The 60,828-nt window shown below is 42.4% G+C and overlaps 2 protein-coding genes and 1 pseudogene across 2 annotated transcripts; 1 reads left to right on the plus strand and 2 right to left on the minus strand.

Moving 5' to 3' along the window:
- Positions 1-20,063: 20,063 nt before the first annotated feature.
- Positions 20,064-22,537, plus strand: LOC127784648 (uncharacterized). The gene is made up of 4 exons (XM_052311993.1): positions 20,064-20,372; positions 20,467-20,873; positions 22,078-22,229; positions 22,305-22,537. The coding sequence occupies exons 1-4, from the start codon at positions 20,064-20,066 to the stop codon at positions 22,535-22,537; spliced, it is 1,101 nt and encodes a 366-aa protein (XP_052167953.1).
- Positions 22,538-24,810: 2,273 nt separating this feature from the next.
- LOC127784649 (uncharacterized) lies at positions 24,811-29,460 on the minus strand. The gene is made up of 2 exons (XM_052311994.1): positions 26,119-29,460; positions 24,811-25,009 (listed from the first exon to the last, which is right to left on the minus strand). Exons 1-2 carry the CDS (start codon positions 26,523-26,525, stop codon positions 24,811-24,813), a joined length of 606 nt encoding a protein of 201 aa, XP_052167954.1. The 5' UTR covers positions 26,526-29,460.
- A 2,656-nt stretch (positions 29,461-32,116) lies between these two features.
- On the minus strand, positions 32,117-38,955 carry LOC127784989 (uncharacterized; annotated as a pseudogene).
- Positions 38,956-60,828: the final 21,873 nt, after the last annotated feature.

A 60,828-nucleotide genomic window follows, 5' to 3' on the forward strand; every position in this document is an offset into this window, starting at 1 on the left:
CCGCAAGCGTGCGCGCCCACAAATGCCGCAAATGGCGCGCGCGCCCACCTTCCCCACCTTCCCCAACTCTCTCTCTCTCTCCACCTCCCCATGTCGCCGGCAAATTGGGCCCCTCCCCGGCTACGTCCGCCTCCCCCTTCGCCTCTAAAACATTCCCCCAAGCCCCCTCTCTCTTTTTCCGCTCTCGCCGCGTCCTCCCGTGCTCTCTACCGCCATTGCGCCGCTCTCCCCGAGCTCCGTCGCCGCCGCCCATCTCCGGCCGCACGCCGTCACCACTAGCGCCCTCGCTGCGCCGCACCACCGCCGCTGATAGCTTCGCCGCCGCGGAAGCTACCTCGGCCGCCACCTCCTGTCGCTGAAATCCCACCGGAAATCGTCTTCCCCGCCGCCGGTGAGCCCCTCCATTTTACTCGCCTTCGGCCGGTGTTGCCAGTTGCCGCGAACCACCTCTCTCCCTCTAAATCCTCTTTTTTGCTTTCCTAGGTCACTTCGGACGTCGTCCACCCGCTTGCCTCGCCATCCACCGTTTGCCGGCGTCGTTCGCCGTCATCTCTTCTCGCACCGGCCAACCTCGGTGAGAAACCCCCCCTCTCCTCCTCTCCTTCACCCGTGCGCGTCGCCGCCTCCTGTGCGCACCGCCGCCCTCGCGCCGGTCGCCACCGTCTCCCGCACCGCCAGTCGCCGCCGCCACCTTGCCATGGCCGGCCGGTCGGCTTTGTGCCAGGCCGCGCCATCTGATCGGCTCCCGGTCGATCCGGACCGTTGGTCCCGTGGACCGGCGATGGACCACCCGCGTGGTCCCGGTCCACGGTGAACCGGCGCTCTATGAGCCGCTGACATGCGGGGCCCGCTTGTCGGTGCCGGCTCCCCTTGGATGACGTCAGCCCTGGGCATTATTGCGCAATAAATCAATTAAGGCCTTTTCTTTATTAGTTAAAACACAGATTATCTTCTAAAAATCATAACTAATTCATCCGAGCTCCGATTAAGTCCATTCAAGTCTCAATAAATTCATAAAAATGCATAGAATCCATTAAAAATGGTTGTTTCCTGTTTCAGTAGACTTATAGCATGTTTTGCTTGTGTGCGTTGTTTGTCGCGTAGATTTCGGCCGTTTCGTCAATCTGCGGTTTCTTGAAGATGTTGCTGTGGTCTCATCAGTGCGAGAGCAAGGCAAGTCATGCATTACAATTGATCATATTGTACCCAATTTACAAATATCCGTATTTTCTGTTAAACGTTGCATTCTTATACGATATCATGTGGGATGGGTCCTATTACTCAGCTATATGTTGTTTCCCTTACGCCATTGATAACGTGGGTATTAAAATGACTAGATGTTGGTTTAGGAGATGCTTAGCCGTGCTTAGTTCAACTAGCACACAAATGGGGAATCACATTAATGCATAGACTTTGATTATTGGCATAGTTTTGGATTAGTGCCACCGCAATGGTGTTAGTTAATTAAAATACACCACATGGTGGGCTGTGAGTGCATGGTTTTGCTAGTCGTGCCCATGGCGATTAAGGACCGGTTCGCAGGAAACCCTGGAAGAATTTATCGTGCTTACCACAAGCCAGCGTGGGCAACGACTGGGCTTGTAGTGTAGGTTTCCTCTAGCTGACGTACCTAGGCTAGGGTGGGCGTGATGGAGTTGGGTCGGCCTGGGTGTCCGGTTGATCGGCTTCCGGATTCACCGTGGCACGAGAGGGGACTGCCCACTACCTTACGAGGAGTGGGGGTGAAACCTGAGGTGTGGTGCGATTGGTTAGAGGGGGTTATGCGAAGGGTCCTGTCACGACCTCTTTCCAGTATGACGTGCTGGCATGTCGGCACACGGAAACGTGTCGTGGGGCTATGTCTTGTGGATACGGTTGTACACCTCTGATCAGAGCAAAATTATTCGAATAGTCGTGCCCGTAGTTATGGGCGGTCAACCGGATTTACCGTGATTAGTCTCACCCCTAATTAGCTAATGAACTGGTGTAGTTCAGGTGGTTGGTTGGGCCTGTTGCAATGTGGTGTAGCGTTGGACAGTGGTTGGTTAATATTGATTAATTACTACAACTGTTTTACTGCTTTCAACTACTGCTTTTAAATGCCTGCTTTATTGCAAATGAATCTCTAGCCTCCTTTGGTTATATCTTGCATCATACCTTCTCTTCCGGTATGACTTGCTGAGTATAGTGGGTAGTACTCAGTCTTGCTCTCTCTCTCCCCCACACCAGAGTTGAAATTCTTCTCAGTTGGAGATGTCTCGAAGAAGTTGGTTTCGTCGCTTCCGATAAGGATGCCTGTGGAATGGAGTCGCCCGCTACAGGAGTCAAGTTTTCAGGCTTAACTCGCTTTTATCTTTTCCGCTACATTTGTAATCTTTTATATTTTTGTAAGACGTGGATCTGTATATCAACAATTGTCGTTTGTGTACCCTGGCTGGTCTTGGACAGAGGTTTAATGCACATTCACCTTAGAAATTCTGGTTCGTGAATTTCTGGGCGTGACAGACCGCCACTGCCTACCCCTCATTCTGCACCTCCGTGGCTTGTCCCAAGCTTGATGCCACGACGGAGCATGAGGGGAGGTGAGGAGTTGTTGGAGATCAAAAGAGATTTGGTGTATTATTTACATGGGGTCCTATTGTTATTCTTTTTTCTAATGATTGTATTGAAACATCAGATAAAACCACTTTGCAATGCTAAGGGAGTTACTTTACACTGGTTTTGATAGTTGAGAGAGTTTCTATTTTGGCTTTTTGGTTGAGGGACGTAAATCGGACTCAGGCTATAGTTGAGGGATGAAAAAAATGGACTTCCTCCTCATTTTAATGCTTTAGGCCCACCTGTCCAGACAACAAGATGGCTGAAATGGGCCTTGGAAGGTGAAACCCACATCAATTTCAAGCTAGTACTAGTCATATGCCCGCACTGCTAGTCCCAATGGGATTGTTCATAGAATGTGTTTGCTTTTGTTGTTTTGTGCTTTGGTGAAGTTCATCAAGGTTGTTTAAACTAATATAAAAGAAGTTATTTTTTTAAAAAAAAGAGAGACAATACAAAAGAAATAGACGTGTGGAACTTTTTTATTCATGAAAAGAATGCGGTACTTTACTCTTCTTTTATACTTGATAAATATCAAATCTACCGTGGGGACCATGTTAGCTTCAATTGTTCATTTTGGGGGATTAGCTCAAGCAGCGATGTAAGTTTTTAGTTTTGCTGCATCTAACTATACTTGATTGATTTTCTCAGATAGTGTCATCTCGACCATGACATGTTGTTTGTCCATGCAACTGATCTATTTGTAGTGTTTACTTCTACTTGATTGTGATTGATATAATGTATTGCATTGTTGGGCAAAGCTTTCATAATGTTATTGGTGGGTATCTATCTTTTACTTGAAGTTTGATATATTAAGAAAATATGATATATTTTAGTCATTGTATTACCTTGACAATACACATATGTTCTTGTTTGTCCCAAATGTGAAGTGAAACGATTTGCTGATCTAAGTTCTGATGAGACGGTGAATTATGGGTTATTGTGAAGGATGTTGACGTACAGCTCTTGCAATACCATAAAACATCTTCACTCACATTTGCTATTGAAGTTTGGTGTATGCTACTAAATTAAGAGTTTGTTTGTTTTTTCATGATTAATGTTTTACTCGTATCACTAAGAGGAGTACCATATTGGTTTTGATTCTAGGGGGTCTAAAATATGATTATCTTATTGTGTGTGAAACAAAGATATATTTGTTTCTTTTGATCAATTGCTCTATCTATACCTTTTATATACCTGTTGTAGAATTTTTGTTTCTTATTGTATTCTTTGGATAAAAATATTTAGCTATTTGCTCACCAGTACAATGCTTATCAGGATGGCCCACAAGCTAGTCAAACGGTTCCACATGTCCACATCCATATCATCCCAGAAAGAAAGGAGATTTTGAGAAAAATGGTGAAATATATGATGCGGTTTGTGGCATAGCTCTCCAATCAATCTTCTCTTATCCAATATTTCATCACACAATGCTTAACCGTTGTCTTTCCAATAGATCGATGTCAAAGAAAGAGAATTAAATGAGAAGCTTGATCTAGACATAGAGCGAAAAGATTGGACCATGGAAGAAGATGGCTCATGAGGCCAATTACCTATGTTACCTAGATACGGGGATATAGATACAGATACGTGATACGGGGATACGAGGATATTGCACTTTTTAGAAAACAAGGATACGGAGATACATCTATATATATAGAAATTTAATAAAATATAGAAATTTGATGAATTTGGAAATTTAATAAAAATACAAAAAAATGTTGAACTTCTCTAAGAAAATTAGTCCATGCATATTTGTAGCTAAATCATGCTTGCAAATGTATACCAGATCGATGAGTACTAAGCTAGCACATGACCTCCAATATCCCTTCTAGTTTGTAGTCTTGTATACTATCACCGACGTCCACACAGCAGAGAAAAAAGATAGTATAAATTAGTGTAAGACAACAAGAAGTCCTCAAAATCACAAAATATAATGTTCTTTCCCTTGCTTGTTTTACCTTGAACCTCCAGCCGCAGTAGCATTAGGAATAGATGCAGCTAGTTACCAACTCTAAAATCCATCAAATCTATGAAATTTGGCATTGTTTGTCCCAAGAAAATAAGTGAGGAGAACATAGACGAAACAAGATGAATTGCAGATCGACGGAAGAAACTCAACAGCCAATATCTTACTACCTCATTAGGCATGAAAGAAGCAATCGGCCACTGGCGATAGCTTTGCACCGAGGGACCACGGCGGCGCGGCGCGCAACAGTGGAGGCGTGGAGCTGGTACACCTCCAGCCGTCCGGCGCCGAGGCCGTTCACACGCTTTATGGCAGTGGTGGTTCTTTTTTTTTTTTGCTGTACTCGGCTACGATGGCGCGCGGCATGCTAGGATCGATCGCTGCTCTCGCAGGATGGAGCGAAGGATACGTACGGGATACGTATCGGAGCGTATTCGATACATATTCGTATCCCCTCGCGTATCTGAGACGAATACGTCGTTTTAGGGACATATCAGGGTATCCTAGCCAATGAGTACTGTGCACTTTTCCCTTACATGCATTTCTTGTAACCTGTCTCTAAATTGCATTGGCTCTTTCCTAGAAATTCTTTGTAATTGTTGTCATCTAGCATGGGAATCCAGTGGTCCTTCAACTGACATTCTGAATTGATGTAGTAATTTTGTTATCAAACATTGATGACACATGTTTGTTGTAGAAATATGTTCTTAACTTTTTACTAATAAATATTTATCTTTGAAACTAGTTATGTCACGGACTCACATTATAGCAGTAGTTGTTTGTTGGAAGAAATATGTTTTTATTGACATATTTCTCTCTTTATATGATACTGGTTGGTGACAATTTTTCCATATGAAATTAAACCACCATAAATAAAAGATGGTAACAAAATGTCTCATGTGTCCTTTCTATAAGTAATACTCTCTCCGTTTCACAATGTAAGTCATTCTAGCATTTCCCATATTCATATTGATGTTGATGGATCTAGACATATATATATATATATATATATATATATATATGAATGTGGGAAATGGTAGAATGACTTACATTGTGAAACGGAGGAAGTAATAATTTGCTGACTTTATAAGTTTCTGAGCCTACAAAACAAAGAAGGCTTATTCTTCTAGATCAAGTATATGACTTACGATCCATGCTATCCATACATTGTATTTAGTTTTAGCTTAAACATGGACTTAAGATTTAACTATTCAAAGACAATATTTTGTTTAGTTAATCATGTCAGTCAGAAAGTATGTTATGCTCTTTTGCTTATGTGTATTGCTAGAGTAAAAATTCTGTTTAAAACATGTTCTATATTGTGAAAAGTCAGAAATGCAACATAGGCATACGAGCCATGCATGATACTCTTATGACTATTTATTTCTTTGTCCACGAAACCAACTTCAACGAGAATTACGGGTGAACAAGATATACAAGCCATACATGATACACATCTAACCAACTCTAACTACATGCATGTCAAGAGTTCTAGTTGAGTCTCAAAAGTACCAAGATTCAACTCAGATTCCCCACTACAACTAGAACAAAAACTTTACATTGCATGCGTAGGGAAAATGATCATACATTTGAGATTGAGTGATTTGCACATGGTTCAAATCAAGCCAATAGTATGACGTCTATCTAGCAACCCGGATGCACCAAACTCCAATATCGGGAAAAGACAAAAAAAAAACATTCTTAGCTACATTATACCTTTGCCTTGCTCTATCCAACTCGGGGTCAAAAGTTGAGCTTGGATCAACAGTTGTGACCATCTGGTCGGACCATATTTACGCCAAGGTCCTAACCAACCTTTGTCAAGTCTTTACAAGCTTGAACTCATCCTTGTCAACATGATGTTCATGTCTTGATGACCATCAACACATGGTGTCATCCATTAGTCTCATCACGACAATACATAACTCAAAGGAAAACATTAGTCCTGACAAATCAGTTGTATCCTTCCATAGATGACTAATCGGTTGCATATGAAATATATGAATACAATAGTTGAGTACTCATCAAGACCACAAGTGCCAAATACTTGCATGTAAGCTTAAGTGCAAAGATCCAATATAAACTAGATAATACCCCGCACGTTGCAGCGGGACATAGTGCATACCAACGAAAGAGGGAAAATTCAATGAGAACATTTGATCCATCACAATACATGTAACAAAATTCTATGAGAATATTTGATCTATCACATTTAACAAATAAGTGAAATTGCGTTCTTGCCCCTCTTTTTAGGGTTTTTGATTTTATCTCATTTGATCAACTATAGAAAAAGGAATTACGCAACAACAAATGTTCCCTCTTTTTTAGGATTTTTTATTTTATCTTATTTGATCAACTATAGGAAAAAGAATTTCATGACAACAAATTTTGGAAATAATAACTCAATAAGTAGAAATTCACTGAGAGATCATGAAAGTTTTGAGTATTACTGTCGGATATAAAAGGTCTAAAAATGTGTAATGATCATAAACCTGTTTGTTGCACCTTGCTATAAATGACCACCTGTAATATTCTTTTCATCTTGATATATATGGTTGATTGATAGAGATGGGTTACATTATTTGACTGAAATAAATTATACTGCAATAAGAAAGAAACTAAGTTACGGGATACAACCTTGAAATTTCTAAAATAATCACTTTAATTGAAGAGGAAAACTGAATTCTCTTCTGAATCATAACATAAGTGAAATATGAAGGTACATATTAGTGATCAGATTTACATTCCCAATTGGTGAAGCATATAATGTATTGGCACGCTTAATATGATCTACTCCAATATGAAAGGAGGGGGAATGTAACATAAAATTTCATAAAGGATAAAATAAGTGATACATGGTGTCACCAATGGACAGGCAGACGGAAAGCACACCCAGTGAACTCAACAAAAAAAAAAACTTTTGTTTTAATTTGGTAAGCCAATTAACTCAACATGAAAGAATGAGGGAAGAGAAGAATGTACCTTATCCAACTTGAAGATTGATGAGGATAGAAAACGAAAAGTTGAGACTGTGCAGAAACACAAAAACAAATCTCAGCTGGTGTTTGCAATGGAACGATGTCGCTGAAGGACATCATGGTTGATTCATAGTAGTTCAATTACTACGAATCTCAGCTGGTGTTTGATGGGTTACACTATGATTTAAAGGTGGGTGTCATGACAGCCATGAAACGTAGATGACGGTTTCCTAGTTTTGCCATACATGAAAAAGGCATGAAGGCATCACGCCGTGGAATCTCAATGATTTGGGGGAGCGATAACGATCGCGACGTTTTCTTTTCCTGCCGTTCCAATTGATGACTACGGGAAAAGAACGATCTGTTTTGCATGATGGTTGGACTGGTGTGGTGGACTTCAATGGGCTTCATTGTAGGCCCGTCCACTAGAAGCCTAGGGACATGACGTTTAACACTGATCAAACCACACAATTCCAATCTAATGGTCCAAAACAATTAAGATGATGTGGCAAAGCGAGAGAGCAGGAAAATAGAATTAGTGGGGATGACATGTATAGGTATATAGCACTACATGAATTCTAGGCTTCTGTGACGATTACATTATGACGATATCAGCCTGTTTCGTGTCACTGCCTGCCAGCAGTGATGAAATGGCTGTCATCACAGAAGGTGGGTCACTAACCAGCTTCTGTGACCACCAAAGGACATCGTCATTGATACAATGACGATAGTTCTCCTGTCATTGATGAATGACGAGACAAATTCGTCATAACAAATTGAACCGAATAACACCACGTGTATGATGACATGTGATGTTACAGATGACAAGGCAGGTGATGTAGCAAATGACATGGCAATTCACATTCGGCCCATATACATGGGCTTTTTTATTCTCAATTACAATTGGCCCAAATATTTTTTTTGACCCAGCTACAAATTTGCTTTTATGGGCCAATCCAATTAAAAAACAATCACAGAATATAAACCACAACCATTTGAATAATTATATTATAATCACATTCCAGCCATAATTAATTTCCCAGCCCATACAAAAGCAAGTTCCAGCATTCAGTTTGCAACATGTTCCGTACAAAAGCACAAAACATGATTACAAAATGATCCATCCACCATCCAACTACACAAGTCCCAGCCGACTACAAAGTTCCTATAGGTAGTGCCAAGTTCTTGCACCAAAAAATTCCACCTAGCAGCCACTACATTAACACGAGCCATCAAATTCCAAGCTCAGACACCTCATTCCTGCCATCAAAAGGTGCATGTTTTCAGTTGCTGATGAATAAAAAGTCCATTTTGTTTGGATTTGGAGGCAAACAAATGAGCAAACAGTGTTTAGAGAGTAATAATCCAGCAGGTAAATTGAGTAATAACAATATATTGATATGGCTCTTTTCCAGCAAGTCCAAACAAATGGCTCTTTTCTAGTCACAACTAAATCCAAACAAATGACTCTTTTGCAGCTAATAATCCAGGAAAAAAATAGAGTATCTAGATTAATCAATGAAATGGCTCTTTTCCAGTCACAACTAAACAATATCTAATTTCACAGTAACAACAACTATAAATAATCCATCAAGTAAATTGAAATAGGCAGAGTAATAGGCAGTTTTGATACACACCATGAACAAAAAATTCAGCCACTAATGAAACAGTACAATAGGCTTGATATGGATGCAAATGCACAAGAGACAAGTTAAAGCTATGTACCTGAGCATACAACTAGCTTAGGGAGGATTGATCTGACCTTGTCCAAATGCTATTATTTGTCGAAGGAGGTCCTGATGGTGAAGTGAGAGATTCCCGGGCATGCATATCCTCCTAACAATTAAAGCAAGGTTTCAGTTTTGCATTATTATATAAATAAAGGTTCATTACGATTTATCACATCTTATTAATTAAAAAAAATAGCACATCTTACCTCACTACACAACTGTGTCCTTGGAGATTCCAAATGTATAAAAGAAAAGACAAGTTTTACAGCGGATCTAGGAGTAGCAGAATCAATCTAGACCTTTCATATTTTCTCATCCGATGGACTATATCTATTTTTACTACCATCTTAACCACTAGCAGTAGAACTTATAAATCAATGTCTTAGATTTATACTACTAAAGGAGATCACTGTAAAAGCCCTTAAAAAAAAGGCATCTGCTTGATCAATCTTACATGTTTCAGATAGCATAAAAAGACTCCGACATCTCGTGCAAAAATTGAACTTACTGTTTACACCCAAATTTGGCACCTATGGACGAAATAGAGGAAAATTGTCAAAGTTTAGAAAGTACCGGGTTTCCTTCACAGGGCCGGTCAGACCGCTGGTATATGGGCGGTCTGACCGGCTAGTAGGGCCGGTCTGACCGCAGGTATGTGGGCGGTCAGACCGGCAGGGTCTGAGTCCGAGTCTGTTTTCGTCGGGTCTCAGGTTTCCTTGCTCGGGAAGACATGTTTCGTGTTTCCATTGGTTTCTATCCCGAGTTGGACATGGAGGAGGGCCTGTAGAGGGCAAGACCAACCCCTATTTAAGGAACAAGGCCGGTTCATTGTAAAACCCCTGAATAGAATTTACTTGAATCGTTCTTTTACTATGTTTTTCTATTTTACCCTAGTTTAGTCCATCTTTGTCGGTTTGCGACGTAAACCGTCCGCCGCCGCTGCGAGAGTGCGACATCTCTTTGTAGGTTTGTCCTGAAAACCTTCCGTTTTGCCCACGAGACGGGTAGTTATCCTCATATCGATCTAAATCGGCCTAGAGGCTGATTTTGATCTCTAAATCGGCTCCGCTAGCCGGTTTAGCTGTTTTACCTCAAAACCCATCTTGATTTGGCCGTTTGGCTAGATTGAGGTGGTTGGCGACTCCATACCACTGCAAGGCGTTTAGGTGTTGCGATCGTGCTTGTCGACTTGTCAAAAAAGTTGTCAACACGATTTTTGACGACTCCGCTGGGGAACGATGTAACCGGCCATATCACGGCCGAATTTTGTTTAATCTGGTCGTCTCGTCGAATAGTTTGTTTCGGCCAAACGGCCGAAATTAATCTATACCTTAATTAGTCGCTGCACTGTTCTTATCGCTGGATTAATCTATTCGGCGGCGAAGCTATTTGGTCGTCATCAAATTCATATAAGCACTTGCCGTGTGTATCGAAAATCATTATCAGGAAGCAGCAGACGGCTTAGCAACATTTCCTTATTGTTTCACACGGCAACAGAGAAAAGATCAGGCTACTAGAGCCGATCTACCGGGTCACAAGCAGCAGAAGCAACATCAATCTGTTAGTACATACATTAGCACATCTACTGAAGAGAATTAAAAAAAAAATCAAAGCCGATTCATATTGTTTCGGCTGTTATTGTGAGATCGAATTTCTGAATTTTTGCTTACACACGAGGAGACAAGCAATTCTATTTTAGTTGCACACACGCTTGTTATATTCAAAGGAAAAATCAACACCGTATATTAATTTATTTAGTCAAATATTTCGGCTATGAGCTATATGGCCGAAATTAATCAAGGAATTTCTTCATCAACCATGATGAGCGAGAACGAGATCATGCCGATCACATTGGATGATTTCGAAGGAGAAGACCGCAAGTCCATGGAGGAGTACATCAAGGAAATCACACAGGAGGCGTTGATGAGGGCGTGCACTAGGACTCGTCAAGGCGTAATCATCAAGCCCGGGCCACGTCCTAAGTTCGCTTTCGATTTTGTAAGCAATGAAGAGGTAACACAATCTATCCAACAAGTAGCATCTACAATAGATTCATCCATGACTGTTTTTAAAGATAGGTTAGATGCAACTTTTGAGGGTAAATTTGATGAGTTTTTAAGATTTAAAGTCGGCCCTCTCTTGGCCGATTTTATGGTAAAAGATAAAGCCTCTACCACTGCTAGCCAAGCTCCTATAGATCAAACAAGTAGTGGAACCAATGGAGTGGCGCATATAGCCGGTCCAACCGGGCCTGATGGCCGGTCAAACCGCGACTTCACCATCGGTCCGACCGGCCAAACGGCCGGTTCGACCGGGTATTATCCCGGCAGTCAGACCAGGACTCAGGCCGGTCTGACCGCGTCTCTGGATGTCGCTCAGATCGGGCCCTAGACCGGTCAGACCGACGCAATCATACCGATTCAGGGGATAGATCCAATGACCAATTCTTGTTATTTGTATCATCTTAGAACATTTAATCCTTCTGTATCTACTGTTGCGACTAATCCCCAAGTTCCCCCACATGTTCCTAATGCTTATAATGATGTTACTAGGGTGTATCATCCCGATACTAGGCAAGGCCAATATAATCATATTGCGCAGCAAACACAACCTATTAGGCCACCAAATCCACCACCAAATCAACATAGGCCTGATAATATGGAGGAAATAACTAGTGGGATTATTAAGGATAAATTCGGGATTGAAACTAGGAATCGTGCTAAGGTTTACCAAAAGCCGTATCCTGACTATTATGATAATGTGCCATTTCCTCGTAATTATAGAGTTCCCGAATTTACCAAGTTTAGTGGTGAAGATAATAGGACCACATGGGAGCATGTAGGCCAATTTTTAGCGCAATGTGGTGAGGCTAATAGTGATACTTTTAAATTGCGCTTGTTTTCTTTATCTTTGTCTGGTACCGCTTTTACATGGTTTACTTCTTTACCGGCAAATTATATTTATACTTGGGCTCAATTAGAACAAAAAATTCATGGTCATTTTTGCACTGGTAAAACTGAGCTTAGGTTGTTTGATTTAACATCGGTTAGGCAAAAATAAAATGAATCTGTCGTTGATTATATTGAAAGGTTTAGAGATATTAAAAGCCGATGTTTTAGTTTGAAAATAACTGACAAGATTTGGCCAACATTGCATATGATGGATTGCTTGATTCTATTAAAGAGAGGTTGAATGGCCAAATATTTCTTAATGTTGATCATGTGTTATGTGTTGCATGAAGCTCTGGCTCAGGAAAGCCGGGTGGATGATAATAGCTTAAATGCTAGTTTAGATGATAGTGCAATATCATGTGTAGCCGAACCAAGTGACGGTTCGAATTGTGTTAATAATTTGTGCAATGATGCCATAGCGATTATAGCCGAACCAAATGTTGGTTCGGATTGTCTTACTAGCTTGGATGATAATGCAACAACCATTATAGCCGAACCAAGTGTTGGTTCAGATTGTGTTACTAAATTAGACAATAATGGAATAGCCGAACCAAGTGATGGTTCGGATTGTGCTGCTAGTTTAGACAATGACATCATTGAAAATATAGCCAAACCAAGTGACGGTTCGGATTATATCACAAGTGAAAGTGAAATAGCATTGTCACCTAAGACCGAATCACAAATCAGTCATGTGGATGTTGGAAAAGATAATGATAATGTCTTGCGGGATAGTAGTGAGATAGAATCTAAAATAGTTATGCATACATATCAAAGGCTGTATCTTGAACATGTAGATTCGGTCCCATATCCGTAAGGATTTGAGGTGCCCAACTTCACGAAATTCACAGGTGAGAATGCTATGACTACAATGGAGCATATCGGCCAATTTATTGATCAATGTGGTAAGGTCGGTAGTAATGATTTGCTTAAGTTATAATTGTTTCCTCTTTCTTTGTCAAACTTTGCATCTACATGGTATAGTTTACTTGCTCCTAATTCAATTTCTACATGGTCACAAATGGAGCATGAGTTTCATGATTATTTTAAAGATGCAAGCTTGATGGAGCAAAGACCGATTGATACTTCATCGGTCACTTGTGAAACTATTTCGGTTACATCTATGCCTAAGACCGGAATTGTTAGTGATCCTCTCCCTGTTAGTTTTATTGATGTTGGCAAAAAGAAAGGGAAAAGTGTTATTATTGGGGATCCTCGGCCCAAGAATAGGATAAAAAATGCGAAGGCCGAAGATCATAAAGTTGCAAAGGGTGAGTCATCTAGTTCCCAAAAGACCAAAAAGCCGAAGGTCACTTTTGAGATGCTTATGGCTAAGTACAATAAAGGATTAGCCGGTCAACGATTTGATAATCAAACTAGTGATTCAAAAAGACCAAGATCATCTCGTAGAAAAAGATTTGGTCAAACACCAAAGCAATCGGAGCCATCAACTATACCAACTCCATACAAACCTCCGTAGTGATGCCATGGTATCCATATCCAATGTCACCATTTGGTTATCCTTTTATGTATTATATGCTGTGGATGCATCAACCACCTATGCCGTATTATCAAGAGTGGAAGGAATCACCTAGGTCAGTACCAACTCATTCATTTAACTCTAGTCAAGACCGTTTCCCACGAAAGAATCGGTCCGGTGGATCAAAGGTGAAAAAGGTAAAGAAGGTGTGGGTGAGAAAAGAAGCCAAAGCTCCGGAGGTCGTCACTATTAAGGAGGAATCTCAAGATGTTCAAGTACCTACTGGCACAGTTATTAAGACCGGACCGGACATGTTCAAGTACCTACTGGCACAGTTATTAAGACCGGATCGGACCGGTGGTCGGACCAGAAAAAACCGGAACCAGAGCCCCCGCCGGTCCGGTCTAGGTAAAAGACCGGTATGCAATTGAGCCGGCTATGAACCGGCTAGACCACCCGGTTTCGGAGAAAAACCGCTACTAAACCGGGAATAAAAACCGCTTTGAACCGGGCTCTTGACGGCTGGCGACGAAGCGCGTGCATGGCCACATGGGCGCGCGCTAGTGGGGGAGAAAAATGAGTGAAAATACGCGCTAGGGTGGATTCGAACCCAGGACCACATGGGAGGAAGCTAACTCACCGAACCACCACGCTACCAAGCGCCTTGTGTTTGGACAGAATGATTAATATATTTAACACGTATTGAACCGGATTAGACCAACGGCCTAACCGGTTGAACCAGTGAACCATTGAACCGAGAGCCTCACCGGTTCAATTACCGGTCCGGTCTTAATAACTATGCCTACTAGAGATGCGGCGAAAACTATACAAGCGGAGAAGATTGAAGCCGATACCGTTCCTGTCCACATCGGCGGTCTGACTGAGGCGTCTAGCCGGTCTGATCGCCAGACTACGGTCGGTCTGACCAACCCTCCTGGCCGGTCTGACCGACGGCTTGCAGCCGGTCTGACCGGGCCCAGAGGCCGATCAGACCGAGGGGCATTAAAGGTGAGCGGGAAAATTGAGAGCAACACAGGAGCTTCTACTTCGACCAAAACTATTAAGAATCATTGTTTAGCTCCTGGAAAACAACCATAGCCGAAGTGGATACTTTTTGGCTTATCTCGCTCTCAAAAGAGGAGACTACAGCGTCTTCGAGCCATAGGTCAAAAAGAAAAAGACGCCGAAGATGTAGAGAACAAAACATGTAATAATTTAGAGCCTCGAACGACACCTAAGCGAGTGTGGAGACCTAAAGAAGTGAAAGTTAAAAGATCGGTGATTTCACGGAGTAGTGATGGATTCAATTTGATGAGAGAAGAATCATCGGTCATTAAAAAAAGGGTTTGTTGAAACCATGCCACCCAAATTTTGCAAAATTTGAGATATGCCACCCGTATCTCAATGACATGTAGGACCCACATGAGTCAATGACATGTGGGTCAGGGTGGCATATTACAAATTTTGCAAAATTTGTGTGGCATGGTTCAAATTTTCCCTTAAAAAATAAGTCTCCTTCACATGATGCTGTGGATGTTGGTGCGGTGTTCGTCTTGCCTTTGAAATCGTGTAGTCGAGAAAGCCAATTTTGCTTGGGGGGCAAGACATTATTATGCTTATGAAGGAACCAAGAGAGGATGAACGGCGATGGATACAACATCACATCTTTGAGCCGTCGTTTGTTGGATGCTAAGGCAATGTATGGGTTTATTGTGTTCATCATCATATTATATGCCTATGCCATGTTAGAACATTGCTTACTATCGCACATGTGTGTTTTTGCTTATCAAATTGATATTATACATACATGTTGCAAATACCAGTTCTAATTAGTGGAATTGGTAGGTTGGTATATAATTTGTTTGAATGTATGATTTGGCTCATGAGTCTTTGATATTTATTTGAAGCCAAATTATGCATGTTTTTATGGATCGCCATATAATATATAGATTTTAGATTTATTGCACCATGAAAGTTTTGCTTAGTAATTCCGCTAATGTCAGTGGTGAATATGATGATTTGCTCTAGAGTGGTTTTCTTTAGGAACATTGGCATTATTAATATTTTGCATACATGCTCAAGCCGATTACTTACATTTGTAGTTTATTGGAATCTATGCATGTGACACATATGATTTTGGTGATTCATTATTGATCATACTTCAATTGGCTAAGTGTTTTGATGCCATGATGATTATTGTTTCAAAAGCCATTTGAATTAGTATTCATCTAGACATGTTAGTTGGATGTTATAGTTTTTCATATGTCTAGAGAGAAGGAATTTTGGTCCAATAATTTGATACACCAAGCATCTGGCTATTATGTGAAAAAAAATTATATACTAAAGGCCGATGCTTGATTTCAAAAGTTTGGACGAAATTAGCAAAGTCATAGACCAGGGGCGGTCTGACCAGCATTGCATGGCCGGTCTGACCGGTGGTACCGGCGGTCTGACCAGCTCTGCATAACCGGTCTGACCGGGTAGATAGGGCGGTCTGACCAGTATTGTGTGGCCGGTCTGACCGATCCCGGACAGGGGCTGGGAGGCACGTTACAATTGATTAAAAGGCCGAATTAATTATGAATTCAGAAATTTGTGCCCATGAGTTAGAAATAGCTTGGAGAATTCCTTTGAATAGAATATTTGAAAGATCCTAGTCTTAAGGTTGATCAAAAATTCGGCGGCAAGCGTTCAAATACACTTTGCTTGATGGAGAGTTATATCGCCGAAATATAGATGGAGTGCTATTAAAGTGATTGGATAATGATCAATCTAGAGTTGCTATGGGAGAAGTTCACGTAGGGATTTGTGGAATTCATCAATTGGCCCATAGGATAAATTGGTTGCTTAGGAGAGTGGGGTTTCATTGGCCGAAAATAATTGATGATTGTTTCAAATGCTATAGAGGGAGTGAAGCTTGTTAACGGATCAGCAATATTCAATTAGCGCCTACCGCTGTGTTGAATCCTATCATTAAACTATGGCCGTTCCGAGGTTGGGCTTTAGATTTCATTGGTCAAGTTTATCCTTCGTCATCAAAAGGGCATTGGTTCGTGCTAGTTGCAATTGGTTACTTCACTAAGTGGGCCGAAGCTGTGCCGCTCGAGAATATTACTTACACGGAGGTAATTGACTTTATTTTTAAAGCATATTGTTCATAGATTCGGTATTCCTTAAACTTTGATCGAAGATCTTCTTTTATGTCCAAGGAGGTGAGAAGTTTTGCCGAATTTTATGATTTTAAGTTGTTGAGTTCTTCTCTTTACTACGCTCAGGCTAATGGATAAGCCGAGTCGGGTAATAAAACATTGTTGAAATTAGTCGAAAGGAAAATTGAAGAACACTCAAAGAAGTGATATGAGGTGCTTTCAGAGGCATTATGGGTTCATGGGATATTTAAACATGATGCTACTAAAGTCACTCCTTTTGAGTTGGTTTATAGACAAAAAGCTGTTTTGTCGATTGAGGTAAATCTTGGCTTTCTTCAGTATTTCAAGCAAGACGACTTGTTGATTGAAGATTACAATACCTTTGATAGAAGGCAATTTTGAAGACGTCATCAACAAGCGTTTGAAGACTTTGAGGAGATGAAGATACTTCAAGACGGTGTTTTCAAAGAGCAATCAATGGGAAATACTTGAAAAAATACTTCCCGAGCATTTGGCAAGGTGCTTAGAAAGTCCTATGGCCGGTAATTGGATTATCGCCCTGAGATAACATGTTCTATGTTTTTAGGTTCATGTATGTTCACCAAAAAGACGGGGGTATGTGTTTACACCCAAATTTGGCACCTATGGACGAAATAGAGGAAAATTGCCAAAGTTTGGAAAGTACCGGGTTTCCTTCACAGGGCCGGTCAGACCGCAGGTGTATGGGCGATCTGACTGCAGGTATGTGGGCGGTCAGACCGGCAGGGTCCGAGTCCGAGTCTGTTTTCGTCGGGTCTCGGGTTTCCTTGCTCGGGAAGGCATGTTTCGTGTTTCCATTGGTTTCTATCCCGAGTTGGACATAGAGGAGGGCCTGTAGAGGGCAAGACCAGCCCCTATTTAAGGGACAATGCCGGTTCATTGTAAAACCCCCGAACAGAATTTACTTGAATCGTTCTTTTACTATGTTTTTCTATTTTACCCCAGTTTAGTCCATCTTTGTCGGTTTGCGCCGTAAACCGTCCGCCGCCGCTGCGAGAGTGCGACACCTCTTTGTAGGTTTGTCCTGAAAACCTTCCGTTTTGCCCACGAGACGGGTAGTTATCCTCATATCAATCTAAATCGGCCTAGAGGCTGATTTTGATCTCTAAATCGGCTCCGCTAGCTGGTTTAGCTGTTTTTCCTCAAAACCCATCTTGATTTGGCCGTTTGGCTAGATTGAGGTGGTTGGTGACTCCATACCACCGCAAGGCGTTTAGGTGTTGCGATCATGCTTGTCGACTTGTCAAAAAAGTTGCCAACACTTACCAATGTGGTGAAAACAACTGCAAGAAAAAAAAAAACAATGCAGAGCATCCAGCTAAGATCGATGTATAAAGCAAAATATATCATTAGTCCCTTATGTTCTACTACTCCATTTCAGAACATTAGCCAGCTTTATTGGTAAGTTCAATTTCAGAACATAAAGTCGACAGATAGCATCGAGAGTATCATCACATTTTTACCTATGAGCTCATCCTATATACAAGATGCTATTATAAAAGTCGGTGCACTGTGTTAGCTTACTAGATTCCAATATAACATAGAACAATAAAATCAACGGAGGAAAGAAAGGCAAGCAGTGAGACACAATACTTGTGCAGACGAAAACAGCCAGCCACCATAAAACAGTCCATGGCATATTCATATTATAAATTATAGTATTATACTAGCAGGAATCAGCTGGAAGCTATGAAAATAGGAGCTGCTACATAAAACAGGACTAGCTTGGTCCCCGGACAAATTTAGGAATTAGCTTTAGCTCTTACTGAAAAGGTAACAGCATGAATGAATGAATGAGTTCTAGGGGGCTAGACTGCTAGGGTTACACACACAGTTCAAATTACAGCTAAACAGAGGCAGGAATTTTGGCACGAAGCAGTTCATAGCCAGAAACACTTCGATCAATTTCATCCGTAAAGGAACACCAGAAACACGAATTCATCGTAGTGTTCGATCGTATCTGCGAGACGCGACTAGACCACACACTAATCTAAGCTTCCCACGCGGAAGAGGGCCTGTTCGGCAGCCCGTTTTCGCAGCTGTTTGGGCTGTGCTGCACAGCCCAGCCGTTCGGCTGCAGCGTTCTGGGCTGTGCTGCACAGCCCAGCCGTTCGGCTGTGGGAACGGTTGCAGCCCACTCTCCTGTAGAAAAAGATTTCTCGCGAAAAGAAAAAGAAAAAAGGTGCGACTCTTCTCGTTCCCATCTCCCATCGCGTCGCCCAAACTCCGCCCCTCTCTGCCGCAGCGCCGCGCCTTCTCTCCCATCGCCATACTCTACCGAGGGCGTCTCGATCCCCTCCGCCTTCTCTCCCGTCCTCCTCCCACCGAGCCGCGGCGTGCCTTCCGGATCCCCTCCGCCTTCTCTCCCATCCTCCTCCCGGCGAGCCGCACCGTGCCTTCAATATCCCACCCGACGCCACCCCTTCCCATCCCCTTCCTTCCTGCCCTCCCACCACTCCCGATCTGATCGATTAAATCCAATAGGATGTGAAGTTCATCCTGATTCGACGGTGGGGGTTGAGGGGAGGGGAAGCTCATCAGTCGGCTGGAGTTCACCTCATTAGGGTTTGGTTGTTGAGGGGATAGAGTGCAGCCAAGGGGACACATCCCGTCGGGCAAGACCCACGCTGTGTCGCCAGTGACGTCTTCTCCCCCAGATCCATCCAGGTCCGGCAGTAAGGAGGTAAGAATCATCTCCCATTAATGATTTTTGATCTTGCATTTTTAGGGTATTTGTGAATGGCACCATTCGCCATGTCAACTCGGCCCGAAGGGCACCTTGCACAGGCATACGAACCGCTGATTTGATTCTTGGACATTTGTAGGACCGCAGCCAGAACCGCTGGCACGTAACCTCAGACGACATGGCACCACGGAGCGGTTGGCACTTGTAAGGTCACAGGAGCGACTTGTAAGAAGGAATCCCCAATCTGAACAAACGATCTCCCTCCCCTCGTCGTCATCGTCATCGTCATGGTCTCCACCTGAAGCCGCACGATACAATCTGCGTACAACTCCTGCACGGCAGAACCGACTCAAGGCAAGCATTGTTTTCTCATATTAGTTATCAGTGTGAAAAATGTTTCGCATACCTGCAACTTGATGTTAGTACAGTGTTTAAGATCTCAAAAACTCCTAAGTTGGACTACATGTAATGCAAAATTACACACAGATGGGTGGTGGTCGCGCCTATTGGGACAAAGCCCTCACAAAGATATTCCTAGACTTATGCATTGCTGAGAAGATAAAGCGCAATTACAACAAGAAGGGTCTTACCAACATAGGTTGGCAGAATTTATATCGCAATTTCAGAGAACAAACAGGCAAGAACTTTGACAGTAAACAGCTTCAAAACAAGTTTAGCACCATGAAGAGACAATACAAGCTATGGAAGAGCCTAAAGAATATGAGCGGAGGTGGGTGGGACAATAATTCTAGCACCATAAGGTGCGATGATGACTGGTGGGAAGACCGTATAGAGGTAACTACATGTGAATATTGATTTTACTACTAAACTAATATTGAGTTTTTATTGTTGTCTCGTCAAGCTTACATTGTCCATATCTGACTTGTAGGAGAATAGGGATGCCGGACAGTTCCATGGAAAGCCGCTTGAACATGAGGATGAGCTAACTACTCTTTTTGGCTGCATGGACACCGAAGAAGGTACAATGTTGTGCGTAGGTGGTATTGGCGAGAGAACACCAAGCGGTGGAAGCGACGACAACCTTACTCCGATGTCAAACGATAATGTCGGCCTGTCTAGTGCTGGCCGTGTGGCTCAAAGGGCAGGGAAGGAGCAGGTGGTTGACAGCCCACCACCCAAGAAGAGTAAGAATATGGAGTACTATGTAGGGTGCATATCAGAGAGTATGCTCGAAAGGAGCAGGAATGAAAGCAGTGTGCTCAGGGGAGAGCAAGATGAGATGAAAGAATTGCTGCGACTTGTAGAAGAGGATGGTGTGGCTCAAGGATCTGAGTTGTATTTCATAGCTACTGATCTATTTAGGTCAGCTGCACGACGGGCAGCTTTTAGGTGTATTTACCCTGCAGAGAATCGCAAAGCATGGCTCCGATGGACTTGGGACAATGCTAGGAAAAAGTGATACCAGTCCATGCTTCCACTTAACTACACCGGTTGTCACACACGGTGTTTGATTGTATATACCCATCGCCAACATGACGTGGCATTATGTAATCGGTTGTTTGACCTTGGCATACTCTTATGTTATGCATTAGGACCTTATTTGCTTTGCTATTTTATCATATAAATTTGTATCAGTCAGCTTGTCTTTTCGTATAGATCTACTTGCCCTTTCTTTATTCTTTTTTTTACTTGAAAATTGAATAACCATGTTGCATCCTCACCTACTGTAGAACAATGGAAAAATGCACTATACTGGTTTTGTACATGCATACATTTTGTAATTGACATTGTAATTCTATAAGTTGCAGGCCTCACTGATGAAGAGGTGCTAAAGGATAGGCAAGGAGGTCAATACTAGGTAAAAGGCACTATGATATATGCGAAACCATATTTTTTTTGTTGAATCTCAAAGATAGTACGTTTCTTGCAGAATGTCAACCTCCGAAACTTCAAGCAGCACAAGCTCCTCAGCTGCCCATTTGGATGATGGGTGGTCTACCTGGTGGGACATGGGTGCAACCGTCGGTGTGCTAGCAGCAGTAGCATCAACAAGCTCAAGTGGTTGTGGAGCGCAAGATGCTCCCTTGCCCTTCAAGGAGGTGACGGGTCGTCAATGGGTAGATCTCAATCTTGCCGACAGTAACAAGTGCTACACAAATTTCCGTCTCCGGCCAACTGCATTCCATTTGCTGCATAGAACACTAGTTGCCAACCATCGTCTAAAATCCACACGTCAATGTGAGTCGATTGAAGCCTTAGGGATGTTCTTGTGGGCTTGTGGCACAAGACAATGTCAAAGACAGATGTCAGATCGATTCGGTCGGTCACTGGACACCGTGAGCAGGAAGTTTGACGAGGTCTTAGATGCCATGTTGTCTTTTGCACGTAGGATTATTAGGCCAAGGGACCCGAGCTTCAGATTTGTGCATCCCAACTTACACCAGTTCTCCCCATACTTTGATGGGTATATAGGAGCTATAGATGGAACCCACATTCCAGTCACAGTCCTTGATCCGGCTCATGATGATTTCATTAACAGGAAGGGGTTCACCAGCCAGAACGTGTTGGCTGTATGTGACATGGGCATGCGGTTCACATTTGTTGCTACGGGTAAAAGGGGGGCTGCCCATGACATGGCTGTTTTCAGGGAGGCAGTGAACAATGCTGACCATTTCCCTCACCCACCCCTAGGTGAGTACTTCCAGTTTAAATTACGTTGAGGCTTCCCATTTCAAATTACAAAATATGACTTAGTTCATTTTGTAGGTAAGTACTATCTGGTGGATTCTGGTTACCCACTACGCGAGGGTTACATGGCCCCATATCGCAAGACTAGGTACCATTTGAAGCAATTTGATGGTAAAGGTCCTGAAAATCTGTGTGAGATTTTTAACTACCACCATTCTTGTCTCCGGAACGTGGTTGAACGCTCATTTGGTGTTTTAAAGAACAAGTGGAAGATTCTTAAGGGGATACCATTATATTCTATGGAGAAGTAATCAAAGATTATTGTCGCATGCTTCGCGCTGCACAATTTCGCAATGGACAACAATGAACCTGAGATGGACGTGGACAATGTGTTTGGGCATCACCAGTACCTTCATAAGCCGGGTCAACAAATTCACCCATTGCAAGATTGGTTAGCAGCTACTGCCAATGATGATATTGGCACTGTCCGTGATTGGATTGCAGCTGGATTATATGGTTTGGCATGAATAGGTACGGTACTTATGCTTATATGGTTACCAAAATCAATTGGTGTAAAGTAGTATAATGTTACATGTGCAATTATTTTGATCTCTTTGTAATCGTGTATACTAGACTGATATTTTTGTTTGACTGGTTATGCAGTTCTCACGAGACATGTTAGTGATTTGGTGTATCTATGACTCCTCAGAATTGGAAGATGGTTATGTCTCCTTGTGTGTTGTTGTCGGTTGACCGGTTATTTTGCCCCACTGTATTTATTTTGTTTCGCTAAGGCTGCTATATTATGAATTAGGTGACCATATATTTATGTGACTGAAGGATGGTTATGAATGGGGAATTTCGATATGGTTGTAACCTGCAAAATATGGCTAATCTCTGTGCTGCCTGGATAATAATGAAAAATAGTTTCATAAGTTTTTGGCTCTTTTCTTATGTTTTATGTGTGTTAGGGCTGGAAGAACCCATAGAAGATATCTAGTCAGGTCACTGCAGGCGATACTATGTCATGAATTGCAAGGTGTAAGTTTGGTATAGTTCTTTTTTAAAAAAATACTCTAAAATCTTTTCAAGTTGTGTCACTAAGTAGTGTGCTTTCATATGGTTCTACCTGGATCATGCTAATTATTTTGATACTTAAAGCATTTTTTTATATCTCCTGCAATTGTAAGTGTTTGTAACCTAAAATTGCATGCTTCAAAATGTTTATTACTGTTTGCTGATTCTAATTATTTCACTGTCAGTGAACTAAATCTATTTTCTTTATGTGAAACAGAGTAACCATATTATGGCTTTGAAAGTACTTTTCAAGAGCCAACTGAAGCAGTCCCAGGTGAAGTATCAGCTGCGTGGTGAAGTTGAGATTCAGAGCCATCTTCGTCATCCCAATATTCTACGGTTGTATGGGTATTTCTATGATCAGGTCCAGAGAAAAAAAAAAGCACTAATATGATGTAATTATTGTCATATTGTTTTTTCCTCTAGTTTTATCATCATATCTTTTGCTATATGGATTCTGCAGACCCGTGTGTACTTAATCTTGGAGTATGCCTTAAAAGGTGAACTTTATAAGGAGTTGTAGAGGTGCATGCATTTCTCTGAACAGATTCTAATTTCTTTATCCTCTTGAATAAATGAATTATTTCTTGCGTTGTAGCCTGTCACCTGTAAGAATGATGTGCGTTCTTAACGATTTCATGCACAAAAATATGCTAGAATATAAAAGGTTCATTTTGTTTTGGTTTTACAGTTATTTACAGCATAATTGAGTTCACAGGATTTGTTATTTTGCTGGCAGACCTTCCATTATCAGCCCTGTAAGAAATTCAACTGTATTTTATCTTGCTCTATATTTGTTTATTGTCATCCTTCCTGACAATTATCAACTGGTTGCAGCAACATTGAAAACAATCGCTTCAGTGGTTATGTGCCAGGAACTTTTGAGTCCATTCCTAAGTTGAGGTATTCAGTTCTGCTTAATAACCCACTTTTCTTTACGTAGGATATTTATGCATACATGTTGCCTTGACTTCATATCTAGTTGAAATAACTGGCTAATCTAACATTACAGGATTGATGGGAACCAGTTTCAACCAGGTTGTACAGTTTTTGTGCTCATTGTTGGCTTGGTTCTGAAAAGCTGCACATACATTCCTAAGAGCACCTCTAACAATGCCAAATCTCCACCTGCCAATGCGGAAAAAGGTAGCACTGAAACTTTATTAGTTTAAGCATAACCGCTTTATGCAATTGTAGTTAATGGCTAGACATATTCTATATATTCTTGTTCGTCACCTAATATTCATCGTTGTGTTAGGATCTGTATATAATATCCAATCATGTATATATATCTTGTTCTCCATTCCTGCATGTTGCATTATTGGATAGACTTACATTCTTTCATATAACTGAAATTCATACATATCATTTTACAGTCCCTAAAGCAAATGAGGTCTTGTACTCTTGGAATTCTCTTATGAATGACTGTGAGACTTCCTCTAGTGATGTCATTAAGCCTGAAAGAGCTATGACAGCAAAAGTTTGGGCCAGGACATCCAAAAACTTTCTAACTGCAAAACAGTTTCAAGCTGTTGACATCTTGGCAGCTACCAGCAACTTCAGTAAAGAATGCTTTGTTGGTGAAGAGTAGAACATCAACCGGAGTGTGAACCTCAAGAAATATTTTGATCTGCAGATGCTCGTGAAGAATTCGGTGCATCGTCTGCCCCTCCACAAGCTCCTCGAGCACCCTTGGATATGAATACCTTCCAATGCATGACATAGTATAACAAAATGTCTTTATATTGTTTTTCTTCTTTTGTAGTTCCCATCAATGCCTTATGTCTGTATCAGTGAAAACATTTTGGCGCCAGATAAATGATTCCCGCCAGTTTTGAATGTGAACAAATTTAGCATTTTGTAGACAGCTGTTTTGTCTTGTTGCAGTTAGAACCGTGGCTGTTGGATGGCTGCTCAGCCACTGTAGCCGCTGCTGCATCTACTGTAGTCGCTGCTGCAGCGCAGCTGCAGTGCTGCAGCAGCCAGTGCCACCGAACAGGCCCAGAATCGCCAACTACACGAGCTCTCACACGAGTAAAACAAATAAAATCAAACCCCCCAGATCTAGCAACTCCGCTCCGGAGACCAGGGTTTTGACCTCACTTACGTCGCGGGGGTTGGGGGAGATTGAGATTTAAAAGTGAGGGAGATGAAGTGAAGGGGCTTGTCTAGTGTACTGACCGGGGTGGCGGGAGCGGAGAGCCCTGTCGAGGTCGGTGCTCCATTGCATGGTGGACGCCGCCGCCACCGGTAACTTTTTCGCCGGAGGGCGCCGCGGGGGGGGGGGGGGTGGGGGCTCGAACTTGCGCTCCTTCTTGTCGCCGTCGCCGCCAGACTTGCGCTCACCGGGGGTGCCACCCTGCTTGCCCATGCCTCCGGGAGTGCGCTGCCCCATGCTCCTCGCTGGATCTGGCCGGCGGGAGGCCAGATCTGGTGGCCCTGAGGCCGGCCTGCCGCCGCCTACGGGATGTAGGTGAGTGGCTTCCCGCCCGTGGTGCGGGACGAGGCGACGAGCACCCCGTACCCATAGGCCGCCGACCTCCGGGGGACGCTGAGGTAGGGGAATAGGGAGGAGAGACCGCCGCGGCGGATGAGCCGTTGGAGGAGTCGCGGCGACAGTGGTAGTCGCCGTCGGAAAAGAAGGGAAAAAAAGAGGAAAGAAAAAAATGACGCGCACGGCGTCGGCAGCGCGGCGTTGGCCTCGGCGGCGGCGGAAGACGCGCGCGGCAGAGGAGGAGGAGGCAGATGCGCGGGAGGCAGACGCGCGTGGCGGCTGAGTCGACCTCGGCGGCCCGGCGGCGGCGGGGAGGCAAACGCGAGCGGCGGCGGAGTCGAACGCGCGGGAGTCGACCTCGGCTGTGTGGGAGTCGGCCTCGGCGGCGAGCCGGCGACGGATTCGGCCTCGACGGCGGCGGCGGCGGAGTCGGCCGCGGCGTCGTCGGAGACTTCGGCGGCGGCGGCGGAGGCCTCGGGCGGCGGCGGGGAGGCAGATCGCACGGCGGCGGAGGAGTCCTCGGCGGCGGCGGTGGAGGGGAGGTAGACGCGGGCGGCGGAGTCGGCCGCGGCGTCGTCGGAGACATCGGCGGCGGCGGCGGAGGCCTCGGGTGGCGGCGGGGAGGCAGATCGCACGGCGGCGGAGGAGTCCTCGGCGGCGGCGGTGGAGGGGAGGTAGACGCGGGCGGCGGCGGAGTCGGCGGCGGCGGCGGTGTCGGCCTCGGGCATCGGCGGAGTCGGCCTCGATGGCGAGGAGGAGCAATGGCGGAGTCGGCTGTGGCGTCGTCGGAGTCCTCGGCGGTGGCGGCGTCGGCCTCGGGCGAGGAGGAGCGGCAGCGACGGCGAAGTGAGGAGGAGGAGGAGGGAGAAGGATGGGAGAGAAAAGAAGCGAACCGTTTTTTTTTAATGGCATAGGTGGGTAATTTTTTCCCCCAAAAGCAGGGGTAGAGGTGCTTTTGAGTTGTACTAAAAGTAGCTGTGGCTTTTAGGCTCTTTGGTTGGCTTTTGGCTTTTGCAAAAGCAAAAGCAGGTTGAAAAGCTCAACCAAACACACCCTTAACAGTATTTACCAAATTGTATGGATAAAACGAACGTTTCACCTTAAATTTTATTTTTGGCATGACCGCCAAGATTGGCGCCTAAAAATTTGGTTCCAGCCACACCAAAATTTTGGCGCCTCTCCAGCATTAACTTTTTTTGCAAAAAAAAAATACAAATAATATCTTGTACTTTTTAATTTTAATTTATGAGAACTTTAAATTTAATTTTAGACTGATTTTTATGTTTCAAATGCAAAAATCATAAACAACAAAATTGTAGAACTCATCGAGATCTACAACTATTGTATTGGTCTTTTTTACAAATAAGTTCATTTGAACAATTCAAATTTTGAATTTTCAAAATTTGACAACTTCAAACAAAAATTGGGTTTAATAAATAATTTTAAATGGAAAAGTCACCAAAACCAAAGTTGTAGAACTTATCGAGATGCAAAATTTTTATTTTGGTCATTTCTTCATCTGACTCTATTTGAATAATTTGAAATTTGAAAAATTCAAAGTTTGAGAACTTCAAATATAATTTTTTATTAGTGAACGACTTCAAATAAAAAAGTCATCAAAAACAAAGTTGTAACATCAATATCTATAACTTTTATTTTGGTTTTTTCTTCATCCGATAAAGTGATAGTAACATTGTTCACAAAATTTATATATCTCTCTTATAGTTTATAAACTATATAAGAGATGTGTAAATTTTGTGAACAATGTTACCATCACTTTGTCGGATGAAGAAATGACCAAAATAAAAGTTATAGATATTGATGATTTATACAACTTTGTTGTTGATGATTTTTTCAGTTGAAATCATTTAGTATTTCAAAAATGTTGTTTGAAGTTGTCATAATTTGAAATTCAAATTCAAATTATTGAAACAAAGCCATGTAGCAAAATGACCAAAACAAAAGTTGTAGATATTGATGAGTTATACAACTTTGTTGTTGATGACTTTTTCAGTTGAAATTATTTAATATTTGAAAATGTTGTTTGAAGTTATCATAATTTGAAATTCAAATTTAAATTATTGAACCAAAGTCATATAGCAAAATGACCAAAACAAAAGTTGTAGATCTTGATAAGTTATACAACTTTTTTGTTGACAATTTTTTCAATTGAAATCATTTACTACCGAAAAATTATTTGAATTGAGAGGAGGGAGGAAAAATAGACTTCCTTGCAAGGGAGGAGCAAAAGGGCTGGGCCGGTGGCCTAAAGAGGGAGGAAGAGAGAGAGAGAGGCTGCAGGCTGAGGGAGGGTGAGAGTAATACTTGGGCCGAAAAAGGCCCAAGTACATAGAGAGGAATTTTAATTTGTTTTCCATTTATTTTAATAGGTTAAATGAACTTTGTGGTATGAAAATTAGTTATTGAGCTCCGAAAATTCACAAAAAATTTCAGAGAATAATTTAGACCACGTAGAATATTACAAATATATTTCCAGCCATGATTTTTAAAGCAAAATTTTTCGTCACTAAGCCTCCCCATCTCATACTAATTAATCGTCATAAAATGGAATGTGCTAATGACGAATAGCTCCGATGTTACGAGAAATTCGTCATAGAAGGTCATATTTCTTGTAGTAATGTAGGTTCAAACCAACTTATAGCCATTTTAAAGTTTTTTCATTCAATCATAAAATGAAACGCCATAATTCTGATTTTTTTTTATTCATAAAATGAGACTAGCGATGACTTCAATCCTAAAATACTAAAATGAGAGACAAGAAGAGTCCACCTAGGACAAACGATTTGTGATCTAGCAGCAATGTAGTATAACAAGATTTTTTTTGTTTTTTAAACATATAATAGTTCTATATTTTATGACGATCCACTATTGTCATCGTGCTATCTTCACAGAGCCCATGCAGAGTATACTGTGATGATGATTATGACAAATACACAGTTTGGTCATAAACAGTTATCATCCTGTGAACAGTCGTCATAAACAACCTCTTTGTTTATGACATATATGTGTTCTGTCATTAGGTAATCGTCACAGAAGCCCAGATTTGTTGTAGTGTAGGATAATAGGTGAACAATATGGATCTAGAACATGCACGATACATGTATAAGATATGCTCCCCCAAATATATGCATATAATAGAATATATAATGGAGACAAATATATGCATAATTAGAGAAAAACCAATGGGATTTGTTCCCTACACATGGAGAACGCATGTAGCAATAATAAAAACACATAAATACAAACCTTCATTATGTTAATGTTCTCAATGTAAAGGAGACTAAATAAGATAATGTTCAAGTAAACATTGGTCTCACTCATATATACTCCCTCCTTCCAAAAGTCTCAGTCGTATTACGTTTTGCACCAAGACCAAGGAACTCTCCGACGCATTTAACCATCGCTACATCTGCATGGATTTAGAGGAAGCGACGCTTCGGTTGATGCACGATACGCGTGTGTGCAACACCGCAACCGTCCGCGCCCAACGCTCGCGAATAGGCAACGGATGGATTTACATGCATGCAAAAGAATACTGTTCGGTTGCTGAGAGGAATTAAATCCATGCATGTTTAACGAAGAGACCAGCTACACATTTAAAGCCTGCATGCATGCTTGCAGAGTGGAATGCGCCCATCTCATCTGGAAAAACAAGAAAACCAAATACGACTGAGACTTTTGGAAGGAGGAAGTATTGACTAGGTGATTTCCCATGCTTTGCTGCAGGATTTACAAAGGAATTCTCAAAAAAAAAAAAATGGCAATCAAGTTAGGAGTAAAAAGAAAAAAAATAATAAAACATCAGGTTTATCAGTCAAATCATACCCATGCTTTGGTCAAGCATTGACTAAAGACACACGATATTATGGATTACAAAGATTGTATGGATAATCAATATCAAATGTATGGCATATAACAAAGTAGGACATTCACATATAAATAGCATGCAAACTTTATTTAAATCAAAATAAGTTCGCAATAGGTCCAATATGCTCAAAGATTAGTGATGACTTGCCTTGCTCACTGTCTTGCTGTCCTTGTTTTGCAGTCAACTCAACCACTCCCTCGGAATCTATATGTACGTGCGAAAGATTCGATTTGAATTCAATTAGAATTCAAATTAAATCACCAAAATTCAACAGTACAAAAATAAATAGCAAAAGTGATTCCATCAGCTATATCTTGATTTTAGATGAATTTAGGTTCAAGTTTCATTTAAATCCGAGCTAAAATGAGTGAGTTATGCTTGTTTAAAGATTCAAATTTGAATTAATTCAAACAATTGTGAAATGGCACTGTGCAGCCGAGAGGGGCATGATTACAGTGGCTGACATGTAGGGTCACCCCATTTCTTTTTCCTTTGTTTTTATTTTCCCATAGAAAATGCAGAGAGTCATTGACAAGTGGGACCGGCCCTATTTGACCTGGGTCCAAACCAGCCCTTTAATCCCGGTGGGTCCCGCATGCCATTGACAGTAACTTCATAATCAATTTTTCTTAGATTTTTCTAATCATCCAATCCCACGTGTAATAGATTAATTTGCATTGGATTAATAGGTGATTACTGTGCACTAATCTCTATGTGGGGCCCACAGCTTCTCTCTCTCTTTTCCTCTCTTTCTCTCCCTCGGTCGTTTTCCTCCTCCCGACGCGCAGGGCAGCGGCGCGGGCGCACGGCTAATGCGACCAGCCCGAGCCGGGACGGCTCGGCCGTGGTGAGGGAAGCGGCGGCGCACCACCGGAGACCCACCGCCGGCAGCAACGAGGCGCGGCGGCTACAAGGGGCATGACGCGACGGACGGGTGGCACGGAGCTCACGGCGAGCTCGGCCATGGCGCGGGAGAGGACGAATTAAACCTAACCGAGCCTAAATTCACCATCTAGGGTCTCTAGTGAACTAATTCATGCAATAATATGGCCTAGGTTAGTTTGGAACTAGTGCCGTCCACGGTGAGCTCAACGGTGGCGCAATGGCGGCCCGTCGGCAGGCTAGCAGCGGCACACACACCTCAAATCGAGGGGGCCAAATGTTTCTAGGTCAGTAGAGGGTGCTAAGAGCGCAAGTATTTACCGTGCGGTGGAGCAACGGCATAGGTCGGTGATGCGCGGCACGATGCGGGTGAAGCAGGGGCGAATCGACGTCGGCAGCGCACGCAGGTGTTCGACGCACTCTCCCCGACGTCCAGCGGCTCCCGGCGTTGATGCAAGGCAGCAGAAGAAGTAGAGGCGGCCCGAGCCACAGCTCCCGCGGTCAGCTACGCCGGCTTCGGCTCCAACCAGTGATGATGAAGCATGCTCACAAGGTGTTCGATGAAATGTATTCGAGGAAAAGGCAGATAGGGATGGAGTTTTTATGGGGGGGCTTGGCTTGGGGATAAGCCAGGATGGCGTGGAGGATAGGATCGGCAGCTGGTGCACTCAATGGCTGTCTATACGGCCTAGATTAGGGAGGTTGACGCGGCTATGTTTCCTCCTCCTTTTCCATTAAAGTTCTGTAGCAGATCATTGCATCTATGACCCCTATACTGTGTGTTCTAGCCCTAGCTAGAGAGGAAGGCTCCGTTTTACCCGCTGGTTACAATGGAGGAGGGACCCGGCATCCGCATTCGGATAAGGTGGCGGACGTGGCGACGGCGATGCACGCACATGGCGATGGCAGAGCGGCGGCTTGGTGAGGGCGGGTTTTCGGGTGTAGGGCGGTTGGATAGGGTTTAGGGGTGGTGTGGGGGTGACGTCGTGGCCGTTACCCCTCGGCTCCGAGACGATGGGCGACGCGACGTTGCTGACGCGCGCTCCCGTGGCGGCGCGGCTTTGGCGCAGGTTTTCGGTGGCTCGGTCGGCGGCGGGCCCACGCGGTGTGGCGCACGGGCACGCCCAATGCAGCGCACGAGCAGAGAAGGCGCGTGCGCGTGCACGGGGAGGCGGATGCTGCGCTGGGTGTTTGGCCGGGTTAGAACCGAGTCGAACACCTGGCGCACAATGAACAGTGCCAGGCTGTAAATTTAGGGTTTTTGATTGATTTTATAAATTGAGGAAAAAGGTCTATTTCAATTTATATTTTCACCAATGCATTTTAACGACAATATGAAGTATTCAAATGTGAATTTTGTTCAAAATTAATATTGTCCAAATTTTTAAATTGTACTATACCTTTTATGATTTCCTATACTTTTGGGATTTCGGTATTTATTCGTTTTCACCATGTGTTGGTTTAACATAATTATCCTATATAACTTGTAGGCTTGGACAATTATTAATTATAATATACTAATATCACCATATTAATACAATGGCACATTGGTCGAGTTTATTTGTATAACAATGTATTTACACACGGATAGGTTTAATCTATTTATTTCACAAAAGAAATTGAGACTTGGCACAATATTGATCTAAATATTTAATTATATACTCCCATCATTCAATCTCTATATATAAAGATCAATTTATTTTATGTGATCAATTATTTTATATGAGTGGATGCCATGACACAGTCACAATATTAATATTTGACCTATAAATTAAATTAGTAATTAACCTTCTCTTTATATGGCTTTGTTGTGTTGTGCGTAAATATCTATAGGGTTCATAATAAATATCTTATTTTTATAATTGTTACGTAGTTGTATAGCTTTAGCTTAATCTTCAATCGTAACAATTTATAGTTTGGCAAGCAATAGCAACCATAACATCCAACATGATGCAAAAGTTTTAAAAAGTTCAAAATTTTAGTGATTTTTATTGTCAGGAATTTTCAGGATGTTACAATGCATTGCCAGCAATGTCAGGTTCGACAACACTACCATTGTTCTGGTCATAATTTGTAATTCACAACATAGATTTTGGGAGGCAAAATGTTTGCATGATGGGCTTTTCTGCAGTTTCGTGGATCATTAATATTGATCCCTACAGTGTTCAATTCTGGTATTGTTTGGCAATCCAGGACGAAATATGTAGTGATGTCAGATGTTCCTTTTTTCCAGTTAATAATTTCAGTATGTTCCTTCTTTTTCAGATTTCAGATGAAGAATCATCGACAACTAAAATGAATTTTCTGGAGAAATGGACAACAAGATTTTTGCTATAGTGTACTCCCTCCGTACTCGTAAAGGTACTCGTAAAGAAAATCGTTTTGGACAGCGACACGGTCTCCAAAATACAACCTTGACTTCTTGTTTCTCTAAAAATATTTATTGAAAAGTGATATATGTATACTTTTATGAAAGAGTGAACTGCATGTTGGACTATATTTTCTTACCCATGTTTCACAATGATCTAGGTGTTATCAAACATTTTCATTTTCAACCAGCTATAGTTAATTGAGCATGCAATTTGGACTAGACGCTCACATGTCAACCAGACCAGGTGTGTCTCTCCCTCTTCCCCTTCTCTCTTCCTCCTCCAGAAAAGTCATCCCCATCCCCACTATCGCTCCCTCCACTTACCTTTCCAGTCTGCCTATAGTAGTCTCGCTGCCCATCTGTTGTTTCCGTCGAGCTTGAGCATCTAGATTAGGAGCTTGATGACTAGATCAAGCACTAAACCAGATCCTGCTGCCGCTACCGTTGCAAGAGCAATCAGCAGAACACATGAGAGAAAAAAGAGTAGCTTCTGGGCAGGGCAGTTGAGGCGCCACAGCGGTGCAAGTGGAGCTCGAGCACGTGGCATGTTAGGCGGAGGTCGAGCTCAAGCACGCAGCTGGCAAAGGTGGCCACAGATGGAGCTCGAGCTCGAGATCAGGGGCAATGTAGACAAAGCTCCTCTCTTCAAGGCCATTAATTCCCCGCGGCTCTCAATACCTCAGGCTGGTGGTGTTGTGCTCATCTGCCGGCTTGACCCAATGTCACTGCCAAAGTTAGAAACGATTGGCAGCCAGCAGCAGCTTGATGTAGGAGCAAGCAGTGGCTGAGTGGAAACAGGGATGTGGAAATGGATAGGGTGGTCTAATGTGCAACCCAAGGTAAAAGACTCTGGTCTAAACTAAAAATGTTGGATGTACCATGGTCCAAAGTGAAACTTTGGTCATAATAACTAGCCCAATATGCAATTCACTCTTTATGAAATTATTTTTCAAGACAAATTTATTCATATAATTTTTACAATTACAAACTCAACAACTTAAGAGTTATTCATGATTTATATTCCAAAGGTTTGACTTAAACAGTTGTCCTAAACGAGTACGGAGGGAGTACTAAATTTTTGGATCACTTTTATTTTTTTTTGGCCCTACTCATACACTTGAAATTTTATGGTTAGCCCTACTCATACACTTGAAAGTAACAACATGTATGTATATACAGGCATACAACACATGTAAGCATGGCCTATAGCGGAGGAGAGGAAAATTAATCAGCAAAAACATGGCTGCTTAATATTTGTAGAGACGTGTTGTGCACGTGCATACTTACTGGTAAGTACTACCTCCAATTATAATCACATAAGTCGTTTGACTTTTTCCTAATCAATTTTTTAAAAGTTTGATCAAGTTAATAGAAAAATATAACAATACTTTCAATACAATACAACATATTATCAAAATATATATTCAATGTTGTATTTAATGAGACTTATTTAGTGTTGTAAATATTGCTAAATTTATCTATAAACTTAGACAAAAAACTTAGCCAAAGCTAAAGAAATTTGAGTAAGAAAAAAAACTAAAAACGGCTTATGATATGAAATAGAGGAAATATAATATATTAAAACAATTATTGAAGCCAAATCTAGCCGTAATATTTCTAAAAGTTGAATCTAAATATTCAAAGAGATATTAGTGGTCAAAGTTTAACATCTTGACTGCATGCATCATAAAAACATCACTTATTTGTGACGGTTGGTAAGAAACACATTCCAGAAGTTTAATCTAGTAAAGTTGACCAGGTCACCTTCATCGAGATAGATGCAAGCTCACCCAATATTTGTTGACTGGAACATCCATGGTTGATTGCTTTGAAAGAACAATAGCGTTCAACATAATGGTTAGAGCCTTTTTGGCCTACCTTCAACTTCAAATGCATCCAAGTGTCCAAGGATACAGCAACCACATATCTTCTTAAGCCACATGACTCACCAATAGGGCCATTGAAGAGTTGAATTTCTTTCCATACATCACTAACAAAACACAAGGAACTGAGATATAAATTGAAACCACTTTGCACATCTGATATGATAACTTGTATGGTGGCCTCTACGGCCCAGTAAACACGTGCTAAAGTGATATCAACTGCACCACAATCACCATTAATGCGTTTTGTGAATGGAAACGTTGCTGTAATTAGCCCGATATAATCTATTGCTCCATCAATTAACTGTAGGTCATCTTTTTCTTGCTCTCCTTTTTTTATCCTCATGTCAAACTCCAATAGAACAGAGCAACACATTGATATGCCTCGCTTGGGGCCAGTCATTTCAATAAGATCTCCCTAAAACATCATTAAAATTATTTAATAGCATCTCATAGTAAACTGAATGCAAAGCTTGATTTCTTTTCTAGCAAAGCATAGGCAGATCTCAAATAACAGTAACATAAATTATAGGCAAATTTGGCCATGTGACAAGATAGTTTGTACTTTGTAGCATGTGCTGTAGGACACTAAAATCATTGGCGCAGCTATGGCTATGCCGCATAATTTTGCAACTATCTGTGGCCACTATTATACTACATCTTACCAAAACAGGATAGAGAATCTAAACAAGAGGTAAATTTACCCTTGATTTGAGTGTTTTTCTCTACGTTACCTAGAACAGACCATGTGCGCCTCATCTTTCCTAACTAAACTACTGTATGGCCTAACCAGTGTTCATAACAGTCCGAGACAATTCAACAGTTCAGTTGACAATGAAAGAAGTCATACTTTTGATCCGCAAATGGATGGATCCAGAACTGGTCAGGCTTAAGTCATCCATTTGGTCTAGCAAACAAATTAAGGTCAAAAGTTTCTTTCGGTTTATCTCTGGTTTAAGTCACACATGCATATTACGATAATTGCCAGCGTGTGTTATCCAAATAGCCACAAAACTAGAGCGCCCCTTGGTTGAGCCACAATTTTTTTCTTGAAAGCGCACGAGAGCATTGCACCACATTTTATTGTCTCACAACAAAAGATGCAAAATATAGGCACTTTTGCCTAATTCGAAACTAATATATAATTTCTCCAATAAACATAAGTTGTCCACAAAGTAAATTTTAAAGGGTTATGAAACCCAACAAAATTTATCATGCAAACAAAAAACCATCAATATGCGGATCGCATATAAAATCATGGCATGAGTGAATATTTTTTTTCCAGAGTACAAATAAAAATGAAAGCATAATTTGCAGATCCTCTAAGGCTCATGTATTCACGAAACAATCCAGGTAAGATTTTGAAGGTGGAGAAGATTTGCGAACTTAAATATTTATTGGAAACAAGAAGTCGAAAGGGTATTTATGTAGTTTAATGTCTAAGAAAATTATAATTGTCATTCACCATAGCAGTAGACTTGTCTAATATCATAATGACTTCAAATCGAAAGTTCCCATGTCCTACTTTTGGATATATTTAATCACCTCCAAGCATATTTTAGAAGCCATATCAACAGAACATGAACAAAATGTGTACCTGCCGCATAATGATGGGATTATCCCTGCTATAGTTGACAACATAATTAAGCAATTTATCCAAATCATCCCGCACTGCTATGTATCCATATAATTGTATGCAGTCATTGTCAATAGGAATTTTAGCCAACTTTAGTGAGAAAATTTGCATCATGGCACATGCTGAATGCATACTGCAAGTTTCCCAACTAGGTCGGCAATCTGTTGGCTCCGAGAACATCATTGGCTCTAACCGAGCTTCACCAAAAGATATCAACTCACAAACTATAACAATAGACAATGCTTATTACAAAGTGATAATTATGCTTTCCCTATTATGTGCTAAGTACCGAATTTTGTGTGGAAAATATTTAAAGGGACATTGAAGTTGACCAAATTGTCTTTTGTTAGAGCATGCTAAACTTCCATATTGCCAATAAGTAGATCGTTTCCCATGTCTGCAGCATAGGTCAAGCATAGGTTTTTTCTGGGACTATTCTAATAAAATAACATGAGTTCTTAAGTAAGTACGCAGAATTAAGAGAATAATAAGTCCGGCACCACCAAATACACTCTCTAGGTCTAATAGCCACATTGGTTAGGACAAGAATATGTAGGCTTTTCTTATTACACTTTATGGCTACTTATACATATGTGGTAATGCTGGGAACATTTCATGGCCATAAATATTTAGGCATGTGTGTTATTTGTGAAATTTTAGAAAAACAATGCATGTTTGCATATGAGTACGTAGGTAGAGCTTTCTAACATAATCATGTATATGTGTTTTATGATTGAGAACAACTAATTAGCTATTACATTTTAATTTTATATTTGTAAGGTGTTTTGTCGGATCAGTATAATTTTTGGAGAGATATGAATGATGCTTTAGTGCTTTATGCTGCAGTACAGCTAAGGTTTTGAAAACTGGTATTCACAAAAATATTGGTCTCCTAACCTCCAAAAATTTAAACTTTTGATTGGTAAATTTAAGAATTGAAATTTTAATTTACATTAATATCCTGCCGACCAGTAACTGGTACCTAAATGACCCGTCTTAGGCAGTTACATAATAGATGGTATGTTTGAACCATAGATATATACATAATGAGCAGCAGGATCGGCTAGAATTACAACAATATTTGGATTTCACCTAAGTGGATTGATTGCACATACGAATGAAAACAATAGTAGGAAAGAAGAAAATATAAAGAAATCATATTGTAGTTAGAGTAACAAATTTACTTGGCATTTTGGTTACCAGAATCCATATTATATTTATTAGTACTAAAACAAATCATATCAAATTAGAAAAAGAAGGAGAAGGTTTTGATCACTTACTCTCATCGCGGTTAGTGATACAGAAATGTCCTTCAAAGGCCTTATTTCTATATATAGAACCATCACGGTGTCTTGAATTCTCAATGATTGTCATCGAGAACATGTCAACAGCGGAATGGCTAACAACGAGCCCATTAATACCCCCCTCTTCTCTGCTCGATACATCTCTTCAGTGACAGCTCAGTGGTCGCCTTGGGCAGTGTTGTACAAAGATGCATTGGCATGAGGGGGGAAGCATCTGCTCCGAAATGGCTTGCCCCATTTGTTCTCCCCTTTCCCTCCAATGCTGGTTGTTGTTGATCCATACGAAAACCTAGTACCAAGGAGCACAAATGACTAGTGTATGGGTCAAATAAGATACTACCATATATCATCATCTGCTATGTGGGGAATTCCCTTGGAACGTCGCAGGAATGCGAGAGACCAGTAAGTGCGCATGGTGCGCCACAGCGGTGTTCTCGCCATCATGTGTTGCTCGCATTAGATAAGAATTATCCTTAATGTTTGAGGTTTGTTTCAGTTAGTATTCATTAGCAGATTGTAATCACCTATAGAAGGCCAGTTCGTGATGGAATAAATCAAGAAAAAATTAATCTACAAACTTCCTTCCTTTCTTACACCACGGCTCCGGGGAGGGCGAGGCCTCCCCGTCGAGCACCGCTACAACCTTCGCAGCAGTAATCTCTTTCTACTCTACAAATGAAGCCTGCTAAATAAATAATTGTAAACCTAAATAAGCTGATGTATCAGATTGAGAACTTAATTTCTTCGAATATATATCAATTTCAATTTTTCTTCCGGTTAGATTTAATGTGGAATTAAGAAAACCTTGTCCGAATTTGATTTTAAACACTCTAGATTCATAGTTCGCCCAATCCAGATTCAAAAGAAAAAAAAATCAGCAGAACGAGCTACAGAAGTAGGGAAACGGAAGAACTCACCGGGAAGCCCGTTGTAGATGCCGCCATGAGTGGAGCATCTCGCTGATAGGGATATATAGAGGGGGAAGAGAAGCCACAGCACAAGGCGAAGGAAGATCGGAGAGGCCCGGCGTCGGATTAGGGTGAGAGCGTCCACAGAGACAGGGACTCCGAGGAGCTTCGGCTCTGGATCCGCCACGCTGGTCGACCTGGATTGGATGGGGCTTCTGGTTAGGCTGCGGGAATCGCTCCAGAATCAAGAGCTAGCGCGTTCCTGTAGGCCTTTTGGGAAGAAAATTTTGTGAGACATAGGGTTTGTTCATTTACGAGTAAATTGCATTGATAGTACTGTTTAGAGCATCATTAACAGATTATCTATAATTTTCTCCTAAAAATTTATTTTTGGTTTCCGAAACTAAAAATAGAAAGTGAAAAAACTCCTCTCTCCAAGAGATAGCCTAAATTCAATCTTTAAAACTTAAAAGTGGGCTCTTACGTTAAACTACCAAGAGAAAATTCCATTTTTTTTCTTTCACGCGCAGAAAAATCGCTATCTCCCACGCGTGGGAACGAAGGAGAGAGGCGGGATTGCGTGATTGGGAGCGACTTTCGCGCCCGCATATAAACGGAGCGAGGAACCGGGGGAAGGGAACTCCAAAACTCGGGTAGAAGCGTAGGAGATCTGTTGGAGCTGACTTTTGGACTAAAATCTCTCAAAATTAGTTTTGGGAATCATATAGGTAGACTGTTGGTGATGCTCGGTGTAACTTACTGTATAAACTTGTGAAATGATAGTTTTGATACATGAATTTATCTAGTTCGTGCGAACAAGGACCAAAATAGCTTGACAGTTTTAATTTTATGAAGCTGATATTGATTAGGATGTGACGTGCATATGTGTAGCGAGTATACTAAGATATGTAATATTTATAAATTTGGTCTCTACTTTAATTGTCCTTTATCATGGAAGTGATGAATTTTATATATTTCTAACCCTTATATCATTGCTCGGTTTTTTTATCTTTTTCTACGAACACTATATCCATTCTATTTTTATTGAAGAGGTGTATGTCTAATAGCAAACCTTCTCAGATATATGTTTGCATAGTATCCTAATAAGCCCCTACATTAATAAGATTAGCCATGTGGTGTCTTTTTCCTTCCTCCACATGCACCAGATAAGTTCATGCACCAAAATGAGCATTTTACAAATTCGTGCACTAGATTGCACCTCGTGTACCGGCGATGCAATTTACTATTCATTTATTTATAGCTTGACAAATCTATTGATCTGGTTTTGCTGATAATATTAATTGTATGAATCATTTTTATTTAGATAAAATATAATTTTTTTTTAAAAATTACTAGTACGACGCAAACACTTACAACGCACGTACACTCACCTGTATGAACACACGCACGCAAACTAGGGATGGTAATTTTACCCACGGGTCCAGATATCCTTAGATACCCGGCCTGATGGGCACGGGCATGGGTGTAATTTTTTTCCCGTGAGCATGCCCGTCCGAGACTCGAGAACATAGCGGGCAGTAGCCGGGTATTGTTTTTTGCCAGCAGATAATCCATGCCTGACCCGATACATATGTATTTGCTAATTTTGGTCCATCTCTTATTCCTCATACTATAACATCCCGGATTTTAGCTGTAGTCCTGGTCACGCTAATGACTTGGTCACACTAGTTGAGAGCAGTGTCGATGGAGCCACGATGCTGGCTAGGACCTATAAATATGTTGATTGTTGTTCTATTATGGATCTTAAATAATTTTTCGATCGTTTCCTTGTCATTTAGTTATCAAGTCGTCCATATCCATATGGATCATTGATTTATTTATAGTTAGAGTAAACCTGGTGAGGAGTGGGATAATTTAGTTTTGTAGCGTAGATTAGTTGTCACGAGGTACACATGTGCACAGTAGAAATCACAATTCTTTATTTACAATTTACCACGACAGGTCTGCATACATATATGCATATAATTGTACAATAGAAATCTTATACAGCATGCATCACATATATTGTGCATATACATGGTGCTTATAGATTATCATAAACTGAATCATCTCAGTCAAAGATTCAATAATTATTTATTTTTCAAAAAAACTCTTAAGCTCTAGGGCAATTGCATATCAGTCCCTAAATTTGTAGTAATTTACAATTTTACCATACTTGAGGGATTCAAGTGCAAAAGATCAAACACATCAGACTACCAATTCTCCAATAATTAGGGAAATTAACAAATAGGTCTAGGTTATTCCACCGAACAAGCTGTTTACACCCAAATTTGACACCTAGGATTAAAATAGGAAATATTGCCAAAATTTGGAAGTCTACCAGTTTCCTCCGAAGTGGGCCGGTCTGACCGCTGTGTGTTGGCCGGTCTGACCGCCGGTTGAGGGCCGGTCAGACCGGCGGTGTGTGGCCGGTCTGACCGGCAGGTCTGAGTCCGACTTTATTTCGTCGGGTCTCGAAGTTTCCTTGCTCGGGAAGGCATGTTTTGGGTTTCCTTGGGTTTCTACCCCGAGTTGGACGTGGAGGAGGGCCTGTAGAGGGCAAGACCAACCCCTATATAAGGGACATGGCTGGTTCATTGTAAAAATCAATCTACTATCAATCAATCGAATCGTTTTTCATATTGCTTTTAGTTTTTCTCTTAGTTTGTCCATCTTTGTCGGTTTGCGCCGTAAATCGTTCGCCGCCGCTGCGAGAGTGCGACATCTCTTTGTAGGTTAGGCCTGAAAACCTTCCGTTTGCCCACGAGACGGGTAGCTATCTAGAAATCGGCTCCGCTAGCCGGTTTAGTTATCAAAACCCATCTAGGTTTAGCTCTTTGCTAGATCGAGGTGGTTGGCGACTCTAGGATCACCGCAAGGCTTAAGGTGCTGCGATCGTGCTTGTCAACTTGTCAAAAAAGTTGCCAACACGATTTTTGGCGACTCCACTGGGGAGATCCGTTCATCGTCAACTCGACTTCGACTTTGCCATGACGAAGCCATCATCCAAGACGGAGGTGGAGCTATCTAATGTGATGCCGGTCACATTGGATGACTTCGAAGGAGAGGATCGTAAAGCTATGGAGGAGTACATCAACGAGCTCACACGAGAGGCGTTGATGAGATCAACTACTAGGACTCGTCAAGGCGTGATCATCAAGCCCGGGCCACGTCCCAAGCTCGCTCCCGACGTGATAAGTAATGATGAGGTATCACAATCTATCTAACAACAAATTGCATCTACAATAGATTCATCTATGACTAATTTTAAAGATAGATTAGATGTAATGTTTAAGGATAAGGTTGATGGGTTTCTAGGGAGTAGGCTAGGTGCTTTTATGGATGATTATACATTAAAAGATAAAGCCTATACCACTGTTGATCAATCTCCTATAGATCCAATGGGTAATAAAACCGACGGAACGGCATTCACGGCCGGTCCGACCGGGCCTGACGGCCGGTCAGACCACGACGCAGCCGTCGGTCCGACCGGCCAGATGGCCGGTCGACCGGGTATTATCCCGGCGGTCAGACCGGCTCTCAGGCCGGTCCGACCACGCATCATGACGCCGGTCAGACCGGGCCCTGGGCCGGTCAGACCGGCGCAATTGTCCCGATACAAGGTATAGATCTAATGACTAATGCTAGTTATTTGTACCACTTTAGAACATTTGATCCTCCTGTATCTACTGCCACCACTAATCCTCAAGTTCCCCCACATATTCCTAATGCTTATAATGATGTTTCTAGGGGATATCCTCCCGATACTAGACAAGGCCAATATAATCATATTGCACCACAAACACAACCTATTAGGCCACCAAACCCACCGCCAAATCCATAAGGGCCTAATAACATGGAGGATATGATTAGTGATATTATGAGGAATAGATTCGGGATTGAAACTAGGAATCGTGCTAGAGCTTACAAAAAGCCATATCCTGATTATTATGATAATGTGCCGTTTCCTCGAAATTATAGAGTTCCCGAATTTGCCAAGTTTAGTGGTGAGGATGGTAAGACCACATGGGAACATGTAGGTCAATTTTTAGCGCAATGTGGTGAGGCTAATAGTGATACTTTTAAATTGCGCTTGTTTTCTTTATCTTTATCCGGTAATGCTTTTACATGGTTTACTTCTTTACCGGCAAATTATATTCATACTTGGGCTCAATTAGAAGAACAATTTCATGATTATTTCTATACTGGGAAACTGAGCTTAGGTTATGTGATTTAACATCGGTTAAGTAAAAGTATAATGAATCTGTCATTGATTATATTAAGAGATTTAGAGATGTTAGAAACCGATGTTATACTTTAAATATAACTGATAGAGATTTGGCCGGTCTTGCTTTTAATGGTTTAGTTGCTCCTCTTAGAGAAAAACTAGATGGCCAACAATTTCTTGATGTTAGTCAACTCATGCAAAGGGCTCTGGCTCAAGAAAGCCGGGTTAAGGATAATAAAAAATTTGCTAGACCATTCGACAAAAAGCCTAATGTTAATGTAGTTGATTACCCTGAGGCTAGTGATAGTGAGGACGAGGGTGATCAATTTATGTTGCCGAATGGTCATGGACTAACAAAAATAAACCTTTTGTTTGTTCTAACCTAATGCCGACTCCTCACAAAGATCGGCAAAGTGAGGTTAAATATAGTTTTGATGTGGCCAAGTGTGATAAGATTTTTGATTATCTTTTGTAAGAGAAACAAATTAGACTACCTAAAGGCCATGTCATACCTTCTCAAGAAGAGTTGAAACGTCGAGCATAGTGTAAGTGGCATGATTTTCATTCTCACTCTACTAATGATTGCAATGTGTTTCGACGACAGGTTCAATCGGCCATAGATGAAGGACGATTGAAGTTCACCGATGGCTCCAAGATGAAGCTTGATCATGATCCTTTTCCGGTGAATACAATTAGTTTCAATGATAAGAAGGTATTGATTCGGCCGGAGCAAGCCGAATCTACTAAGGGAAAGGAAGTGGTCATTGGTGAGCCAAGGCCTAAGATGATGGTGCCAAAGAAGCCGGAGGTTGGCGTTTGGAAGGAGAATAAGGGTGGAGCTTCAACTTCTAAGGCTCCTAGGAAGACCAAAGTAACCTTTGATATGCTTTTGGAGAAATATGAGAAGCAAAGTGATGAGAAAATTCGCAAAAAAGGGAAAAGACCAAGATCACCCCCTAGGGAGTGATTTGGTCATTCACCAAGACGATCGCATTCACCTTCATATCATCATCCACAAGACATGTCATGGGGTCCATATCCGATGCCGCCGCCGGGTTATCCTTATCCTTATTTTATGCCATGGGGGGCAACACCGCCAGTGTACAATCATATGCCTCCAATGCAATTCAACCAAGGGTGGGGAGGATTACGGAGGCCAATTCATGAGTGTTTGTCCTCACCAAACAATAGCCGATTTTATGGTAAAAATCGGGCTAATGAAGAAAAGAGGGAAGGAAAGTGCGTCAAGGTGGAAGAGAGGACTTCGGAGGTGATTACTATCAAAATAGGGTCCCATGATGTGCCTATACCTTCTGGAGATGGAGTTGGAAAGTCCCCAAGTAAAAAATCCAAAGCCGGTTCTAGTTCCTCGCAGTCGGCCGGTCTGACTAGGCTTTCTGGCCGGTCTGACCGTGGCCATGTTGCCGGTCTGACCGGGCCATCAGGCCGGTCTGACCGTCGACCTGACGACGGTCCGACCGACGCCTCAGGCCGGTCTGACCGTGTGCCACACGTCGGTCTGACCGGCGCGTCTGGCCGGTCTGACCGGTGGTCTACAGCCGGTCTGACCGGGCTCCAGCGCCGGTTTGATGAGAGGATTGTAAAGGGCGATGTGAGGGCTTCATCGTCTTCAAGCAAAATCAATAGAGGACATTATTTACCTCCTGGAACAGAGCCGAATCCTAGGTGGATGCCTAAGGATTTGACGGCTACGCAAAAGAGAAGGTTGCAACGTCTTCGGGCCCAAGAACTAAGAGAGAAAAAGGCCGAAGAGCAAAGGGATAAAAGGTTCAACGAGTTGCGACCGCCACCAGTATGGAGGCCTAAATCCATAGAGAAGAAAAAACCGGTTGATGTAGAGGAGAAGGAAGAACAATAGGTTGACGAAGGAAAATCGTCTCCAAAGGAAGACATGGATATCAACATGGTGTGTATGTTGCCTATGGAGTTTTGTGCTATGGATGAAGCCGAGGTTGCTCAATTCTCATTAGGTCCTAAAGACGTGGTTTTTGTGAAGCCCGATGAATCAAACTGTCACATGAAGCCTCTCTACCTCAAAGGCCATGTTGATGGGAAGCCGGTCTCTAGGATGCTAGTGGATGGAGGTGCCGCTGTGAACTTGATGCCGTACTCATTGTTCAAGAAGTTGGGGCGCGAAGATGATGAGTTGAAGAAGACTAACATGATTCTCAATGGTTTCAACGGTGAACCAACGGAGGCAAGGGGTATCTTTTCGGCGGAGCTCACCGTGGGAAACAAAACGCTACCAAACGCTTTCTTCATCGTCGATGTGCAAGGTAACTACAATGTTATTTTGGGCCGTTGTTGGATTCATGCCAATTGTTGTGTGCCTTCTACCTTGTATCAATGTTTAATTCAATGGGACGGCGATGATGTTGAAATTGTTCAAGCGGATACATCGGCCGAGGTTGCAATGGCCGATGCTACTTTTGAGTAGCGTCATGGGAGTATCCAATGTTTATCGGGGAGGGATCTTTCTAGCTATGATTTTATTAGTATCTCCGATGGCAAATTTGTACCTATCTCTGTAAAGCCGGCTAGTGTAGCACGGCTAAGCCATATAAATTTGTATAATGAATAAAGAGGCTAGTTTAGAGTGGTTGCAAAAAAGGGTGCAAGAATATCGGTCTACAAAGAACGATATTGGAGAAACCGTTGAAGATTTTGATGAAGTAGAGAAGCTTGGACAAGGGTTTACATCGGCCGATCTATTGGAAGAAATAGACATAGGTGATGGAACTAAACCAAGGCCGACTTTTGTAAACAAAAACATGAGAGCCGATTATAAGGTTAAGATAATCGAGCTAATTAAAGAATATGCTGATTGCTTTGCATGGGAGTACCATGAGATGCCGGGTCTTAGCCGTGAGCTCGTTGAGCACCGGCTTCCAATTAAGCCGGGTTTTAGGCCTTATAAGCAACCACCTCGTCATTTTAATCCTTTATTATATGACCGAGTCAAAGAGGAGATTGATCGGTTATTGAAGGCGAGGTTTATTAGGCCATGTCGTTATGTGGAGTGGGTTTCTAGCATAGTCCCGGTGGAGAAGAAGGGGAGTGGTAAGATTAGAGTTTGCATAGATTTTAGAGATTTAAATAAAGCCACTCCTAAAGATGAGTATCCTATGCCTATAGCCGACATGATGATTAATGATGCCTCGGGTCATAAGGTGATTAGCTTTTTAGATGGTAATGCTGGCTACAATCAAATCTTTATGGCGGAGGAGGATATGTACAAGACGGCTTTTAGGTGTCCAGGATTTGTTGGTTTATTTGAGTGGGTTGTCATGACTTTTGGGTTGAAGAATGCCGGTGCAACGTATCAAAGGGCAATGAATTTGATCTTCCATGATTTGCTAGGTATTATCTTAGAGATCTATATTGATGATATTGTTGTCAAATCGGATGGTATGGAAGGACATATAGCCGATTTGAGATTAGCTTTTGAGAGGATGCGCCGGTATGGTTTGAAGATGAACCCACTTAAATGTGCTTTTGGTGTGTCAGCAGGGAAGTTCTTAGGATTCATGGTGCATGAGAGAGGAGTTGAGATTGATCCTAAGAAGATAGAAAAGATTCGTGATTTCAAAGCGCCGACATGCAAGAAGGAGGTTCAAAAGTTGCTAGGTAAGGTGAATTATTTGAGGAGGTTTATTTCTAACCTAGCGGGTAAAATCGATGCTTTTGTTCCTATACTTCGCTTGAAAAAGGAAGCCGATTTTACTTGGGGGGCAAAACAACAAGAGGCGTTTGAAGAGTTGAAGAGATATTTGTCTACTCCACCCGTTGTGCGGGCGCCTAAAGCCGGAAAGCCTTTTCGGTTATATATTGCCTCCGAAGACAAAGTCATTGGTGTCGTTTTGACGCAAGAGGAAGATGGCAAGGAATATGTCATTACATATTTGAGCCGCCGTCTTTTGGATGCCGAAATGAGGTATGTCTTTATAGAAAGGCTTTGTTTATGCTTATACTATGCTTGTACCAAATTGAGGCATTATTTGTTATCTAGTACGTGCATAGTTACTTGTCAAGCCGATGTTATTAAACACATGTTGCAAAGGCCAATTCTAAGTGGGAGAATTGGCAAGTGGGCATATGCTTTGATAGAATATGATTTGGCTTATGAACCATTGAAATCTATAAAAGGCCAAATTGTATGTGATTTTATAGTAGACCACCATATAGATGTTGCTTATGAGGGAGAGGTTTGCTTAGTTGAAGTTATACCTTGGAAGATTTATTTTGATGGTTCTTCTTGCAAAGAAGGTCAAGGCATAGGGGTAGTTTTGTTTTCACCTAATGGCATGTGTTATGAGGCATCGGTTTGTTTGGAGGATTATTGCACAAATAATCAAGCCGAATACAATGCTTTATTGTTCGGCTTACAAGTTATGGAGATGGTTGGAGCTAAATATGTGGAGGCCTTTGGTGATTCGGAATTGGTGGTGCAACAAGTCGCCGGAGTCTACAAATGCTTGGATGGATCACTAAATAGGTACCTCGATTCATGTTTAGATTTGTTGCCAATTTTGATAATTTTGCTATTAGACATATTGCTAGACGTGATAATTCTAGAGCAAATGACTTAGCACAACAAGCATTTGGTTATAATGTGAAAAAGGGATTATTCTGATATTAGAAGAGCCGGTGCTTGATTTTAAATCTTTGTGCGAAATTGGCAAAACTGGAGACCAGAGGCGGTCTGACCGGCATTGCACGGCCGGTCTGACCGGTGACCAGGGGCGGTCTGACCGGCCGCATGCTGCCGGTCTGACCGGCGACCCCGAGCGGTCTGACCAGCCCTGTGTGGCCGGTCTGACCGGTTCTGGGCAGAATGCTGGGGGGCACGCTTCAATCGATTTGGAGGCCGAATTAATTGAGAATTCGGACATTTGTGCCCAAGATACAGAAGAGGATTAGAAAATTCCTTTAATTCAATATCTAAAAGATCCCACATTTAAGGTTAATCGGAAAATTCGGCGGCAAGCATTCAAATATACATTGCTTGATGGAGATTTGTATCGCCGAAACATAGATGGTGTCTTGTTGAAGTACTTAGATGAAGATCAATCTAAAGTGGCTATGGGAGAGGTGCATGAAGGAATTTGTGGAACTCATTAATCGGCCCACAAGATGAATTGGTTGCTTAGAAGAGCGGGGTTCTATTGGCTGAAGATGATTGATGATTGCTTCAAATATTATAGAAGATGCGAGGCTTGTCAACGGTTCGGCAATGTTCAATTGGCGCCCGCTGCCGTGTTGAACCCCATAATCAAGCCATGGCCGTTCCGAGGATGGGCTTTGGATTTCATTGGTCAAATTTATCCTTCGTCATCAAAGGGGCATAGGTTCGTGCTAGTTGCTACGGATTACTTCACCAAGTGGGCCGAAGCCGTGCCTTTGAAGAATATGACTCATACAGAGGTAATTGACTTTATTGTGAAGCATATTAGATTTGGTATTCCACAAACATTAACTACGGACCAAGGTGTTTCTTTTATGTCTAAGGAAGTGAAGAGTTTTACCAAATCTTATGGCATTAAATTGTTGAGTTCTTCTCCTTACTACGCTCAGGCTAATGGACAAGCCGAGTCGAGTAATAAGACATTGTTAAAGCTAGTAAAAAAGAAGATTGAGGAACACCCGAAGAAGTGGCATGAGGTGCTTTCCGAAGCATTGTGGGTGCATAGGATATCTAAACATGGTGCCACTAAAGTCACTCCTTTTGAGTTGGTTTATGGTCAAGAAGCCGTTTTACCGGTGGAGGTAAATCTTGGTTCTCTTCGTTATATCAAGCAAGATGATTTATCAAGTGGAGACTATAAGATGTTGATGGGAGACAACCTTGATGAAGTCATCGACAAGCGCTTGAAGGCATTGAAAGAGATAGAGAGAGAGAAGAAGAGGGTGGCCAAGGTGTACAACAAGAGGGTGAAAGTGAAATTGTTTCAAGTTGGGGACTTGGTTTGGAAAACAATTTTGCCTTTGGGTACTCGATCCAAGGAGTTCGGTAAGTGGTCTCCTAGTTGGGAGGGTCCTTATCGAGTGTGCGACATTGTTCGAGGGAATGCATACTTTTTGGAGACACTACAAGGAGAGCGTTTTCAGCGAGCAATCAACGGGAAATACTTGAAGAAATACTTCCCAAGCGTTTGGCAAGACGCTAAGGAGGTACTATGGCCGGTAAATGAGTTATCGTCCTAAGACCAAAAAACATGTTCTATGCTTTTAGATTCACGTTGTTCATCAAAAAGGCAGGGGGCATGTGTTTACACCCAAATTTGGCACCTAGGATTAAAATAGGAAATATTGCCAAAATTTGGAAGTCTACTAGTTTCCTCCGAAGTGGGCCGGTCTGACCGCTGTGTGTTGGGCGGTCAGACCGCCGGTTGAGGGCCGGTCAGACCGGCGGTGTGTGGCCGGTCTAACCGGCAGGTCCGAGTCCGACTCTGTTTCGTCGGGTCTCGAAGTTTCCTTGCTCGGGAAGGCATGTTTCGGGTATCCTTTGGTTTCTACCCCGAGTTGGACGTGGAGGAGGGCCTGTAGAGGGTAAGACCAACCCCTATATAAGGGACATGGCCGGTTCATTGTAAAAATCAATCTACTATCAATCAACCGAATCGTTTTTCATATTGCTTTTAGTTTTTCTCTTAGTTTGTCCATCTTTGTCGGTTTGCGCCGTAAACCGTCCGCCGCCGCTGTGAGAGTGCGACATCTCTTTGTAGGTTTGTCCTGAAAACCTTCCGTTTTGCCCACGAGACGGGTAGCTATCTAGAAATCGGCTCTGCTAGCCGGTTTAGTTATCAAAACCCATCTAGGTTTAGCTCTTTGCTAGATCGAGGTGGTTGGCGACTCTAGGATCACCGTAAGGCTTAAGGTGCTGCGATCGTGCTTGTCAACTTGTCAAAAAAGTTGCCAACACAAGCCATGTTGAGGTGTCACAGGTACAGAATGGGAATGGCCATGCAAGCAGGTGAATCACCAGTACAAGATCCACCAGGGATAAAATAATTTGTGTGAATCATTTCCAACCCAAGTCTCGTTTTGGTCGTGCAAAACAACACAAGCAGCAGCTGCGGCAGTAGTAGTTACAACCATAGAACCAAGCTATAGGAAAATCAGCTAGAGTGTTAGCTCCACCCAGAGAGAAATAGCTCAACTGAAGTCCAGCTCAAACCAATACATGAACCAACAGTAGTAGTAACCATGGCCAAGCAATCAGAGAGCGGTGAACCAAATCTAAAGGAAAAGTAGAGGTGTTCAGTTCTTGGATGAACTCCAGCTATAGGAGGAGATGAAACTTAGGTCAAGAAGCAAGATGGAGCGAAAAATCAAGCAAGAGGATCAGTCTCAAGAGGAGGAAGAGAATCACCAGTAGCAGATCAAGAAAGATGTCAGGAAGCAGTCAAGTATTACCAGTAGGGTAAGAGCCAAGGAGGAGAATTACCTGAGTTCCAAGTAGAGTAGGGGGTTCAGTTCAAGAAGGGGAACAATCAACCAAGCTCAAGGTGGTGGAGAAGCTCAGTTCTAGCAAAATCACCTTAGATCTAAAAGAGCAGCAGTAGAAGAGAAGACTTGGATTTCTGAAGGAGGAGCTGAACCACACATTTTTCAATCACTGTAGAATCATCAGAGGTAACCAAAAACTAAAATAGGGGAGGAGAGTAGATCCTGCATTTATAGTAACAGCATTTGTTAGAGCTAGAGTTTCATGCAGATATATACCATCCATCCTGACCTAAAACCTTAGCAATTCTAAATGAATAAAAGTAACAAAAGTTGATGATAAAGTTAAAGATAAGTGCATGTCTTTAAATCCTGACATATATAAATTATCATAGAAGAAATCTGAATAGTAACAATAAGCGTCTGTAGCTATAATTTTTTAATAAAATCAACTAGTGTTCATGACATAAATTATTTAGGAATAGAGCATATATAGAAGAACCAAATCATGCATGTAACTTACAAGCTTTCAGATTCTAGTCATCTAAACAGGGCATAACATTGACATGTGCATATTTAATTAGAATTAGTTATAACCTAAACAAATCAGACTCTAGTTCCAATAATACTTTAGAGAAATAAGTAGTTTATATTAGTATCCAGTAGAACATGTAGCAGCATGTTCAGTACAAGAATTATTCTGAATATATGGTATAATAACAGAGTAGGTATATTTACTTATAACAGGGTAGTTAGAGTAAATGATATTTAGACTAGGGCATGCATCTATTAGCTTTCATCAGTGTAGTTTTGTACAAATTTTATCCCACAGTGAACTGAAACTGTTTCAAAAATCAACCAATGTATTTAGTTCTTCATATAAGTAATACCGAATCTGCAGAATTAATATGGATAGCAAGTGTAAAAGTACATATTTAGTTTAGGTGCAGATACATAAGCAGGAATCTACGAGTCTTTATCACAAGTCCTAGAAGAACATATATCAGTTTTAGAACGATGGTAGGTGATCAACATAACCTTGCTAAGACCAATACCATAGAACACAATTAATTACAAGTTACTTAAGTAATCAGTACATTTTGATATCAAAATCAAGATTCATAATTTTTTTTGTCATTTGATCACTTTAGTTATATTACTATGATGCATTTGGTATAAAGGAATTCATATTAATTATCTGAATTACTACTCAGCACAAGGACATAAGGATCTGATTCTCTAGTGCAGTAGCATGTAAAAAAAATTCAATATCTTGATTACCATTGCATAAGTATATAAAAGGATCAATCCTGTTATTATGATATTAATATCTGTACTAAAAAAAATAAATACACATCCTTGATTCATTTGAGCATGCATCCATGTATTCATCCATGGCATATAGTCATCATCCAACTATAGTAAATCAATTGATTTAGAACCCTAGAGCCAGCAGTATAATCCTGAGTATAACACTATCTAGTTGGTCATTAGGACTAGTTCAAGAATAAAAATTCACAGCATGTTACCACACAGAAGAACACCATTCAAATCACATTACAGAAGTAGGTAGAGAAGGGGATCAGAGAGGAGGAGCTTGGGGAGACACAGCTGGTGCGAGCCATGCTTCACTCAAGGGCGCTGGGGTTGGGGATTTTCGGTTGGCATCGTCGTCGTTGGGAGCAGCAGCCGACGACGGCATCGATGGGAGAGGAGCTAGGACTGCAAACATTGGGGCTTCGCTGTTTTGACACTCCAAGTGGATGATAAATGGGTCCATCTGTGTCTATGAAATGTGGGTCCAGTGTCATTATAGCAAAGGTTAATGTTTGCAGTGTCATAATTGCAAATCCCCCCCGATGAATAAGGTTGGGCATGGATGACCAAGGAGAGAAGCTGTATAGAGAGATTTGGACGGGGAATCAGGGGAAGAGAGGAAAGAAGGTGTTTACCCCAAAATTTGGCACCAAGGGATAAAATAAGGAAAATTACCAGTTTGGAAGTCTGCCGGTTTTTCTCTGGTTGGGCCGGTTTGACCGCCATGTATAGGCCGGTCAGACCTGCAGTGTGTGGCCGGTCTGACCGGCAGAGTCTGAGTCTGGGACTGTTTCATCGGGTCTCGAGGTTTTCTTACTCGGGAAGGCATGTTTCGGGTTTCCTTTGGATTCTATCCCGAGTTGGACGTGGAGGAGGGCCTGTAGAGGGTAAGACCAACCCCTATATAAGGGACATGGCCGGTTCATTGTAACTAATCAATCTACAAACAATTAATCGAATCGTTTTTCATATTGCTTTTAGTTTTTTGCTTAGTTTGTCCATCTTTGTCGATTTGCGCCATAAATCGTCCGCCGCCACTGCGAAAGTGTGACACCTCTTTTTAAGTTTGTCCTGCAAACCTTCCGTTTTTCCCACGAGATGGGTAGTTATCTATCGTTCTATTTAGAATTGGCTCCGCAAGCCGGTTTAGTTATCAAAACCCATCTTGATTTAGCTTTGACTAGATTGAGGTGGTTGGCGACTCTACTATCACCGCAAAGCTTTAGGTGCTGTGATCGTGTTTGTCAACTTGTTACAAAAAGTTGCCAACACGATTTTTGGTGACTCCACTGGGGAAATCTGCTCAACGTCATCTCAACTTTGACGTCGCCATAACAAAGCCTCCATCAACTAAGGTGGAGGTGGAACCATCCAATGTCATACCAATCACATTGAAAGGAGCTTGATGAGGGAGCACTCAAGGCCATGGAGGAACATCTCAAGGCGTATACCCAGGAAATGTTGATGAAGACGTGCACTAGGACCCGTCAAGGTGTGGTTCTCAAGCCGGGATGGTTGCCTAAACCTAATTTCGATGTGGTAAGTACTGAAGAGGTATCAACTTCTATCCAACAACAAATAGCGAGTACAATAGATTCATCCATTGCTACTTTAAATACTAAATTAGATGCATCTATTGAATCTCGTTTTGATGATTATATAAGGAACAAACTCGGTTCTGTCATAGCCGATTTTGTATTCAAAGATAAAGCCTCTACCAGTACTAGCAAGCCTCCTGTAGATCAAATATATAGTAAAACCGATGGAGCGAATATGCAAACAACCTGCGAAGGGTGGGCTACGCACCCAGCCGATTCAACCGGGCCAACGGTTGGTCAGACCGGGTTTTATCCTGGCGGTCAGACCAGTCTGACTGCGCCTCTGGACGCCGGTCAGACCGGGTCCTAGACCGGTCAGACCGGCGCAATTATTCCTATACAGGGGGTAGATCCAATGACAAACAATGGGTTTTTATACCATATTCCAGCACCTAATCCCCCCGTATCTACTGTTAGTCCCCAAATTCCCCCACATATCCCTAATGCTTACAACGATCCTACTAGGGGATGTCCTCCCGATACTAGATATAGCTAATATAATTATATTGCGCCGCAAACACAACCTATTAGACCACCAAACCCACCACCAAACCAGCATAGGCTTGAGAATATAGAGGAATTAATTAGTGGTATCATTAGGGATAAATTCGGGATTGAAGCTAGGAATCCTGCTAAGGTTTACCAAAAGCCTCCTCCTGATTACTATGACAATATCCCATATCCTCATGGGTATAGAGTTCCCGAATTTACCAAATTTAGTGGTGAGGTTTAATTGCGCTTGTTTTCTTTATCTTTGTCCGGTACTGCTTTTACATGGTTTAGTTCTTTACCGGTAAATTCTATTCATACTTGGCCTCAATTAGAGCAAAGATTTTATGATTATTTCTATAAGGGTGAAACTGAACTTAGGCTAAGTGATTTGACATCGGTTAGGCAAAAATACAATGAATCTGTCATTGATTATGGTAAGGGATTTAGGGATGTTAGAAACCGATGTTATAGCTTGAATATAACTGATAGAGATTTGGCTGATCTTGCTTGTAATGGTTTAATTGCTCCTATTAAGGAAAGATTAGTTGGCCAACAATTTCTTGATGTTAGTCAACTCATGGAAAAAGCTCCGGCTCAGGAAAGCCGAATTAAAGATAGTAAGAAATTTGTTAGATCATATGAGAAAAAAGCCTAATGTTAATTTGATTGATTACCCTGAAGCTAGTGATTCTAATAATGCGGGTGATCATGATATGTATGTTGCCGAGTGGTCATGGACTAATAAAAATAAGCCTTTTGTTTGTTCTAATTTAATGCCGACTCCTTGTAAAGATCGGCAAAGTGAGATTAAGTATAGCTTTGATGTGGCCAAATGTGATAAGATTTTTGATTATCTTTTACAAGAAAAACAAATTAGATTACCTAAAGGCCATGTCATACCATCTCAAGAGGAATTGAAGCGTCGAGCTTATTGTAAATGGCATGATTCTCGTTCTCATTCTACTATGATTGCTATGTGTTTCGACGATAGATTCAATCGGCCATAGATGAAGAACGATTGAAATTACCGATGGTTCCAAGATGAAGCTTGATCATGATGCTTTTCCGGTGAATACAATTAATTTCAATGATAAGAAGGTGTTGATTTGGCCGGAGCAAGCCGAATCTACTAAGGGGAAAGGAATGGTCATTGAAGAGCCTAGGCCAAAGATGATTGTGCCAAAGAATCCAGAAGTTGGTGTTTGGAAGGAGAATAGGAGTGAGGCTTCAAGTTCCAAAGCTCCTAAGAAGACTAAGATGACCTTCGTTATGCTTTTGAACAAGTATGAGAAGCAAGGTGGTGAGAAAACTCGCAATAAAGGAAAGAGACCAAGATCATCTCCTAGGGAGCGATTTGGTCATTCACCAAGACGTTCGGAATCACCTACATATCATCGTTCTCAAGACATGTCATGGGGGCCTTATCCAATGCCGCCGCCGGGTTATCCTTTTCCTTACTACATGCCATGGGGGGGCAATACCACCAATGTTCAATCATATGCCTCCAATGTAATACAACCAAGGATGGGGAGGACCAAGGAGGCCAGCTCGTGAGCGTTTATCTTCACCAAATAATGGTTAGTTTTATGCTAAAAATCAGGTCAATGAAGGAAAGAGGGAAGGAAAGCGCATCAAGGTGGAGACAAGGACTTCGGAAGTGATTACTATCAAAGTGGGGTCTCATGATGTGCCAATACCTTCTGGACATGAGGTTGGAGAGTCTTCAAGCAACAAATTCGAAGCCGGAACCAACTCATCGCAGTCAGCCGGTCTGACCAACCTCTTAGGCCGGTCTGACTGGGCCTTCAGGCCGGTCTGACCGCCTGTCGCAGGCCGGTCTGACCGGGCCTTCTGGCCGGTCTGACCGGGCTTCAGCGCCGGTTTGATGGGAGATTTTCAAAGGGTAGTTCGGGGGTTTCATCGTCTTCGAGTAAAATCAAAAGTGGGCATTATTTACCTTCTGGAACAGAGCCGAAACTAAGGTGGATGCCTAAGGATTTGACAGCTGCTCAAAAGATGAGGTTGCAACGTCTTCGGGCCCAAGAATTAAGAGAGAGAGAGGCCAAAGAGCAAAGAGATAGAAAGTTCAATGAGTTGCGACCACCGCCTACAAAGATGTGGAGGCGTAAGTCCATAGATATTGAAGAATTGGTTGTTGTGCAAAAGGAGGAGGAAGAACAATCGGTTGATGAATCATCTCCAAAGGAAGACATAGATGTCAACATGATTTGTATGTTGCCTATGGATTTTTGTGCTATGGATGAAGCCGAAGTTGCTAAATTTTCACTAGGTCCTAAAGATGCGGTTTTTGAGAAGCCTGATGAGTCAAACTGTCATATGAAGCCTATTTATCTCAAAGGTCATATTGATGGGAAGCCGGTCTCTAGGATGTTGGTGGATGGAGGTGCCGCCGTGAATTTGATGCCGTACTCGTTGTTCAAGAAGTTGGGGCGTGGAGATGATGAGCTAAAGAAGACCAACGGAGGCGAAAAGGTATCTTTTCGGTGGAGCTTATCATGGGAAACAAGACGTCCAACCGCTTTCTTCATCGTCTATGTGCAAGGTAACTACAATGTTATTTTGGGTCGTTGTTGGATCCATGCCAATTGTTGTGCGCCTTCTACCTTGGATCAATGTTTAATTCAATGGGACGACGATGATGTTGAGATTGTTCAAGCGGATACATCGGCCGAGGTTGCAATGGCCGATGCAACATTTGAGTGGCGTCACGGTAATATTCAATGCTTATCGGGGATGGATCTTTCTAGCTATGATTTCATTAGTGTTTCTGATGGCAAATTTGTACCTATTTCTGTAAAGCCGGCTAACATAGCACGACAAGGCCATATCACTTTATGTAATGAGTAAAGAAGCTAATTTAGAGTGGTTGCAAAAAAGGGTGCAAGAATATCGATCTACAAAGAACGATATTGGTGAAACTATTGAAGATTTTGATGAAGTAGAAAAGCTTGGTCAAGGGTTTACATCGGCCGATCCATTGGAGGAAATAGACATAGGTGATGGAACTAAGCCAAGGCCGACTTTTGTAAACAAAAACATGACAGCCGATTATAAGGTTAAAATAATCGAGCTACTTAAGGAGTATGTTGATTGCTTCGAATGAGAGTGTCATGAGATGCTAGGACTTAGCCGTGGTCTTGTCGAACATCAGCTTCCAATTAAACCGGGTTTTAAGCCTTATAAACAAGCACCTTATCGTTTCAATCCTTTGTTATATGACCGGGTCAAGGAGGAGATTTATCGGTTATTGAAAGCGGGGTTTATTAGGCCATGTCGTTATGCGGAGTGGGTATCTAGTATAGTCCCGGTGGAGAAGAAAGGGAGTGGTAAGATTAGAGTTTTCATAGACTTTAGAGATTTAAATAAAGCTACTCCAAAAGATGAATATCCTATGCCTATAGCCGACATAATGATTAATGATACCTCGGGTCATCAGGTGATTAGCTTTTTGGATGGTAATGCCGGCTACAATCAAATCTTTATGGCGTAGGAGGATATGTACAAGACGGCTTTTAGGTGCCCGGGATTTGTTGGTTTATTTCAGTGGGTGGTTATGACTTTTGGATTAAAGAACGCCGGTGCAACATATCAAAGGGTAATGAATTTGATTTTCCATGATTTGCTAGGTATCATCTTAGAAGTCTATATTGATGATATTGTTGTCAAATCGGATGGTATGGAGGGACATATAGCTGATTTGAAGTTAGCTTTTGAAAGGATGCGCCGGTATGGTTTGAACATGAACCTACTCAAGTGTGCTTTTGGTATGTCGGCAGGGAGGATCTTAAGGTTTATGGTGCATGAGAGAGGAGTTGAGATTGATCCTAAGAAGATAGAAAAGATTCGTGATTTCAAAGCGCCGACATGCAAGAAAGAGGTGCAAAAGTTACTAGGTAAGGTGAATTATTTGAGGGGATTTATATCTAACCTAGCCGGTAAAATCGATGCTTTTGTCCCTATACTTCGCTTGAAAAAAGAAGCCGATTTTACTTGGGGGCAAAACAACAAGAGGCGTTTGAGGAATTGAAAAGATATTTGTCTACTCCACCCGTGGTGCGGGCGCCTAAAGCCGGAATACCGTTTCGGTTATATATTGCCTCCGAAGACAAAGTCATTGGTGCTGTTTTGACACAAGAGGAAGATGGTAAGGAATATATCATTACATATCCGTCTTTTGGGACTCGGATTCGGTGACATCGCTATGGCATGGCACGGTGTGACATTGGAGCAATCTGGAGCGTTGAAATCTGATCGAACGGTCCGCTGCGCCGGCCCACCTGCAGCCTCCGTTTTCACCCCCAAGCGCTCCGTTTCCTGCCGCCCAACGCCCCAATCCCGCGGCTCGCCCAAATCCCGCACGTGCGCTCCAGTCCTGCCGCCCCGCACGCGCCCGGTCCTGCTGAGGTCCCAATCCCGCACCGGAGCAGGGCTGCCGGCAGAGTTCCAACCCCGCGGAGGTCCCAATCCTGCTTGGAGCAGGGCTGCCGGCGCGGGGGAAGTGCAGCACGCCAACCAGCCGAGGCCGGGGCCAGAGCGCCTGCCCCGCCGTCGCCACCGGATAGGTGGGAGGCAGGCGTGCCCTTCGCCGTGATTGGGGAGGTAGGCCGGCCGCCGTGAGGCCGGGGGCCGAGGCCCCTGCCCTGCTGCCGGAGCACCAAGATTTCGGGGAGGAGGGCTGCCAGAGTGAGCCAAGCATCTGCAGAGGAGGATTGCAAGTGAGTGTTGTCACATTTGACACAACTTTTGGCACAAACAAAGAATATAGGCCATTCGGTGTTTTTCTTGGGCTCAATCAGTTTAGAGAAACCACTATTTTTGGTGCTGCACTTCTATTTGATGAAACAGAAGCATCATTTACATGGTTGTTTGAGACTTTTCTAGCTGCACATAATGGAAAGCAACCTAAAACAATTTACACGGATCAAGATGCAGCAATGGGAAAAGCCATAAAGATAGTATTCACAGAATCATATCATGGTCTCTGCACCTTTCACATAATGCAGAATGTTGTGAAGCATTTATCTCCAGTGAAGGGTAAAGAGGAAGATGAAGGTGAAGAGGAAGACGAAGGTGAAGAGGAATCGCATGTTCTCTCTGATTTTAGTGCTTGTATGTTTGGCCATGAAGATGAGGCATCATTTGAAGAGGCATTTCAGATTATGAGATCCAAAGTTCATAAGCAAACATGGTTAGATAGCATTTACAAGGTGAAAGAGAAATGGGCTGAATGTTATATGAGAGATGTCTTAATGCTATCTGTGATGTCTGAATGCTCCAAGTTTCTATATGGCTGTTTATCAACTTCTATATGGCTGTTTATCTCTTTCTGGGTTGTCTCAATCCATCCACCAATTATGGGGACATGATGTCAATTTTTTCAGAAAATAACATCACACAAGTTACTGATTTATTCATCCATTGATTCATTCAAATTACAGCATAAGTCATACAACCAAACCAATCTCTCAATTTTCCCAGGTGTTGCTGCTCACAAAAAAATTACAGAATCATTCTCCCAGCAGCAATGACAACTTCCTTATCAACCACAATGGTTAACACAGTGCAACCTCAACAAATTATTGTTTCAGGACAATGCACAGCCTAAGGTAATCAGGTTCAGGTACACCATGAAGCAGAAGGACAAACAGCTAAACTACTGCTGCTGCAATCTTGGAGATAGAGAACAAACACCTAAACAACAATTTTGGAAAACAAATGGCTAAACAGCATGAAATCCCATCGCCTCCATCGGCACCCCGACGGCCGGCTGCCTCCATCGCCAAGGATGACGGTGGCAGGGCAGGGCCCCGGCCCCGGCCTCGCACGGCTGCCGCCTGGTCCCCTCCCCACTCGCGGCGGAGCGGCGCCGTGCCGGCTCCCATCTAGTTCGCGGCGGCGGCCAAACGCGGGCGAGGGAGGCGAAGCGACGACACGGTCACCCGGTCCCCTCCCCACTCGCGGCGGCGCGACAGCCTGGCGTCTCTCCGGCCTGGCGCGGTGGCGGGCTGACGTGGGCACGGGAGACAAAGTGACAAGGCGGCTACCTTGCTCTCCGCTGGTCGCCGTCTGGGAACTCTGCGCCGGCAGCCCTGCTCCCAGCTCGCGCGGCAGTGGCCGCCTCCCTATTCGCGGCGATGGCCCGGCGTCCGGTGCGGGCGCGCGCGGGGCGGCGGGAGTGGAGCGTGTGGATTGAGGCGAGCCGTGGGATTGGGGCGTCGGGTGGCAGGAACAGAGATCTTGGGTTGAAAACGGAGGCTGCAGGTGGTCCGGCGCAGCGGACCGTTCGATCAGATTTCAATGCTCCAGATTTCTCCAATGTCACACCGTGCCATGCCATAGCGATGTTACTGAATCCGAGTCCCGTCTTTTGGATGCTGAAATGTGGTATGTCTTTATAGAGAGACTTTGTTTATGTCTATACTATGCTTGTACCAAATTGCGGCACTATTTGTTATCTAGTATATGCATAGTTGCTTGTCAAGCCGATGTTATTAGACACATGTTGCAAAGGCCAATTCTAAGTGGGTGAATTGGCAAGTTGCCATATGTTTTGATTGAATATGATTTGGCTTATGAACCGTTGAAATCTATGAAAGGCCAAATTGTAGTACATTTTATAGTAGACCATCATGTCGATATTGCTTATGATGAAGAGATTTGCTTAGTTGAAGTTATACCTTGGAAGATTTATTTTGATGGTTCTTCTTGCAAATAGGGTCAAGTTATAGGTGTAGTTTTATTTTCACCTAATGGCATGTGTTACGAGGCATCGGTCCGTTTGGAATATTATTATACAAATAATCAAGCTGAGTATGATGCTTTATTATTCGGCTTACAAGTGATGGAGATGATTGGAGCCAAACACATAGAAGCATTTGGTGATTCGGAATTGGTGGTGCAACAAGTTGCCGGGGCTTACAAATGCTTGTACGGATCATTAAGTAGGTATCTTGATCAATGCTTGGATATTATTGCCAATTTATATAATTTTGCTATTAGACATGTTGCTAGGCGTGATAATTCTAGAGCAAATGA

This window comes from Oryza glaberrima, chromosome 9 (assembly GCF_000147395.1).
Source record: "Oryza glaberrima chromosome 9, OglaRS2, whole genome shotgun sequence".
Taxonomy (NCBI): domain Eukaryota; kingdom Viridiplantae; phylum Streptophyta; class Magnoliopsida; order Poales; family Poaceae; genus Oryza; species Oryza glaberrima.

Excerpts from the sequence above, each read along its gene's own strand:
- LOC127784648 (XM_052311993.1), top strand. The coding sequence starts at position 20,064 with ATGGGTGGTGGTCGCGCCTATTGGGACAAAGCCCTCACAAAGATATTC. Across the intron at positions 20,874-22,077 it reads GTGGCTCAAGGATCTGAGTT|GAAGGGGTTCACCAGCCAGA; the intron begins GTATTTCATAGC and ends TTTCATTAACAG. Across the intron at positions 22,230-22,304 it reads TTTCCCTCACCCACCCCTAG|GTAAGTACTATCTGGTGGAT; the intron begins GTGAGTACTTCC and ends TTCATTTTGTAG.
- LOC127784649 (XM_052311994.1), bottom strand. The coding sequence starts at position 26,525 with ATGCCCGAGGCCGACACCGCCGCCGCCGCCGACTCCGCCGCCGCCCGC. Across the intron at positions 25,010-26,118 it reads TCGACTCCGCCGCCGCTCGC|GTATTCATATCCAAGGGTGC; the intron begins GTTTGCCTCCCC and ends ATGCATTGGAAG.